This window comes from Capricornis sumatraensis, chromosome 2, assembly GCF_032405125.1.
Source record: "Capricornis sumatraensis isolate serow.1 chromosome 2, serow.2, whole genome shotgun sequence".
Classification (NCBI taxonomy): domain Eukaryota; kingdom Metazoa; phylum Chordata; class Mammalia; order Artiodactyla; family Bovidae; genus Capricornis; species Capricornis sumatraensis.
The window spans coordinates 96,701,448-96,773,536 of record NC_091070.1 but is presented as its reverse complement, the minus strand read 5'-3'; the positions used below and the strand labels follow the sequence as shown (position 1 = coordinate 96,773,536).

The 72,089-nt window shown below is 42.5% G+C and overlaps 1 protein-coding gene across 2 annotated transcripts; it reads right to left on the bottom strand.

Annotated features, from left to right (window-relative positions):
• Positions 1-30,288: 30,288 nt before the first annotated feature.
• On the bottom strand, positions 30,289-71,551 carry TRIM36 (tripartite motif containing 36). 2 transcript variants are annotated; one of them, XM_068965085.1, is made up of 10 exons: positions 71,489-71,551; positions 58,427-58,661; positions 50,475-50,800; positions 47,844-47,990; positions 43,713-43,808; positions 40,167-40,420; positions 39,809-39,933; positions 36,120-36,410; positions 32,585-32,882; positions 30,289-30,993 (listed from the first exon to the last, which is right to left on the bottom strand). In XM_068965085.1, the coding sequence occupies exons 1-10, from the start codon at positions 71,549-71,551 to the stop codon at positions 30,642-30,644; spliced, it is 2,187 nt and encodes a 728-aa protein (XP_068821186.1). In that variant the 3' UTR covers positions 30,289-30,641. The 2 variants fall into 2 exon arrangements, with proteins under 2 accessions (XP_068821186.1, XP_068821188.1); XM_068965087.1 differs by lacking the exon at positions 71,489-71,551 and adding an exon at positions 60,696-60,722.
• Between the last annotated feature and the right edge of the window lie 538 nt (positions 71,552-72,089).

Here is a 72,089-nt window from a genome sequence, read left to right as displayed (position 1 = left end):
AGTGCATATATATGGAATTTAGCAGAATGGTAACAATAACCCTGTATGCTGCTGCTGCTGCTGCTGTTGCTGCTGCTGCTGCTGCTGCTGCTGCTGCTGCTGTGTCACTTCAGTCGTGTCCAACTCTGTGCGACCCCATAGACAGCAGCCCATGAGGCTCCCGCATCCCTGGGATTCTCCAGGCAAGAACACTGGAGTGGGTTGCCATTTGACAGCAAAAGAGACACAGATGTATAGAACAGTCTTTTGGACTCTGTGGGAGAGGGAGAGGATGGGATGATTTGGGAGAATAGCATTGAAACATGTATAATATTGTAAGAATTGAATCGCCAGTCTATGTCTGATGCAGGATGCAGCATGCTTGGGGCTGGTGCATGGGGATGACCCACAGAGATGTTATGGGGAGGGAGGTGGGAAGGGGGTTCATGTTTGGGAATGCATGTAATAATTAAAGATTTTAAAATTAAAAAAGATAATAATAATAAAAATAAAATATCTAAAATTAAAAAAAAAGAAACGTGTATAATATCATATGTGAAATGAATCTCCAGTCCAGGTTCGATGCAGGATACAGGATGCTTGGAGCTGGTGCACCAGGATGACCCAGAGGGATGGTATGGGGAGGGAGGTGGGAGGGGGGTTCAGGATGGGGAACACATGTACACCCATAGCAGATTCATGTTGATGTATGGCAAAACCAATACAATATTATAAAGTAATTAGCCTCCAATTAAAATAAACTTATAATTTTAAAAAAGTTATCAGGCAGATTCTCTACCATCTGAGCCACCAGGGAAGACCAATACAATAAGCACTTGACTGAAAATGACAAGAACAATGAAAGACACATTTTCATCTCAAAGAGTTTAAAGTTGAACAAAGGGAGAAGAGTTGTCAATAATGTATATCTAAGACTCTAAGAGGTAGTCTGTGAAAATACCTAGATGATACCTCATAGCAACCCCTCCATGAGTGCTTGTCAATGCTGAACAGAAACTGGAAACAATTGCTGTACGGTGTGTGTTAACAAAGTTTTTATAGAAATGTAATTCTACCCAAAAGACCAGGGAAGACTTTCAGAGGAGGTGCCGTTTGAAGACAGCATTCCCAGGAAAGCCAGTGGCCTCTCCCAGAAGTCCAGGCTGTCCAAATACAACAGAAATACTGGACCTGGGGAGGCTGCTGTTTAAAGCTTCAACCGCCACAGGGGCTCCAAAATAAAGTCAACAAGAAATGGTGTTACAGGGCAAAAGAAGGCTTTCTCTGACAATCTGTCACCCTTAACAGAGAGGCAGACAGTCTGAGGCTGGGCAGGGAGACACAGGCTTGGGCAGGGCAGGGCAGGGAAGATGGAGAGAGAGAGGCTGATCGGTGGCTTAGTTATTTGCTAATTAATTCTCTTGGTTCTACTATCCAGAGGCAATTATCCTTCAACTTCACTCACCTTCCCCTAGCTTAAACAAACCAAAAACTTCACCTGAGGAAACTGCCCCAGTTTTCGAACCACCCAACAGAAGCAAACAAGACAATTCATACAGAGACTCAATAGCTTAGGGAAGAGGTGTGTGCATGGCATCCCCCTCCTTCCTCTGTTGGTCTCAGAGTTCATCTTTAACTTATTATTTGGACCTCCCTCGTGGATCAAACAAGTAAAAAAAAAAAAAAAAATCTGCCTGCAATGCAGGAGACCCGAGTCTGATCCCTGGGTCGGGAAGATCCTCTAGAGAAGGGAATGGCAACCCATCCAATATCCTGGAGAATCCCATAGAGAGAGGAACCTGGTGGGCTGCAGTCCATGGGGTCACAAAGAGTTGGACACAACTCAGTGACTAACACTTTCACTTTCTTTCAATATTTAGAGGCAAGTCTTCAGTTTTTATTTTGTTGTGTCTCCATGTCCTACACAGGCTTCCCTGGTGGCTCAGAGGGTAAAGAATCCACCCGCAGTGCAGGAGACCCAGGTTATATCCCTGGGTCAGGAGAAGGAAATGGCAACCCACTCTATTTTCTTGCCTGGAGAATCCCATGGACAGAGGAGCCTGGCGGGCTACAGTTTATGGCGTTGCAAAGAGTCAGACAAGACTAACACTTTCAGTTTTCACTATGTCACCCTTAAGACAGGCAAGCCTTTCTTAAGTCATGTCCAGCAAAAGGAGTTGGACATACTGAGCGACTGAGCACCCCCTTAAGACCAAACAAACAAACTGTCTGATGGCGCTCATTCCTATGGAATTTTACATGCTTATGGAAGCACTTATCTCCAAATCATCTAATTAATGCTGCCAACTGACTTCCTCCGGTCCTGACCTAAAAAATATCTCCTTTCAGGTATTCTTGGGAACATTGAGAATCTGGTTTAGTTTCTCCATGATGGACGATCCCACGTACACTTTAATTCTCTTTACATTTCCACTGTAACATTACCTATATCCTCTTTAGTTCCCCATCGAACTATGAACCCCTTTGAGGAAAGACTGTGCTGTATTCATTGTGAAAGCAGTAAGAGCTGATAGAATAGAGACACAAAGCCAGTGCTATGCTGCCCTGTGTTAACAACCTCAGCCCACCCTGGAAGGGGTTGCACTTAGTCATTCAGTCATGTCCAACTCTTTGCAACCCCATGGCCTGTAGACTGTCAGACTCTTCTGTCCATGGGATTTTTCAGGTGAAAATATTAGCGTGGGTTGCCATGCTCTTCTCCAGGGGAGCTTCCTGACCCAGGGATTGAACTCACGTCTCCTGTGTCTCCTGCATTGCTGGTGTATTCTTTACCCACTGAGCCATTTGAAGAGCACTTGGAGGTGGTTCTTATTCCCACTGCTGGTTTCAGGCATCTCTAGGCCCCAAAGTTTCCATCAGGCTACGGGAGTCTGTCAACGTACCTGTACAAGACCAAGGGCAAGGATGTAATGCCTGATGAGGGGCGGGGGAGGTTGGTGGGTAAATGTCCTGGTTTCCTGATGCTCAGTGGAACAGTTCAGAGCTGTGTCCCAGACAAATTTCTCTTGTGGTCCCCAGCACAATGAAGATCCATTTGTCCATGGTTGTCCACGGCTCATTAATGGCTTTACTTGTCTTGTTCCCACAATCCCTCATCGAAATTTCTGCAACCACCTCTCAAATAAACTTCCCATATGGAGTCTTTGCTGCTGCTGCTGCTGCTGCTAAGTCGCTTCAGTTGTGTCTGACTCTGTGAGACCCCATAGTTGGAGTCCTACTAGGCTCCTCTGTCCCTGGGATTCTCCAAGCAAGAACACTGGAGTGGGTTGCCATTTCCTTCTCCAATGCATGAAAGTGAAAAGTGAAAGTGAAGTCGCCGGGAGAGCCCAAATGGAAGAATCATAGCAAAACAAATAGCTGTTCACCATTTGGAAAGCAGCTGTAACATGCTGCTAGAGTCTGCATGGCTGATTATAAAAAAAAATCAAGACACCATGTGACCAGAGCTGCCATTCAGGAGCTGGGTGTGGTCAGATCCATGAAGTCCTAAGGTCAGGCAGCACAACATGAGTGGCTGGCACAAGAGAAGGGTTATATTTGGACTGAGTCCAAACAGGTTGGAAGACACAACAAAGTTGCACGAAAAGGCATTCTAGACCCCAAGCTGCCAACCTTTGGTAGCTCAGACAGTAAAGAATCTGCCTGCAATGCAGGACACCTGGGTTCAATCCCTGGGTTGGGAAGTTTCCCTGGAGTAGAAAATGGCTAACCACTCTAGTATTGTTGCCTGGAGAATTCCATGAACAGAGGAGCCTGATGGGCTATAGTCTATGGGGTCACAAAGAGTTGGACATGGCTGAGCAACATTCAGTATTTAAGGGCTTCCCAGGTAGCGCTAATGGTAAAGAATTCACTTGCCAATGCAGGAGATGTAAGATGTGGGTTTGATCCCTGTATCAGGAAGATCTCCTGAGGAAGAGCATAGCAACCCACTGCAGTATTCTTCCTAGAGAATCCCATGGACAGAGGAAGCCTGCAAGATACAGTCTATCAGGTCACAAAGAGTTGGAGAAGACTGAAGCAACTTAGCACATATGTCCCTCCCTTAGTTCTCATCTATGATCTTATGAAAGGGTCCAAAATACCAGTTGATGATAAAAGAAAAAAGAACAGCAAGCCTGGTTCATGAATGGGTCATAAAATGTGCTACTACCACCGTAAAAGGCACCCTGAAAAATTCTCCAAGCAGCACACATGGTCATTAACTTTGTGTAGAGGGAGAAGCAATCAGAAGTCAGGATATTCAAGAACTCCTGGAAAGTGGCAACTGACTCGGTAGGTTGGTCAGAGGCCTAAAAGGAGCAAGAGAGCAATATTCAGGAATAGTCACAAAAGAGGTCTGCAGTACAGTACAGTACAGTACAGAATTCCACTGAATCGAGTTACCAGTGCCAACTGATCACTTGGGGCTCCACTATAGGAGTTCACACAGTACTGTGCTGTGCTTAGTCGCTCAGTTGTGTCCAACTCTTTGTGACCCCATGGACTGTAGCCCACCAGGCTCCTCTGTCCATGGGGACCCTCCAGGTAATACTAGAGTGGGTTGCCATGCCCTCCTCCAGGGGATCTTCCCAACTTAGAGATTGAACCCAGGTCTCCTGCATTGCAGGTGAATTCTTTACTGTCTGAGCTACCAGGGAAGCCCAAGAACACCAGCATGGGTAGTCTATTCTCTCTCCAGGGGAACTTCCCAACCCAGGAATCAAACCAGGATCTGCTGCTTTGCAGGTGAATTCTTTAGCAGCTGAGCTACCAGGGAAGCCCCATATATACTAGGGGTAACTAAATGTGATTATAAAGAAAAGGTGGGTACCACATAATTGCAGCAGGAAGAAATATGCCTAAGAATGTGGGTGATTCACTGGAGTGCCTCTTAATGCTTCCACAGCCTTACAAGGGCAAGATAACCAGGGAGTCTCAGCAGGGCAGAAGGTCCGGATCATTCCATCAGGCTAGCAATCTATAGTGAAAATGATAAACAAAGCAAGGGGAATCCAGATTGAGTACCTAGGAGAAAAAGGATGAATATCATTATAGCCTGGGGAACACTGCAGCTGTGCCCCGCTAACTCTCCTGCTATTACATCCTTATATTAGAGATATGACTGAAAACCATCCTGAAGGAGAGTCAGGGCCAGAGTGACTTACTGTAGGGCACGGCAATGAGCAGTTCAAGGAATGCACCGGGGAAGATGCATCCATGTCCTGCCCTTGCCCGCTTGACACCCCTGGAGTTCATGTGAAGATAGTCATCCCCAATGGTCCACTGGCTTCCTGCATCTCTCTGCCAGAGAGCATTCTCTACCCAGAAAGAGTGCTTGGCTCTCCAGTGTGGGGAAAGGCGGAAGCGCCAGGGAGTTCACACCCCTTGAGTGAATCTCAAGCAATGAGAGGCATTGATTCTATAGTTGATAACGACCCCAGCTTTCTCACCTTTGGGTGGCACAACTCTGAGTTGTATTTCTTAGAGGACTCCCAACAAGACTAGTCCCAGTTACCCCCAGACAAAACCCTTGTTTAATGCCACCTAAATGGTTTGCTCCTTTTCCTGTCTCACTTTCCCATTCTGCGTATTTCCTGGGATCACCTCCCAGACGAACTTCTTACACTCAAATCCCTGATTCAGTCTACTTCAGGGGAAACTCAGGCTAAGACCACAAAGTGAGGGGAATTTTGACATGTGTGTTGCTTCAGTCATGTCCGACTCTCTGCAACCCCATGGACCATGCCCTGCCAGGCTCCTCTGTCCACCAGATTCTCTAAGCAAGAATACAGAAGTGGGTTGCCATTTCCTTCTCCAAAAACTTTGATATATCCAATTAAAATACATTATGTGATCACTAAAAATGATATGTACATAGGAATACAAAAAGGGACCTGTGTTATCATGTTAACTGAAAGACAATTGTTTTGTTTATTGTATTTACAACCACAAGCATGTGAAAGCACATGCTTGAAAGGGGAATAGAGAGACTGACCACTGCTTTTCTGAACCTGAAGGAAGAAAGTCCTTCCAAGAGGGAGAACAAGAGGGTCACACTGCTGAGGGTTTTGTGCATAGCACTGCTCTCAGGGTTCTCAGCAGAGACTCACAAACCACAGCCAGGGGCAAAGCCACCACCACCCTGGGTCCAGCCAGTGCTTTTCCCCCAAAGATGTTCATGTGCTCCCAGAGAGCAGGCTGGGGAAGCTCAGCTGAATCTGCTAGGGTTTTAAGAAGGCCTAGATGGGAGAAGCCACACTAACTATGTGCAACCACTGGAAACAAACTCCAGCATGGGAGAAAAGCCTAATCAAGTTGGGAAACAAGGAGCAAGACTCACCATCCCGCAGGATCAAGCCATTCTGACCCACCTTCTGAGTCCAGTGGAGCAGAAAGCACCTAGGCCACCAAATGATGACCTCATGTGGCTTCTGTCACTGAAATTTCCCTTTTCACTGAGAGAAAATAAATTAGCACACGTCACAGGCTAGACCAACAGTATCATTTTCAAATTACCATATACGATACAAGATTTGAGGGACAAAACACACCATAAAAAGAAAGTCAAAAGCTAAACAATAAACTGGAAAAACTACTTGTAATATATACTATGACAAAGGGTTAATACGCCTAATAATAAAAACAACAGATAGATGGTGAACAATCTTTATTCATAAGCTTTACCAACTTATTTGCCTTGAAAGACAATGTCAGCTCTCAGCAGATTATTTGTAATTCTATGCTGACTTAAGAGAAAACTTTAAATGCTTCACTGGTAAAAAGAAGTCAGCTTTCATCAAGGGCAGTGAAATTGCTAGATTTTGTGAAGGAATCCAGGAAAAGCATTGGCTCATTTCCATGGCTTTACACTGGGCAAAATAAGGAAAGGGAAGTGTTATGTCAGGGCTGAAGTCATATATTTAAACTGTTAAACAGCATTTAACCCTGCGACCATGGGCTATCTAACAATTAACAAACTGCAGGAAAGGGCAGTGGCACCCCACTCCAGTACTCTTGCCTGGAGAATCCCATGGATGGAGGAGCCTGGTGGGCTGCAGTCCATGGGGTCGCTAAGAGTCGGACACGACTGAGCGACTTCACTTTCACTTTTCACTTTCATGCATTGGAGAAGGAAATGGCAACCCACTTCAATATTCTTGCCTGGAAAATCCCAGGGACGGGGGAGCCTGGCGGGCTGCTGTCTATGGGGTTGCGCAGAGTTGGACACAACTGAAGCAGCTTAGCAGCAGCAGCAGCAGGCAAGCTATTGGGAAAATGAATAATAAGGGAATCATTCAATAATAGCTTTGTTTTTAATAAGCCAATGTTTCGACAATTCTATAGGTTGGTTGGTTGGTTTTGGCAAGCTTGGAAATAATCACAAAATAAAAATGTGAGATAATTATTTTGGTAAAAATGAAAGCAACATCAAATCCCGAGATTTCGCAGAGCACAGAGGAAAGCACCGCCTTGCATTCCTCAGAGACTGCTAACCACACAGAGGCAGACACCAGTGCAGTAATGGGAGGGGCCCTTGAAGCTGCCGGTGGAGAGCGTGTCTCCATGTCCACCCCTGAAATTCAGTCCACCGAGCTTGCAAAGGACTTTGGTTTCTTACTCAAGTAGCAACAAGGCTATCCATGGAAAGTCATTTCCAACCGTCACCTTTTGGGGAAGATGTTTCTCAACTAGAGTCAGGGAAGGGAAGTGGGGAGGAGGGACTGAGGTGAGAACCTTAAAATGGGAAGATCTGGGAGGGGGAAAATACACACACTGAACCATCCCAGTGATGCCAGCTGGCCTGCCCCGGGGCATGCACACTCACGGGCACGCCTGGAAGGTGTGCGGCTCGGAAGAAAACACCTCTAGATTCCAGAGGAAGCTGACTGCTCTAGTGTGATTGCTGGCTGGGATAAGGCCCCCCGACCGGCCTAGGAGGTCGTCACTCCTGGCACTAACCCTCAGTCTCTGGGGCCTCCTCGGAAATCCACACACCCACCTTCTTCATGAGGGTGAACTTTCCAACTTCACCACAGCCACTGTGTGCCCTTCTCTGTATTTGCACACTTTGCTGGGTTTTAACAGGGAAAACAATTGGTCACAGATGAGTTAGCGCCTCAGGAAAGGCAAGAGAGGTTTTCTGAAAAAAAAAGTTGGCAAAACCTCCAGATGCTAAATGCTTCAGAACTGCTTTGCACTGGGCATTCTAAGCAAGCTCGAATCTTCCTCATTCTAAATCGGGGATGGTCGGGCCATTCCCATCACCTTCTGAGGAAATCACTCCTATTCAGAAACCAAGAACATTAAATTTGAAAGAAAACTAATATTCTCTAGAACCTACCTACCCATGCCAGGGTGTGTGTTCAGTCATGTCCAGTTCTTTGCGACCCCATGGACTGTAGCCCGCCAGGCTCCTCTGTCCATGGGATTCTCCAGGAAAGAATACCAGAGCAGGTTGCCATTTCCTCCTCCAGGGAATCTTCCCAACTCAGGTATCTAAATCTCTTATGTCTCCTGCATTGGCAGGTGGATTCTTTACCACTGCACCAACCTGGGAAGCCCCCAAAAGGTGCCTTACATGCAGTTACGCTTCACTGTACCCCTCTTGTGGGTGTGGGTGTAACTGCCCCATCTCACCAAAGAGGGAGGCGGTGTTGTTGGGCTCAAACTCCTTCCCAAAGTCAGCAACTGGAGCAAAGAAAAACACAAGACGACTGACACTAAATCTGGGACCTCTTCCACTTCATCACCCCACTCTTAGGTGTGAGGATATGAAATAAAATGCACCTAAAGTGGGCTAAGGTCCACAGAAGTCAATCTATTCATAATAGGGGGCTGCATAAACTCACAAGATTCTTACTGCAGAAAAAAATAGAGAAAGAGGAGAAGTGGTTCCCACACTAATCCAATACCATCAGTACGTTCATTCATTCAACAAGCCTTTATTGAGCATCTAATGTACTAGAGAATGTTCTAGGTACTAGAGAAAAAAAAAAATCCCTAGCCTCGTAGAGCTTATAGTCAGGGAGAGAGATGATAAACACAAAGTCACAACGGGTGGCGACAAGGGCAATGAAGAAAAATATGCAAGGGTGAGCAAAGGGGAAAGGGCGAGTGACGTTGGAAGGGTGGCCAGGACCAGCTCTCTGAGGAGATGACTCTTGAGCACAGCCCCGTCTGAAGCGGGAGTGAGTCACCCGCCGGCTGGAGAGAAAGGTGCGGATTAGGCGAGCACAAGAGCCGCAGCCGGGAGCACAAGAGCCGCAGCCGGGAGCACTGCGTGCCTCGTGTTCCGGCACAGGAGCAGGAGCAGCGAGGGGCTGAGGAGGGCAGAGAAGCGTCCACCGGCCAGGCCACGCGGACACACGAAGCCCGCTCAGAACCACCCGGAGAACGGCCGGGAGCCAGGCCACGCGGACGCACTGGGGCCCGCTCAGAACCACCCGGAGCACAGCCGGGAGCACAGGCTGCGGGCCACCCTCAAGGTTACTGCTTTAACTCTGTTCATAGAAGTCCTCCAATTATGTTCTAAATGTGTCAGGAAGCCACTGGGGGATTTCAAGCAGGGGATGAAGGAAATCTATAAGGGGTAAAGCTCCCCGATGGGGAGCAACACCACCAGTTCAGGCAGTGATGGTGATGGTCTTGAACTAGCTGGCTGGAGTGGCAGGGGTGAAAATGGTGAGATTCAGAATCTATTTTGAAAGTAGGACAGACAGCACTTGCCAATGGACTAATGCGTATGAGAGAGAAAGAGAGAAATCGAGTGACTCCTTGGTTTTAGACTGACCTGCTGAGTCATGATGGAGGCATTTGCTAAAATGGGGAGGACAGATTTGGGATTGGGGGTCATTTTGAACATACTGATTTCTCTGAGATGCTCATTTGAATCCAAGTGGGATCGTGAGTAGGTAAATATGCCTCAGGCTCTGAGAGAAGCCCAGGCCAGAAGTGTAAATTTGGGAGGCATCATTTTCTAACCAGTACATGCAATGATGTGGCTGGAAGTGATCACTAAAGAGTGAATATAATCCAGCAGCAGCCCGTACTGAGCCTCATGACACACAAAAGAGACAGAGAAGGAAGTGCCTATAAAAAAGGAAAAACCCAGGCAAAGTCACGGAACCCAAGAGAAAAAGTATTTTCCTGAGAAGGGAGCTTTTCCCGAGAAGCTCACTGATGGTTATATGCTGAGTACATCATGTGAAATGCCGGGCTGGATGAAGCACAGTCTAGAATCAAGATTGCCGGGAGAAATATCAATAACCTCAGATATGCAGAGAAATATCAATAACCTCAGATATGCCTTATGGCAGAAAGGGAAGAGGAACTAAAAAGCCTCTTGATGAAAGTGAAAGAGGAGAGTGAGAAAGTTGGCTTAAAGTTCAACCTTTAAAAAACAAAGATCATGGCATCCGGTCCCATCACTTCATGGCAAATAGATGGGGTGATGGAAACCGTGACAGACTTCATTTTCTTGGGCTCCAAAATCACTGCAGATGGTGACTGCAGCCATGAAATTAAAAGACACTTGCTCCTTGGAAGGAAAGTTATGAGCAACCTAGACATTGTATTAAAAAATAGAGACATTACTTTGCCGACAAAGGTCCATCTAGTCAAAGCTATGGTTTTTCCAGTAGTCATGTATGGATGTGAGAGTTGGACTATAAAGAAAGCTGAGCACCGAAGAATTGATACTTTTGAACTGTGGTGTTGGAGAAGACTCTTGAGAGTCCCTTGGACTGCAAGGAGATCAAACCAGTCAATCCTAAAGGAAATCAGTCCTGAATATTCATCGGAAAGACTGATGCTGAAGCTCCAATACTTTGGCCACCTGATGTGAAGAACTGACTCATTTGAAAAGACCCTGATGCTAGGAAAGGTTGAAGGCAGGAGAAGGGGATGACAGAGGATGAGATGGTTGGATGGCATCACCAACTTGATGGACACAAGTTTGATCAAGCTCTGGGAGTTGGTGATGGACGCGGAAGCCTGGCATGCTGCAGTCCATGGGGTCACAAAGAGTCAGTCACATGACTGAGTGACTGGACTGCACTGAGAAGGGAGTGACCCGGTCCTGGTGACAGAGGAGGGATGATGAGGGGCCTCTGGGCTTGGCAGCCTGCACGTGGAGTAGTTGGGTGGTGTGGGAGAAAAGGCTTGAGGTACATGTGGTGAGAAATGAGCCTGTGCCAAGTTCCCAGTTATAAGCAAGGTGTTCATTCTCATTCACCCACACACTGTCAACAGGGAAATTCTCTATCAAGAATACACTTGATATTGCTGTGAAGGCAACTATTAAATATGCTATTTCCTTTTCTTTGTGAATCACATAAAATAGAATGTCAGAGTCCCTGTGTTTGTTGGGTATAAACCTGCAGCAATGAAATGGGATGTGCCAAGTTGTCTGTATTACGTAGCCCAAGGACCAATAAAAAAACACAAATGTTGAGCCTTTCCTGGTAGTCCATTGGCCAAGACTCCAAGTTCCCAATGCTGGGGGCCTGGGTTTAATATCTGATCAGGGAGCTAGATCCCACTTGCTACAACTAAGGGTTTGCACGCCCCAAATAAGACCCAATGCAGCCAAATAAATAAACAAAAAGAATCATTTTTAAAAGTGTGGTCAGTTATGCTAGAGGAAAGACTAAATTATCTTTATAATCCCTCTGTAGAAAATTATATTACAGAATTTTGTCGTATGAGGAGACAAAGAACGTGCAGAACCAATAAAGGAAAGGGACAAGTTATCTACAGGTACATCAGATACTTATTTTTAAAATTTGTTTTCATTTTGTAATGTTTGTGATCTCTAACAGCTTTAAAAAAAAAATCTTAATTTGTAGTGATTTATTTTTCACTCCACACATTTATTTTCATAGTTTTGTATTCATAATTAGATCTTTTCTTACAGAGGCTTCCCTACCCAGAAAATTGTAGAAGCTTCAGGCCCACAAACCAGCATCCATCCCTGAATGGAGATGAAAGCCAGAATGGAGCATGATGACAAGAAGCGGTGGGGATAGAAAAAGGACAGACAGTATGAAGGCTCTCCAGGGACGCACCGAGGAGTGTCGCAGGCGGTAGCGGGGAGGAAGGAGAATGGAGGAGGGGGAGTGCAGAAGAAAAGATAAACCGTGGGAGGCGTAGCTGGGAAATGATACCTCATGTCTCACGTCACTTATCTGGAGATCCTCGGTTATCGCATCTTCTGAGTTTTCAGGATGGGTAACAAGGGACTTGGGAGCTCAGAAGAGAGACCGCACACAACTGAGCGTCACAGAAGTGCCTGTGCCTCCAGTCTCTCCCGCCACTAGACTCACACTCTGCGTGGGCGCCAGAGAGAAGGGGAGGCTGGCAGGAGTTGGATTTTAAATGACCTGAGGCACACGGCTTCACTGGGCTTTTAGCCATGGTAAAAGGGAATTTGTTTTTTAAGTAAAAGAGCCTCTTTGATCGGAGAAGGCAATGGCACCCCACTCCAGTAATCTTGCCTGGAAAATCCCATGGGCGGAGGAGCCTGGTAGGCTACAGTCCATGGGGTCACTAAGAGTCGGACACGACTGAGAGACTTCACTTTCACCTTTCGCTTTCATGCATTGGAGAAGGAAATGGCCACCCACTCCAGTGTTCTTGCCTGGAGAATCCCAGGGACGGGGGAGCCTGGTGGGCTGCCATCTATGGGGTCGCACAGAGTCGGACACGACTGAAGTGACTTAGCAGCAGCAGCCTCTTTGATCACCATCTCATAGGCAGACCCGATATATATATCAGAAATTAAAACACAGAGGCCAAGGAGCTGCCAGTCTTGGATTCTGATGAGGGTCCACTTCCTGGTTCATAACCGCAGCATCTTGCTGGTGGAAACGGGAGGGTGTGCTCAGGGGCCTCTTTGGTGAGGGTATTACTCTCATTCATGAAGGTTTTGTCCTCCTTACTAGCCAATTTCCTGTTACTCCAACCCCAGTAATAGTTAATATTTGCACTTTAACATTTCCTTTGCAAATTACTGTATGGTCTTTGTCTCCTGGTTGGACCCTGACCAACATAGGCGCTCAGAGGGAGGAGCCATTCTCACACACTTGCTCTACCTGATAACAAAACCCAGACAAGACTTTGACCTGGCCAGTTTTCCAAATGAAAATACTGAATCCAATATCCTGAGATTGTTCACAGAATCTGACACCAGTGATGTCTAATACAAGGCACATAAAAGGCACGTGAAGATTTTCTTTCATGAAGGACAGTAAGTTCCACATCCTAGTGGCCAGATTCATGCCCCAAAGCACCCAGACACTTACCACAAATGTGGAAGACCTCGTGAGCTGAAATTCATTCCTGAAATGAGCTGCTTACTTGCATAGCTCCTGCCACCTCTCATACACGAGAGCCCCATCCCTGAAAATGGCCGTGCTCGCGTTCCAGCCAACACCCAAAGCAGCAATAGTAACGGTTAGTTACACATTTCTCTCACACTATGTGATTACCATTAGTTCTTTTGAGCACCCATAATCAAATCAAAATCAGGGTGATAGGGTCTTTGGGGCAAATGTGAAAAGCGCAAAAGTGTGCAGCTGCGGTTTGGGGAAGGGGGCGCTCCTTGTTGGGCTATCTTTCGGCGCTAGGGGGCACCAGCCTCATTCAGAATCTGAGCCGCACTTGCACACACCTAACACATTGTTGTGACTTTATTCCTCCAAATTAGGGCATCTGTCCAATTAAAGGGAAGAATCCAGAGATTAAAATAAAATAAAATGTCATTCAGAGTTTGCTTAGGGACTGTGAAAGACTTGCTCTCCAACTATTGTGAAAACTCCCAAGAGTGGCCCCTGAATTCTGATTTTTACTTGGGCAGTTAGAACTTGTGATTTCCAGTGTGAATGATGAGGGTAGGACCCCACCCTCATCACATCTGGTCCCGCTGACCTCAAAGCACCCCTGTCGTTCACCCAGCAGGTACATGGACCACAGTTTTCAATGCAACTCCCATTGTGAAATGAGGAAACAGAAACTTAGTTCCTATTCATAGCTTGCAGATTCGGCTCTGAGACCAGAGCCTGGGGAACCCCAAAACATTGCTCTTTTCAGTGAAGTTGTATTTACAAACATCCTAATAGAATTGACAGAAAACGATTCCTCCAGGGGGTGTAAAATAAAACTTCTCCAACAGAAGAACTGAGACTCCATTTCCACCACGGTTAATTCAGCTGATTCCTTGTACAAGCTCCTGTTTGGAGTGGATAGCAATTTGCATCTGTATCACGGCAGGTACATGAAACATTTACTCTACACCAAATGCCAAGGCGGCTGCAGAGAGTTCTGCAGTTTACTTACTGCACAGCAGGACTCAGCTCAGGGGCCCAAACTCAGCACTGCCTCTTCCTCTAACGGACACAATGGTGTCATCTGCTCACCAAGCTGTGTACCCCCCCCCCCAAGGCAGTGTCTGTGAGAAGGAGGGTGCTCTTCTAATTCACGCAAAGCACCCAGTGGACTAGCAGAGACCCTGCCAGTGAAGATGCCTTCCATGGTTTGTCCTGTGTAATCCTCAGTTAATGACTACACCCCTATGAGGTGGCTCCTATCATGCCCACTTCACAGCTGAGGAGCCTGCCTCATTTCCCACGTGACACCGCCAGTGGGTGGTAAAGCTGGAATCGAACCTAAGTCCCCAGTGTCCAAGCATCTCCTAAGAGGTCCTGGTGCAGACAGTGAAAAGCTGTATGGTCGCCATTGTCAATCCGACCCCCAATGCCGTCCCAGGGAGAAGAGCCGCCTCGTGATTGTCCCCACCCTCCTGTCACCTACGCTCCAAAATAAGTATGTGAAAATGAAACCAGATAAACTGCAAGGCTGCTGTGTTAGCCATTTCATTGTGAAACACCACATATAAGAAAGTATGTAAAACAAACGTATAAAGTGATCATTCCTATAATCACAAAAGTCAAGAAATTACCAGCACTTGAGAAGACACCTTTCCATTAGTCCCTTCCTAGTCATAACCGCTGCCCTCACCCTTAGAGGTAACCTTATCCTGACTTTAATGTTAAAGGTTTATATTTTGATACCCACATCCAAATCCCTGAACAATATGGCTCAATTCATTCAATATTCATTGAGCATCTATCTTATGGGGCCAGGGTCTCTGTTTGAGGCATGTGAAGTAGTAAGGTCCTTCCCCTCACCGAGCTTACATTCTAGCAAATTTGTGAACTTGATATAAATATCATGCAGACATATAGCACCATATTTCTTCTGAACAACATTGTGATATTCACTTCATTATGTTAGCTATACATAACATTTCATTGTGCTACACAGTATCCCACATACAAATATTTCATATTTCTTCATTCCATTATGGATGGACAACCTGGTTGGCATCCATTTTGAGGCTCTTGAGTTTTCTCCTGTATGTATCCAGATGGACAGGAGAATGAAATCTCTAGGACATACATCTACAAGGAGACTTGCTAGGCAATTAAGATAGGCAAACCCTCAAATTTACCAGAAAATAAAACTACTATCCAAAAAGGGTTCCACCTATCTACCATCTCACTAGCCATGTCTGAGTTCCTGTAAAATCCACAATTCTACAAGTACGTGTCGGACAATCAGAGGTGTTAGTGATGTCTCGATGTCATCTTGTTTTGCATCTCTAAACATGCGTTGGTCTTTTGGATTTCCTCTTTTCCAAAGTGTCTAGTCTGCTCACTGACAGTGAAATACATGAGCAAACCTGATCTTGAGCATATGTCTGATACTGCAAGTCTACAGGTTGTTATCATAATTTAGATATTATCGGTCTTTTTTTAACTGTTTATTTTTTGGTCATGTTACAAGACATACATAATCTTAGTTCCCCAGTCAGGGATTGAGCCCACATCCCATGCAGTGGAAGTGTGGAGGCTTGACCATTGGACCACCAGGGAGGTCCCTAGGCGTTATTGTTGAGACAATGACAGTTGTACCACCAGCTAATCAGATCGAGAATTTGTTTAGCATCTACTATTACTTTGCCAACAAAGGTCCGTCTAGTCAAGGCTATGGTTTTTCCTGTAGTCATGTATGGATGTGAGAGTTGGACTGTGAAGAAGGCTGAGCGCTGAAGCATTGATGCTTTTGTACTGTGGTGTTGGAGAAGACTCTTGAGAGTCCCTTGGACTGCAAGGAGATCCAACCAGTCCATTCTGGAGATCAGTCCTGGGATTCCTTTGGAAGGCATGATGCTAAAGCTGAAACTCCAGTACTTTGGCCACCTCATGCGAAGAGTTAACTCATCAGAAAAGACTCTGATGCTGGGAGGGATTGAGGGCAGGAGGAGAAGGGGATGACAGAGGATGAGATGGCTGGATGGCATCACAGACTCGATGGACGTGAGTCTGAGTGAACTCCGGGAGTTGGTGATGGACAAGGAGCCCTGGCGTGCTGCAGTTCATGGGGACGCAAAGAGTCGGACACGACTGAGCGACTGAACTGAATAAGCCAGACACTATGTCAAGAAAGGTACAGGAGGAAGTCACCTCGAAAGGTAATTTCAAGGTAATTGTTAATAGAAGCAAAACAACAATCTAAAAACAACTCTTTATCATCTGATTCAAGATATTGGTTTAGCTTAAAAAATAAAATTGTTAAATTACCAGGAAAAAAACTGTTTTTCTTTGAACATACTCTATTAATAGGACACTTTACAGGAGGAAAAAAAAAGGAAAACAGAAGAAAGAATTTCACTTCCTCAGTCTACCGAGAGAGATGCTCATGTTATTGAAGGAAGCCAACAAGTATATTTTACTGTGTGAGAGAATTAGAGAGAAACAGGGACCTTGTGATGTTTGCTCCCAGTTTGTGAAAGCAGGAGGGGATTCATATTCATTGAGTGTCCACACCAGGCATACTTATTTCATCTAATACTCAACAAAGTCTATGATGTGGCTGTTTTTCATTTTATAACTACTGTTATTGTAGTTTTGAGAGGTTGTGAAACTGTGCAAAGGCTATTCCATAAAAAGTAGTGGACCTAAGATTTGAACTTGTCTACCTTGCTCCACGGGCTTCTCTCGTAGCTCAGTGGTAAAGAATCCACCTGCCAGTACAGGAGACGTGGGTTCAGTCTCTGGGTTGGGAAGATCTTCTGGAGAAGGAAATGGCAACCCACTCCAGTATTCTTCCCTGGAGAATTTGATGGACAGAAGAACGTAGCAGGCTACAGTCCACGGGGTCGCAAAACAGGCGGACATGACTGAGCGATTAAACAATACACAACCTCACCCTGAAATGCTTTACATGGCACCACAATCCCTAGGCAGTGGATCCAGTAAGCACGCCAAATGAGGATGTTGTTGCTAAAGAACACGAAAGCAACTGAGCCAGAACTTGCGTCACACTGATGGGAGCTGGGGAGGTGAGGAGAATTTACCACAGAAACCATGATTCTACACCATCTATTAGGCTTTCTGGTGCACTTTGTGAGCAGTTGAAGATCCCCAAAGGACCCTCTATCTAAATTATCTGACTCACTATTCTATCTTAAAAAAAAAAAAAAAAAACAATAACTTAGTAGCTCTCTTCTTAAAATGAATTACTTGGTTGGGGAGAAAAAGGGTCAAGAGCCCTGGGAAACTGCAGCTTAGTTTTAGTTCTGAGGGACTCTTGAGACACCTGACTTGTCCACGGCAAGTAGGCAGTTATATAAATGGTCTGGGAAATAGAGGAGAGATACAGGCTGGAGGTAATAAACTATGGAAACATGACTGAAGCCAGGTGCAAACATGAGAGCACCTAAGGGATTGAGATGATGTGTGAGTCAGGGCCCCACTCTGCTTCCAGTGTTAATCAATTCAGAGTTTGGAATTACAAAAAGTCCTAAACACCCAGAGCAAACACAGATGGTCCCAAATGACTCAAGATTCTCTCCCAGAATGTCAGCAGCAGAAAAACGCCATGATCCAGAGTCTCTGTTTTTCCTCCAAAGACTTAATTGTTTATAAGAGATCTAATCTCTTCAAATTAACTCATTTGCAATCCAATCTTTCAGGACAGGAGACCAGGAGAGGCAGCCTAACTTCAGTTATCTTTTCACAGTACCTGTAGGAACCTATCCTTCAGTCTGCGTTTCTGTGGCTGCTGCTGTCTTCCATTAATACAAGGACAGATTTCTCAGATGTCTAGCTTCCCATCTAAAGCCACCTAACTGCTCATGTCCCTATTCACAGGGAGCCTGGATGGGAAAGACTTGGAAATATCCTTAGGAAACTGATCAGTTGGGGGAAAAAATTCAAACTCACAGGTCAACATAATTCAAGACTATTAAAAGCCATAAGTCCAGGTGAGTCAATTACATTACGAGATTAGGAACCGACAAAACTGATTCAAATAATTGTAACATTTATCTCCACCATCAAAATATTTTTGACTATCTTCAATGTGATTTGTTTTAATCAATGCCTTTTTCATTTCAGTTGTCCCTAAATTAAACTGTACATCAGTGGAATGCTAACATATAGAGAGAATAAAGTTAATACAGACCGGAAGCTTTTCTAGTTTCACAAATGACCCTTTGAAGTATAAAGTAATTTTACTAAGTACATACATACATAGTAATTTACTAACTAAATGGACTGTGGACAGGTGAAAAACTATAGGGAAGTGGTTGTAGCAGACGGTTGAATTAAAACTGAGGAAACAAAAAGAGCTTCGGAGGAGTTAGGGAAATTATCTCAAAGAACTCAACCAAGACTACACAGAGATTAAATTCTTTTCTGAAGCAACTTCTATTTCAAGGTAAAGGGAAAAGGCATGGGGTATTGCAGACAAAGCAAATCATGAATAAACACAGATTTGAGAACTGTCACCAAAGTACACACATCTCTACACTTTGCAGATAATGAGCTTTTCCTTAGCTTGAATCTAGTAACTCCAACCATTGTAGAATCGATGAAACTGCAAATTGCCTATGAACATGATTTCTTATCAGCAGAATTATCAAACCATTTGTGTTAACACCAACTTAGGCATGGTTTCTTTCAAAAACACATAAAGGCTGAGTCTACTTAAAATACTGAAAAGATTGATTATTTCTCATCTTACAAGATGACAACAACATCTCTTCAAAACTTTATATGAGCCTTGAAAAACTGAAAGGCTTTCAGAGGCAGGGCAAGTTACAAAGGTTAGATGTGACCCTAAAATGCAAAGTATATGCCCTGCCCCAAAGTGGAAAAATGTTCAAATTCAAGTTTTGTTTCTCTACAAGAAAGGCATTTTTCCCATTACAGATGAGGAAAATATATATATACAGGCACATTCCTCATGGAGTCGTCACTTTGAAACCCCTGTACCGAGGACATTCTTCAAAGCAACATGAACAAGAGCAAAGACTAGAAAATCTAACGATCCAGCAATTAAATGCTATAGAGTCATTTAAAACTTTTCTAAGAGTTGATGGCAGAATTTATTTTTTTCAATTATTGTCATTTTATTTACAAACATTCCTCAACATTTAAGTGAGTTTAACAAGAAAGTTACATAACGGTTCAACATTTAGATTTTGTAGTAAGGTTTGAGTTCAAATCCCCCTCTGCCACCAACTAGCATTGAGACATTAGGGGGGTTACTTGTAAAATAGGTGAAACTGTCAGGAAGCATTTAACAGGAGGCTTCCTGTGTGCTGTTTTGGATCTGTCAGGAATTCTCTGTTCCTTATTAATTCCTGAATACTCAGGAATTAAGAGGAGAGGCAAGCCTCTCCCGGGGGTTGAGGAATCCAGGCATTTCCTTCATTAGTTTTTCAATACGGTGATAAGTACCCTCTTCCTTCTTGTGAACCATACAGTAAAAAGTGACTGTCTACAACTCTCTCTCTCTCTTTAATATGGATCGCCTACGTTTTCTAAGTCTGGAATTTTAATCTTTATCTTTGCTGAGAATAACTACCTTGTAAGACAGTATATATACCCACACCATGTTGATTAAAACACCTTTGCTCCATCAGAGCTCTGGTCCCCGTGTCTTTCTTTCTCTCTTTCTCTCCCCCTCTCTCTTTTTCAGGCTGATCCCCTGGAGCGCAGAGGCTCTCTGAGTTCACTTTCCTGCCCGGGCTTCTAAGACCCTCTCCAGAAGGCGCTCTGCACCTTCACCCCATCGAGAGGGTGCCTGAGGCCTCCGTGAACAGAGCAAGCCCCGTGCACGGGCTTTACTGGCTTTCTGTGTAAACCAAGGAATATCAGCCTCTTTCTCTCTCCTTTATTTTCTTATCGGTCGACTCTGGACCACCAGGTTCCGGTCCACTAAAGGACCTCAACAAGATCCAACAATTAAATGCTATAGAGTCATTTAAAACTTTTCTAAGAGTTGATGGCAGAATTTATTTTTTTCAATTATTGTCATCATTTTATTTACAGACATTGCTCAACATTTAAGTGAGTTTAACTAGAAAGTTAGATAACGGTTCAATATTTAGATTTTGTAGTAAGGTTTGAGTTCAAATCCCTCTCTGCCACCAACTAGCATTGAGACATTAGGGGGGTTACTCGTAAAATAGGTAAAACAAAACACTCTTGTGAAAGTTATGAGAATTAAAATAAGGTCTATGTATAATCGTAAGCATATATACATATATATATACACAGTTGTAAGCACAGTTCCAAGAATACAGCAGTCAATCAATGATAACAAATTTCTAACAAATCTTTTAGCTAATTGTGGACGTATTTTGCAGTTACCTCAATTCTAGTATTACCAAGGACGAAAGGTTCAGTTCAGTCACTCAGTCATGTCCAACTCTTTGCCACCCCATGAACTGCAGCACACCAGGCTTCCCTGTCCATCATCAACTCTCGGAGTCTATCCAAACCCATGTCCATCGAGTCAGTGATATCATCCAACCATCTCATCCTCTGCCGTCCCCTTCTCCTCCTCCTGCCCACATCTTCCCCAGCATCAGAGTCTTTTCAAATGAGTCAGTTCTCTGCATCAGGTGGCCAAAGTATTGGAATTTCAGCTTCAGCATCAGTCCCTCCAATGAACACCCAGGACTGATCTCCTTTAGAATAGACTGGTTGGATCTCCTTGCAGTCCAAGGGACTCTCAAGAGTCTTCTCCAACACCACAGTTCAAAAACATCAATTCTTCGGCACTCAGCTTTCTTTATAGTCCAACTCTCACATCCATACATGACTACTGGAAAAACCATAGCCTTGACTAGACGGACCTTTTTGGCAAAGTAATGTCTCTGCTTTTTAATATGCTGTCTAGGTTGGTCATAACTTCCCTTCCAAGGAGAAAGTGAAAGTGAAGTCGCTCAGTCATGTCCGACTCTGCGACCCGTGGACTGTAGCCCACCAAGCTCCTCCGTCCATGGGATTCTCCAGGCAAGAATACTGGAGTGGGTTGCCATTTCCTTCTCCAGGGGATCTTCCCGACCCAGGGATGGAACCCAGGTCTCCCACATTGCAGGCAGATGCTTTAACCTCTGCACCACTAGGGAAGCCCTTAAATATAAGAATATAGTCTCTCAGAAAACCTCCTATAGAGACACAGAACTTCAGATCCAAGTACTAACATCAAAGATCTCAGGGGAGGAAAGGAAGCCAGTATGAAAGAAGAGGGAGGAGGCAGGGGGGGGGGGGCAAAAGGGGTGGCCTTACAGATGTCTCCTGCCACCTACAGACACTCAGGTGTTATGGGACTTTTCCCTGGGCCTCCAGAGAAGGGAGACTGGAACTCGGCCCTACCAGAAATCAGACCAGACCAGAACCAGAATTCGAGTTCTCTGCCAAGAGGAGGTGTAAGGAGTAAGCGTCTTTTAGTTTCATGGCTGCAATCACCATCCATAGTGATTTTGGAACCCAGAGAAATAAAGTCAGCCACTGTTTCCAGTTTCCCCATCTATTTGCCATGAAGTGATGGGTGACCAGATGCCATGATCTTAGTTTAGGATCAAGCAATTTTACACAAGATACATTCTCAAAGACGCGCGTGTTGAGTTCAGCTGGTTTGTTTTAAATGGATGGGTTCTGTAACCCATGGACTTAATCTGGGAAGCCCAAACTCACTCTTAATACCGTAAAGCTCAGCAGCTTGGAAATTTCAACTGAATATTTGCCCAAGTGTGGAGTCAATTCAAAGTGAAGAAGCTAAGCTACTCCATTTTGTTAACAGAAAAACTGCATTTTGTAAGGTTCCAAGAAGAGAGCCTTTGGAAATCCCCTGACCTCACCCCCACCACCCACGAGCCAATCGGACCCCAGACCAGAATCTCCTCACTTAAGGTTCAGGAACTTGTGGTCTACCTAGGAAATAGGGACCAATCAAAAACCAACACACAACCCTTCGAAAGAAAGTGACCAATCAGACATCCCCCTACCTAGAAATTCTTTTTTTCATGAACACTCCCTATATAAGCAATGTAACCCAAAACCCGGGGCTCCTCCCTATAGCCACTGCGGTGGGAGCCCCAGCTCAAGCTTGGTAATAAAAACCCTCTTGCTTTTGCATCAGATATCAGCTCCCTGGTGGTCATTGGGAGTTTCGCGACTTGGGCATAACAAAAGCTTCTTTAACACATAAAGAAATTTACCTGTAAATCTCATGAAGCCGAACTCAGATAATTCCCAGTCCATCTGCGCTGAGACTGCCTTATGTTTAATAGTTTCTTCTACCCCGGGGCTCCCCAGCCATACTCGCAGAGAGGAGCCATCCTGCTCGCTAGGCTGGGCTGGGCTCTGCTTAGTCGCTTAATCGTGTCCTGCTCTCCACATCCGGCTGTTCACACTGCGGTCTGTAGAAGCTAGCTTCACCTGGAGCCAGCTAGCAACGCAGACTCTTAAGCTCCCGCTCAGCCTTCCCAAATCAAAATCTGCATTTTAATGAGGCCCCCAGGTGACCCACAGGCACGTTAATACTGCCGGTAGTGTTAACTGAAGAGGTACAGTGAAGCACTGCCCCGCAGTACACGTGTGCTGTCCTGTGCTAAGTCGTTTCAGTTGTGTCCGACTCTCTGCAACCCCATGGACTGCAGCCCACCAGGCTCCTCTCTACAAGGGATTCTCGAGGCAAGAGTACTGGAGTGGGTTGCTGTGCCCTCCCTCAGGGGATCGTCCCCACACAGGGATCAAACCCACAGTTCTTAACATGGGCAGATGAGTTCTTCACCACTAGCGCCATCTGGGAAGCCCTGTGCATGCTGCGTTTTAATTAACATGATCCTCACAAGGTTCCAGGAGCCACTGAAAGATGCAGGGTGAACTCAATTTATCTGAGACCCTGAAGCGGCGACACAGGCTACGAGCCCTTTTCCTTTGTGTTTTTACTTTCTCTCGCCCGGTAAGTAACAAGCAAAGAAACACATGGACCATATTATCTTGATCTCACAGAAAACTGAATTACCTTACTGGCTGAATTATTCCTCAAGTTAATTATTCATAAACAATAGTCCCCCACTCAGCCACAGTTTTGCTTTTTCAGTTACCCACAGCTAACCAGAGTTCAAAAATATTAAATGGAAAATTCCAGACAGAAACAATTCATGAGTTTTAAACAGTTTTAAACTGCTTTGAGTAACAGGGATGTACTCATGCTGTCTGGTTGCACCCTGCCCAGAACCCTTGACCACCAACACTGTCCACATCAGACATCCAGAATCAGGACATCAACAGCAGCCTAGCGATATTCACAATGCCTCCATCAATCACATTACTTCATCTCATCACGTAGGCATTTTAACATCTCACAAGACGGATGAGTACAGGCAAATAAGATACAGTGAGAGACCACGTTCAGGTAACTTTTATTACAGGATAGTGTTACAAAGGGGCTTCCCTGGTGGCTTAGATGGTGAAGAATCCACCTGCCGTTCAGGAGACCTGGGTTCAATCCCTGGGTTGGGAAGATCCCCTAGAGAAGGGAGTGGCTACCCACTCCAGCATTCTTTGCCTGGATAATCCCGAGGAGTCTGGCAGGACTCAGTCCAGGGGGCTCACAAAGAGTTTGGACACAACTGAGCGACCAAGTACACACAGTGTTGCAAATGTTATATTTTATTGTTGTTTGTTGTTATTCTCCTACTGTGACTAATTTATGAATTAAACTTTACAGTAGGTACGTATGTACAGGAAAAAATATATATATAGGGTTCAACCCTATCTGCAGCTTTAGGCATCCAGAGGGGCTTGAACACATTCCACATGGATAGGGGGGACCACTGTACCTCTCTAGTTTGGTTTTGAACTTTATAAGCAAATAATAGTAGCTGAAAACTCTAAGACTTCCCTAGTACAATTCTGTATTCGCATATATTTCTATCATTTGTAAAAGATATTTTATAAAGTTAAATACTATTTCAGAAGTGCTATTTAAAAGCAGAATGTGTATGTGAAGCCACCATATATATAGAAGTACTTACTGTATACAAGACACTGTGTTAAGTACTTCGTGTACATTATCAAGCCTCAGTACATGGCACTAGAACTATCTTACAGATAAGATAAAGCTTACAGGTTATGAACTTGTCTAAGATCATACAGTTATTAAATGACAAATCTCAGATATAAGTCCAAGCCAAACCTTCACAATAACCACTGCTACTGTGTCCATGTGATCCACAGAATTCTGTGAGACTGAGCCGAATCAACAGGCAGTAACCGCTGTGAAAATTCCTGCAGTCAAAAACACATCAAGTATCTAATTTAAATTTATGGAGTATCAGCCAAACTTATTTGCTCATGGAGTCCTCCCCTTTCCTCCATACCTATAAACTGCTCTTAGACATATCACCCTTTAGATACCGTGATGTACTGACGTTCACAATATTTTTAAATGTTCTCTGTCACTCAGCAGTTTTAGGGGGTATTAAGTGAAAATGAAAGTTGCTCAGTATTAGGGACTCTCCAAGAAGGAATTCAAATGCTTACACGTCAAATTTATGGGCAGAACTGGTAGCCCAAGAAATTTTACCAGCAAAATAACTTCTGTAATACAAGTATTTCCACTTAAGTCAGATGTGCTTAAAAATGGAGGGAGCATTTGGGTACAAAGATTTCAAATAGGTAAAACAAATTAAGGTGTCATAGTGTCTTAAAACGCCCCAATTTTACCAAATACTGAATCTACTCACCAGATACAAGTTCCTTGAAAAACAGGAGAATTATTTCAAATAGTTAAGTGGGAGGTTAGAATAAAGAAATTTTAGAATGCAAGATTTCCAAAAATTCTACCTTCCCTGAACCATCTCTCAAGATACTTACTTATACTTACTTATAAAATGAGGGCATAAATCAATTACAAGAAAAATATGGGATCCAGGAAATGGGGTTCAACTTAGAAGGATGGGTTATTCCTAGCATAAAGGCAAAGGGAAGCCCCAAAAGAGCTATGTATTCATAACAGGCCCAGGAACCAAGCAGTCCACACGAGCAGGAGGACACAGCTCTAGAAGATTCCTCAGGAAAAATAAAAACATAGAAATATGTTTGACCTCTGGAATTGCCATATTAGAGGCATTTTACAAATCTTTGAAAGAGGTAGGGCAATTTAGCTAGACAGACAGCAAAAGAAAATTCAAGTCAACAAAACAGGCAATTGTTAATTCCAAGAGAGAAACAGAAGTTGTACAAGAAAGGCAGACGTGGCAGACCTACCTAGCCGAGTGTGGAGCAATGTTTGGAGAGCTAAAAGCTTCATTCAGTATTACAGGATGTTGGGAAGTAAGGAATCTCTCGTATTAGGAGGAAACGAACATTACTATAAACACAGAAGAAACGAATGAGAGTCAATGCCACTGACTCTAGGGAGCTAGAAGGGGTACAGGCGGGGGCTCGGGAGGTCTCTGGGTTTGGTTAAGCATTTTTTACTATTATTTAACTTTATACACCCTGCACTTATTATTTTGGAGACATACAGATACTACTTAAGAGAGAAAAAACATTTCTACAGCAGCTAAGAGTACTCACCACTCTACCAAGAAAAGAAAATCAGTGTTGCTCCAACGGTTTTAGTATCACATGACAGGTACACTATTCCAAAGGACATTACTTCTGCACTTAAAAGATTTATAGTCTTTTAATGAGACCAAGACTTGGAAGAAAAGCAAGCAGATCTTCGGAAACAGTCATAATCTGGCCAGTGAGCAGAGATTCAAACTCAACTGAACCACATCCCAACATAAACAAAGCCAAGGAACTTTTTTAGGTCTTCTAAAAATATGCAATAGGGCATTTGAAAAACTAATAAACCATTGTGTTCAGATAAGATAAATAAATGCACCTTTAAAAAAGGGAAATAATTTTATTAAAAATAGTTTTAGTATCCACGGGTAGTCTATAGTCTAAAATTCACTTACGGCATATTTCAATTTTATTTTGACAGTATGTTACAAACTTACTTCTACGTGCAGGCATCAGTCTAGCCCAGAACTTCAAGGAAACGTTTTTTTCTTAACCATCACACTTAATTATTCTTCCCTATTCAAAGGTATTTCAGACAAGAGACAGCAAACTCAGGGGAAAAGAGCAACATCATTAGACTCAGATCTCAGTAAAGAACAGGCAGCAAAGAAGAGAAGTACCAGGAAGCTAAACGGGGAAAGTGTGTTAGCTGTCTGAGTCTTTAGGAAGCAAAATGCCTCCTTTCATTTACATTTCAAATTATAAATGCCCTCACTTAAGCAGCCAGGACAGTGGCCTATAGCTTCCCCTCTTCTCCCTCGAAGACCATGAACTCCTTCCCGCTCTGCCCGTTGCTCTCCCCCTACACCACCCCCACCACAACCACCACAGACCCCCGTCACCCCACCTCTGCCCCAGGAAGACTCCGGTGGTGAGCATCTCCAGAGGGCACCTGCAGCAGCCAGGTGGGCCTGGTCAGTAGGCAGCCCAGCAGATCCGGAGGACGGTATGTCTTCCTCCCCTCCCCGCCTGGCACCCACCCGTGGCGACAGCTGCCTCCATGGCAACCGTCCCTTCCCGTCCTCCCTCTCCCTGGGATCTAGTAACACTATTTCCCCTTGTCCTCCTTGCTCTAGATGCGCTAATGGCTTTAGGCTGTGGCTAGCTCATGCCAGCCATCTCACGACTAAAGGCTGCCCGTATCTCTAAGCAACTCTTCTATTAACTCCTTTTCAACTGAACCAGCTAGGGCAATTCTATTACCAGCCAGAACTCTATTATCTCTAAGCCTTTTTGCACTTCATGTTCACTATACCTAACATGCTCAGCACTCAGCCCTTCGTACACCGACCAGCTCCTGGAGATGAAGTGTCAGACTCCTATCACCCTCCTCAGAGGGGCTTCCCTGACCACAAATCGAGTATTAGCTCCCACCTCCAGCACCCCCTTGGTCCCTTTCATTTTTATCATCTCTCCTTCCTAGAAAGTAAGCTCCTAAAGGCAGGAACCTAACCAGACTGTCTCGTTCACTTTTTACCCATTACGCTGCACAGCGTCTAATAAGAGCAGGAGTCCAAGACTTCTGTGAAATGACACAGTTCCAAGTCAAACTTGGAAAAACAGTCCTTCAAGTTTAATTCAAGTCCCAAGACAGCCTCCAATTCTTATATGACATTATTCCCATAAGCTGGCAAAACTCACTTAACATGAATGCAAATCTGTCTGGTGGAACATCATTTCTTAAAGAGTATTCCTACCCACAACGCTAGTTCACAACTGCTTTCTGTAACAATCCAATGATTGATTCTATTCCCACACAGTGTGCATTCTCAGGGGCTATCAGATGACGGGGGCTATTAGAAAAGTAACAGGTTCAGATGGTGTTCAATCCCCCAGAAGTAGTCTGATTTCTACTACTTTCAAGAAAGCAGTTGTGAATATGAGAATGAAGTTATTACACACTATTATAGGGATATTTGTGAATATATTCTTATTTATTTTAAAATTAAGGCCCATCAACCATGAGTAACAATTCACTGCGATTCAGACTTACCAGAGCCTCATAACCCAAGAGTATAAATGTGAACGGAGGGGCTACTCATCTGAAAAATATCTGACCTACTATGCATCAAAGAAGAAATATGATGGGACTTCTCTGGTGGTTCAGTGGTTAGGAAAGTGCCTTCCAGTGCCAGGAACTCGGGTTTGCTTCCAGGTCGGGGAACTGAGACCCCACACGCCAGGGGCCTTAAGCCCACGTGGCACGGCTACCAAAGCCTGTGTGCTCCAGGGCCCATGAGCCACGTCAGGAGAAGCGCCCACGTGCCACCCTGAAGAACCAGAGCAGTCAGAAACAATAGATAACTTTTTAAAAAGAAATATTAGACAAACTGATCAGTTTAGACAGTTGATCCTTCAACAACAAAGGTTTAAACTGCATGGGTCCACTTATAATGAACACATTCTATGGTACTACACAATCCCCGGTCGGTTGGGTCCTTAAATGTAGAACCGAGGATGCAAAAGGCCAATCATGAAGTTACACTGGGATTTCCAACTGCATACAGAGGGGACCCCCCCTAATTCCCCATTATTCAAGAGTCCCTGTTGATGTTAAGCTTTTCTAATGATCCCTTCCTTCCACAAGAATTAAAGCTAGCAAATGCCCCAAGTAATTTTAAATAGAACTTTACCTCTAGGTTAATATATTCAGTCAAACATCTTTTCATACACTGCTTCTATTTTCCATATAAACATACTGAGAACTCCTGGAATGCAAACTTCAATAATGACATTTGACTTACTTTTAATTTTTATTAAAAATGAAAGAAGTTCAAAAGAACAATTTATATGCAGCTATGGCAATGGCACCCCACTCCAGTCCTCTTGCCTGGAAAATCCCATGGGCAGAGGAGCCTGGTAGGCTGCAGTCCATGGGATCTGTAGGAGTTGGACACGACTGAGCGACTTCACTTTCACTTTTCACTTTCATGCATTGGAGAAGGAAATGGCAAACCACTCCAGTGTTCTTGCCTAGAGAATCCCAGGGACGGGGGAGCCTGGTGGGCTGCCATCTATGGGGTCACACAGAGTCAGACACGACCAAAGCGACTTAGCAGCAGCAGCAGCAGCATACAATGTTTTAAGCAGCTTTCCTATCCCTATTAAAGCTTTATATTTAAAATGTCTGCATGATATGCACTTCAGAGGCTTGAGACCATCAGACATCACCATATATGTGACGTTAGCAGCTTTATTGCACAACGATCCACGTAACACTGCAGATTTGTTTAGTTCAGCCTATGTCATAAAGTGCTATTCACAGGTGGGAAAGAACAAAGCTTACTAAACACTGAAACTCTCCATGATATCTCCTTCTTGGGTCTGGGGGAAAAGGTACGAATTTAGTGCTACCAACCTGAATAACAGATTTCCATTAATATATGTACATAACAACAACAAAAAAGCCAGAGCTAAGAGTTTTGGTTAGTCAATTAAAATGTATCAAAAGAATTCCGAAATGATCAATGCTAAATATACTTAACAGTCTAGTTCCTGACTGCTCTAACTTAAAAAAACTAACCAGTTTAAATAAAACCACCCAAAAAAGAGTATCCTTCAAAATGAGGATAAAATTTAGATAAAATGTAATTCTTCAAAGAACTTTTGACTTTTAAGAAGGGTATACACAGTCATTATGATTTCAGTTATTATTTCTAAACAAATCTATACTTTTATTTCCTTATAGAATAAATGCTTATTACCAATGAGCCATAGAAAATGCCATACAACTGACCAGATAGTTACTTCACATTTTATAATATATTTAATGACACTGAAAGTATATTGTGAAGTTTTCAAACATGTAAACATAAATTTGTGTCACATAAATTTGGGACACATAAATTTGTGTCCCAAAATGAAAATTACAAAACAAAAAAAGCAAAAGAATGGCATCATTATTGTCACTAGTATTTATGAAAAATAAATATTTGATATAAGCTCAAATATGCTCACAGAGTAACTAAAAAAAAAAAAAAAAATTGAAGAAAAAAATTTCCCAAAAAATCATACAAAGTGAAAAGCTTCGTGTGTTAGCCAAGAATTCTGTGTTTCCTGCAATAAACCATATTTCTTACACATGCAAGTACAGGCATTACCAGCCAAGAAAACTCTTTAAAATGTCCTTACAGTTTGTGGTCTCAGAAAAGAACAGACAGTAGTATTCATTTTCTAGGCAATATATTCTTAGATACATAATTTTCCATTTAAATATACTACTAGTTCTATGGCCTTTTTCATTTTATCCATCTATACCTTTGTTTTCCTATTAAAAACAAATGCACAACACCATGCTTAGTACTACTTCCTATCCATAAGCATTTAAAAATATCTTCTCTGAGGACATAAACATGATACAAAAATGAAAAGCCAAACCCAGAAGAAGAGTAATAAATACTTTTGGATCCCTTACCCCCAGCCCAAAACAAGGAATGTCTAAGTATCAGCAACACAAGCTGATACAAATAAATTAGATTTCCTATGCATAAAAAAGCAAGTCCAGTCACCCATCTCAGTGTTAACTAGGAAAGAACATCTCTCCCCAGCATTTGTGAAGGGCAGAAAGGCTGCTTAGGTTTTCTGTGTTTGAAGAAGAAACATACACAAAAAATAAGTGTGGTGACACAACACTCAGATGATATATAATTAGTTACGAAGGTAACACCGAGGCAGCATTCTGCTCACATTCTCCATCCTAAATCACACCAAATGCGTAGACTACATGTTCTCCTGGTATTCTAGGTACTTTGCTGAGATGGATTCTTCGAGCTGGACTCCTCCACTGCCCATCAAGGCAAACGCTGGATACATCATATGGGAGCAGTCCACCTGGCGCTCGTAGAGGCATTTCATGTGATCCATGTCATAGAAAGCCACTTTGCCTTTATCACAGTCGAGGAAAACTCCTATGCTTGTTGGCATGGGAAGGACTCTATTTTCAGGTTCGTTGGAAGTAGGTGACTTGGGAATAAAGACTTTCTTCATACCTACAGTAACCAACGTAAAGGGCTGCGAAGAATCAACACAGGCGTCCTCGCTGCCGCTGTCGTGCCCGCTGTCCTGCTCGTACCTAAAACACAGCACAGACAGAGCAGAATCCATCTGCATCCTCATCCAAAGGCCTGCAAGTCGTTTCAGAACATTTTCACCAGATAATATACACTGAGTTAAATTAAAATCAACTGTAACTGCTTTTACATCAAAACCGTTCTGTTAAACCATAATCAGTTAGAAACATAAGGACTACACAATGTCACAGAACTACACCACAGACTCAGACCCAAATTCTGTCATAAAGTATCATCCATTTTTACCTATATATATAAACAAACAGATGAGAAGTTAAAAATAATTAGTAATTTTGGCCTATCAAAAATAAAGCGGGAGGGGGATGAAATGGAAGAGACTTGACAAATATTGAATATTTATAGCATAAAATCATATATAAGAAAACAGTAACCAACACAGATCCCCTAATCCAAAGACTCTATCAGACTACGTAAAATAAATGGGCACTACAAAATAAAGCAGGAGAAAAAAGCATGTTTCATTCTCCTGCTAAGAACTGTTGTTTCCTGGTTGGGATTTTCTACATGGCTCTATGATGCAAGCACGTATCATGAATAGTTTTATTCTCCTTTGATTACAAAACAGTAACACCTTAAAGAAAATTTTGATACAACGTTCCTTCCATTTTTTTCCCTAAGCAGTGTGCTTCTCATATTAGTACATTTGTGAGCACAGTACATCAACCATTTCAATCAGGTCTTTTCACTTCTAGTATTTCTCATGTTATAAACTTTTTAACATTGTTAATAATTTACCAAGTAGACATGCCACTATGTTCACGTAACTATTTCCGTATTTCAATTTCCGCTGTTACTTCAATTTCTCATTTTAGGGCAACAAGTTTTTCCTGTCACTTAGACTGTTACTCTGGGATTTCTGCAGACGTAAGTGATCAGAAATTATCTGTCTGGACGAGTTCACACTACATCATGTAACAAAACTAAACTGTACAGAACATTAAATAGTCACTCTCAAGAAACTGAAATTCTTTGCCATGGGAACATGTTTTCCGTGACCAATTTTTTAAAGTACTTATAGGACAGTTTAAAGAATTGTATCCATTTAGCCCCAATTGTGAAATATGGCATTTAGAGGCAAAGGGAAAGGCAACCAACTCCAGTATTCTTGCCTGGAGAATCCCATGGAATAAGGAGGCTGGAGGGCTGCAGCCCATGGGGTTGCAAAGAGTCGGACACGACTGAGCGACTAAAATAAGTAAAAAACATTATTTATGCAATTTTATTTATAATTAAGACAACTGATATGAAAGCCTTTGAGTATTCTAGATTGTGAAAATATACCATAATCAAGAGCTGTACCCAAAAAAGACTTGTTTCCTCACAGCATTAGAATTTAACTGCTAAAGCTCATTAGTCATGGTGTGACACAAGATAACATGACATCTTTTCTTAGCCAGCCACATAAGCACAGCCAAAACATCTGAATCTAAGAAAGGCATACTCTAAATACTAAATACTCTAAATGCAGAAAGTAAATCCAAGTCCACTTTCAGGCTTGCCTTGCTAAACCAGGATATTTACATTTTACAGAATTAAAGAATTATCAAGATCTAGATCAATAAAAGAATCTACCTTGGACTAGCTGCGTCCCGGGGAGACCGGAGCCATTCTTGCAGTTTGTCACTGGAAGCGACGCCCGCTTTCACCAGGTACGAATACGGCTCCACACGGAAGGCCCAAAAGTGCTTCCCTTTAGTAATCCCAACATCTCCAATGATGTAGTCTAAGCTGGTGTAATAACCCACTTGGATCCGCTCTGCAGCAAGCAGGAGGTTAAATCCAGCTCTGCTCTCCACACGGTCTCTCTTCAAGTTCAGCAGGAGGTGTTCATTATTATAGCCGCATTTTTCATCAAAGAGGAAACTGAAAACTGCAAACAGAGCTTAAAATTAGCCTGCAAATTATTTATTAGCATTTCTACACTCTATGGTTAAATTTAACAGGTTTTCAAATAGAAATTACTAAAAAGAGATAGAAGGAAGAATATTATTCTACCCTACTCACAAATCAAAACCCCAACTTAGAAATGATTTCCAGTAATTCTCTATACCTGAAAATTTTCAGAAATTTCAAAGTGAAAGAAACATTTTCAGTGTAGGAGAAATTTATGTCTGTAGCTCCTTGGAACAGATACAGCAAACCTAAACACCGAAACACCTTATACTACTGAACCTGTTCTTCTTTTATCCTAAAATAAGGGGTTGTATATTTTCAAAAATATCTGCATGTTTTCTTAAAATTTATTCCAAATTTTATCTTTAAGTTAGCATAGTTGTGTCCGACTCTTTGCAATTCCATGGACTGCGGCCTTCCGCGCTCCTCTGTCCACGGGATTCTCCAGGCAAGAATACCGGAGTGGGTTGCCATTTCCTTCTTCAGGGGATCTTCCTGACCTGGGGATCAAACCCAGGTCTCCTGCCTTGCAGGCAGATTCTTTCTCAACCAAGCGACTAGGGAAGCCCAAATTTTATAAATATGGAAAATATTAGCAATTTTAATAAGGTCTTCTCCTTACCAATCAAGATGGCAGACACGAGAAACAGCGTTTTGCTTTAAAAAAAAAAACCACAGGCTTTGGGTTCAGAGACACTTGAGTTTGAATTCCTAGCTCAAACATTTAACTGGAGCTTAACCTAAACTTTAATTTCCTCAACTGCAGAATGGAGACAACACTACTCTCCTAAGCCTCTCAACTTAAACCCATTAAGCCTAACATTCATTGGCAGCTAGCCCAGAAAGTGGAAACATCCCAAATGCCCGTCAACAGATGAATGCACAAAGAAAATGTGGTGTCAACTTCAAATTGGCACTTGCCACCGGCACTTGCCATCCATCTCTGCAAGGATTAAATCATGTGCTGCTGCAGCTGCTGGTTTTCAACACCCCTGAAGCGAGTTCAGAGTGGAGAGCAGAAACGAGGCCCTCTGTGCGGGGGCAGGGGGGCAGGCGGGGAGGGTGGACTGTAGGACCCCTCTATTTTCAGGAGCCTAGTTTATGAGCCCAGTTCTTGTTATCGCCTCCTATCTAAAAAAGCACTAAAATCCTTCATGGTGACGACTGCTCCTTGTGACCAGCAGAAACCTTCTGAAGAAAAAAAAAAAAAAGTGCTTGATTGCAAGGACTCTCCCTTCACCAAAATCACACATGTATTGAACTTCCCCTCTGCCTCTTTGGAGCAGTTTCTCAGAGCTATCTGAGCGGCTGCTTTCCCAGACTGCAGTCCTCATTTTGCCCCCAGTAACACTCTCCCACTGGGGTTTTGTTTTTAAGTTGACAGTGGGCTATACATACAATGGAATACCATTCAACCTAAAAAAGTTAGGAAATTCTAATACATGTCGCAACATGGAGGAACCTTGAAAATAAGCCAGTCACAAAAGGATTGTGCAAATCCATTCACACACGAGGTACTTAGAATAGGCAGATTCATGGAGGCAGAGGCAGAATAGAGGTTGCCAGGCTCTGGAGGAAGGGTGGATGGAGGGGTTACTGTGTAATGGATGCAGTATTGATTTGGAAAAATGAAAAAGTTCCAGAGACTATAATGATGGGTGCACAGAATGTACTTAATGCCACTGATGCATCCAGTTAAAAATAGCTAAAATGACAAATTTTAACATTCAGTCATGTCTGACTCTTTGCGACCCCATGGACTGTAGTAGTCCGCCAGGCTCCTCTGTCCATGGGGATTCTCCAGGCAAGGAAACTGGAGTGGGTTGCCATGTTGCTAACAAGCTAAAACCATTTTCCATGAATGAGATCTGACCAGTCTTCCCGGTAATGCCTATTGTCCTGGGATGACAATTCACGCTTGCTTTCAATCTCAAATGTCTCCCAATTTGCAAAATAAATTTAGATGGTCACCCTATTCATATGGCTTCTCCCGGAGAAAAGGAAGACAGTCTTCAATGTTTCCCCTCCCCCAACCCCCTCCACTTCGCTGAAAACAGCAGCTACTTTCAGGCTTATTTTCCCTTCCACTTTCAGTCAGACTAGAAAACAAAGTGGAAACTGCATAAACCATAAAATGTTTACTTAATACTTGTAAATGCACCCTAAAACTCTCTTTTGGATATTATTAAAATTCAAGAAAAATAATTTTAGCCAACCTTATGCATTTGATTATTGTTGGTTTTTTTCCTTAATTAGCTACAATATACATGAAAAACAAAGAGTGAATAGCACACCTGGACAAAACGGCAAGGAAGGGCAGAGTGCACAAAATTTGGGTACATAAGCCACAAAAAATGGACAGGAGCTATGGCGTCTAAGAGCCAAGTGAAGGAACATCTAAGGGCAAAATGACTGCCCGTTCACCAGCATGAGCATAACTTTGCTTCTATACGTCCCTTATCCATGGAAACACTGTCAGCGGACATCAACTAACCTGTAAGTCATTCTCATTCTATAAAAATGTACAGGCCTTGTTTAAGTAGTACCGGTGGTTACCAAGTTGGAAACACTGTCAGCGAACATCAACTAACCTGTAAGTCATTCTCATTCTATGAAAATGTACAGGCCTTGTTTAAGTAGTACCGGTGGTTACCAAGTTGGAAAGGAGAGGCAGTGCTGGGTAGAAGGAGCTCTCCGTGTGGGGGAAGGGGAAGGAGGGCTATCCATGTGGCTTTAATACGTGCCTTCCATCCCCATGGGCTGGTAATCACTGGGTTAGAAAAGCCAGACAAGTCAGAATTAGGTTAACTAAAATTATACTTCATGTTATTACACCAATAAATGTCTAAAATATCTACCCAGATCCTATGCTAATAGAGATCTCTATAAACTGATCAAAAAAATAGAATTATACTATTTAAAATTTGTAAGGTAGCATTTACATTATTTTAATTCTAAATTAATAACCCTAAACATTCAAATGTCATGTTATTCTGTACCTGTCATCAGTTAGAAGTCGAATCCTATTCTCAGCTTGCATGGTGAAACTCAAGTATTCATTCTATTTCTAAATCCTAGCTGGATATAGAATCTACTTTTCTAGAATCTTTTACAAATGAGAGGTGGCTTTAATGCACAGACATATCAGCAGGTTTATTTTTTATCATGGTCTCTTCCAACTGTACGCTTTTCTTATCCCCAGTATTCACACTACCTGGAGCTGGAGGAGTATGAAGAATCAGTTCTCTGCTGCAAGGACTGCAGATGGAACCCTTGTAGGCTCTTACTCTGAAAGCATAGTTACAATTACTCTCAAGATCAGAAATAACTTTACTTGTGCCACAAACTTCTATCTCATTCCAAGACAACATTTCTTCATCTCGATTAATCTTGCGATATTCAAGGACATAGCTATCAGCTTTATCCTTTTCTGGATGGTGCCAATTTATCAAAGCATTGTTATAAACTTTGCTCTGTTCCTCACTGATCTCTGGCACATCTACACCTGAAAGAATTACAAAACAGAAAACAACATTAAACTATTATTTCAGAACTTTTCTTTTTTCCTCAGTAAAAATGATTTATTGACAAAAACTAAAGGATTTCTCTGTTGTCCAAGACCTTTCTATATTTAGAATAAGGTGTATAAGTAAAAGAATAATTCCTGCAAATGCAACATGGATGGACTCTGAGGACAGGCTCAATGAAGCGAGAAGGACACAGAAAGACCAATGCCGATGTCATGATTCCACTTATGTGAGGGATCTACAATAGCCAGATTCATGAAATCAAAGAGTGGGATGGTGGTTACCAGGGGCTGGGGGGCAGGGAGAAATGTGTACTTATTAATAGACAGGCATAAAGTTTCAGTTAAGCAAGATGAATAAGCTCTAGACATCTGCTGTACACCCTGTGACTATAGACAACAAAACCACATTCTATACCAAAAATTTAAGAGGGTGGATCTCAGGACAAGTTTTGTCACAATAAAATTTTCAAAGAAAAAAAGAGATTTTTAAAGGTGTATATTTATGTTTAAAACTGAAAGGGGAAAGAAGAATGAAAAATAAGACAATTTTAGTAAAACAATTTTAGCTTTCCATATTAATTCTAAAATGTCATAAATCAAAATTTTTAACCATATACCCTTCAGTGCCCATCTACTGAAATAACAACCCTGGACGTAAAATTTCTAATTTCTGTCCTCTTTTAAGTTATTTTAGTAAGTGTTTTAAAATCTAAGTTCGGTTAGTATAATAATAAATGTCAAAATATTATATAATTTCCTTTCATATTATCTTTCTCAGAATTGCAAAGCAATTTAAAATGACTTTTTCTTGGCATTAACAAGATACATATTTTTGTAAGAAAATCAGAAACTACATAACACACACACACACACACACACAAATTAAGTAACTCAAAGATTATCACTACAATAATTTTGTATAGCTCCTGCCAGTATTTTTCTCCCAGTGGTATTCCACTGTAGCAACACTTAACTATTTTCAGAAACATGTTTCTAATTTTTCACTAAAAATACAATGATCAAAATTTCACAGCTAAATATTTGTGTGTATTCATAATCTTTTCCATAAATTCCAAACAGCTTAACCGCTTTGGTCATATGGTAAAAATAAGCTGTAAGGGTTGTACGTGCACACGCGCACATAAACAGACACACATTTATACCAAATCACAGAGAAACACGCAGAGTGAAAAGCAGGCGTCTCCGTTATCCTCCAGCTGTGTGCAAGCAATGGAGAGCGTAAGTCTGTCTGTATGTCTCTGTGCAGCCAAGGGACCTAAGAAGTCAGCCAGACTACATTTTAAAGTTAAAAACAGCTATCGTGACCGGCATGCCGCAGCCAATACCTCTTTCTTTTTTTTTAAATCAGTTTACTAAAAAAATGGTCATGCAGGGAACAGCGAGGAGAACACCCAGCAGGCGGAAGACGGGTGACCACGTTACATCCTGACCCACAGGTTTTACTGGTTCTTCGTTATGCACTGGCATAGCCTGAGATTACCCAACCTCAATCTCCTCTTTCCAAAGACAATTTTGGGACCCCCACCCCCTGCCGACCCAGAGGAGGAAGGACCTTGTACTCCTAAGTAAACAAGCAATAACATACATATAAAAGCAGTTCAAGTATACATTTTGGAAAAAGAGAATAGATAAGAAAAGTATATAGTCAAAAGGAGATTCAGGCACTGACTGGAAGAGAAAGATGGTCATAGTAATAATCTTTCAGTATGTAACTTTTTAACAAGACGTATTTCCTTTGACTAAATACAAATCTACACATCTATATCTACACAATAATTAAGCTTATACTTTTCCAAGGGCTTCCCTTGTAGCTTAGCTGGTAAAGAATCCGCCTGCAATGCAAGAGACCCAGGTTCGGTTCCTGGGTCAGGAAGGTCCCCTGGAGAAGGGATACCCACTCCAGTATTCTTGGGCTTCCCTAGTGGCTCAGAAGGTAAAGAATCCGCCTGCAATGCGGGAGACCTGGGTTGGGAAGTCCCGTGGAGGAGGGCGTGGCAACCCACTCCAGTATTCTTGCCTGGAGAATCCCCATGGACAGAGGAGCCTGGCGGGCTACAGTCCATGGGGTTGCAACGAGTCGGACACAACTGAGCAACTAAGGACACACACAGATACTTTCCCAAAGATTGTAATTATTCACCATGAAGAGAAATCTGAAGGAGATGAACAAGGTGAGAAGAAAGAGGAACGGACTACCTCCCTACTGGTGAGCAGCGGAACACAAACCCAGGCAAACATCAGGGACTGAAATTCACCTGCCAAGGTTCTAGCCCCTAGTATTACTACCTCAGAATGTGTCTTTATTTGGAGAGAGGGCTTTTAAAGAAGTACCACAGTTAAAATCAGGTCATTAAGGTGGACCTAGTCCAACGTGACTGATGTGACTGGAGTCCTTATAAGATGAAATCTGGATGCAGATACGCAGAGAGGGAAGACCATGTGAAGACACAAGGAGAGGCGGCCAGCTGCTCTGCAAGGAGAGAGGCGTCAGGAGAGACCAACGCTGCCCAGCAGCTTCGTCCCAGCCTTCCAGGCTCCAGAGTCTGAGAAAACACATTTCTGGTGTTTAAACCACCCAATCAGTGGTGTTTCCTTTCAGCAGCCCTAACAAACTCATACAGCACTGTAAACGCTTAAACATCTTAGAGTCACCTTTAACCTGGAGATACCATTTCCAGGCTTCTGCCCTAGGGAAACTCGTACACAGGCACAGAGAAACACTGACAAAGATGTTTGATAGAGCTGTTTATAACAGATAAAAAACAGGAACAGACTGTCGCTCAGTAGGAAAGTTATTTATATGATGGAATATTAAAGCTAAAATACAGTTGTAAACGAGAACTTCATACATTAACAAATATCTATCCTAATTTCTCAAAAAAGCAATTTACCAAAAAAGACACATATAGCGAGATGCCATTCACACGTTTAAAAACATACAAACCAACAGAACCTAGCTTTTGGGCATAAAAACATGGTTATAAAAACATAAATGGCATACAACTTTAGGACAGGAAGGTCTGGGCAACTGAGCTGCTGCTTTATAAAGTCAAGCTGAAGAGAATCTGTGTGGATTCTGTTGTTGTTTAGTCGCTCAGTCAAGTCCAACTAGTTGCAACCCCCAGAACTGTAGCTCACCAGGCTCCTCTGTCCCTGGGATTTCCCAGGCAAGAATACTGCAGTAGGTTTGCCATTTCCTTCTCCAGGAGATCTTCCCGACCCAGAGATCAAACCTGCATCTCCTATACCGGCAGGCGGATTCTTTAGCGCTGAGCCACCAGGAAAGCCCATGTGTAGTCCACACAGTGTGAATTCCAACCAAAAAAGCGAAGGTATGCTGATTAAAAACTTACCACTTGAGAAAAAAGATAATTCTCCAAGAAGTTCTGTTTGTTTACATGTGTTAACAACATAGTCTTCAAAAGAAGTTTGAGCCGCAGGTCTAAAGCTCTTCAAAGACTCTGTAGCTTTCTGTATTCTATAGACAGATATAAAATGTTTCATATAAAAATGATTCTTTGAAAAGAAAAATTAAGACTAAATATCTGCAATGAGATTAACAAAAGAAAACTCCACTCAGCACTCGGTTTACGAGTGAAGCAAGAGGCACTGCACACAGCCCAGCATTCCGAAGCCATCAGAGCTACAGCAGGGACTCGGAGCAGAGTTTACTGACGCTGCTAGAGAGGCTGTCAGTTCAAATCAAAATACCTGAGGTGGAGCTGCTTTGCCGTCTGGACAAAGCAAGACTGATCCGTCTCCTTCAGCACCTCCTGAGCGTACCCCACGAGCCCGCTGTTCTCCAGCAGCCCCTGGTACTCTTCCATTTGAGTCTGAAATTTGTCTAATCTTAGTTTCTTAGAAGCATCAATTGCCTTCAAAACAGATGATTTTCTCTCTTCTAGGATTTCAAAGAGCTTTTCAAAATGTGTAATTGCATCTTCTTTAGCCCGCTCTCCGTTACACTATTGTAAAACAAGCAAAGCATTAGCTCATCTGCTAAATCCAAATGTCTCTTCATGTCAAAATTCAGCGTGACAAACCCAAATCCTGGATGGAAGAAGATTTTGTCTGACGCCTTGAAGCGTCAGAACAATAACCTGACATCAAATGCACTTAATTAGGGATAATCAGCAACTTTAAGACATAGTTTTTGATTTTATAATAATTGTATTTCCTTAAGCTTTCAATCTCCAAAGTCCAGCAATAAACAGTGTATTCAATGAAATAAAAAGCAATGTTCAATTTGTATATGAAGGAACTTAGGCAGAAATTATCTTATTTAACTGAGGACACAGGAAAAAAAATTCTGCAGTTATTTATTCGTTTCTAATTCAAGAAACTTTTTTCTTTCTACCATATTCCAATTTTTTAAAAAGGTAAACCACAGACATAAAACCGAAAAAAGTTACATTACTAAGAAACAAAATTGTAACTTTTCTCTTCAAATTAGTATTAGTGATATTTTGGGTTGCCCAACAAGTTCATTTGGATTTTTCTGTAACATCTTATGCAAAAATCCAAACGAACTTTTCAGACAACCCAGTAATAAATAAATTGTAATTTAATTAATACTGATTTAATTACATGTTATGCAAATCAACTTCTTTAGTCTTATTTTTCTGTTCTGAAAACTAGGAATAAGAGAGACCACGCAGGCTTTTCTGAAGATTGAGGAAGATTATTTATTAATACATAAATGCATAGCTCAATGTCACATATTTTCACTACATACACAGCTGTTCCACTACTTTGCCGTGAAATGATCCTCTCTATAGGATGCTATTGAACATTTTGGATGTCCACAACATCAGAGATTGACTTGACTTTGGAAATAAGACTAGCACTCATAATACACTCATAGCAGCAGCCAACAGTACAGAGTCTTCAAGAACATTCTTAAAAGCTGACAATATATGGCACAAGTGCTCCGTACATTTTTCAGTGGCTTCTGGCCAACATTTATAATGAAAGGAAATTTTTTCCAGATTTACTTCTCTTGTTTTCTAACCCCAACAGCCAATTTTTTTAAGGGGGGATGGGAGGAAAGAAAGAAGGTGATGACATTCTGGCAGTTTTTCAGTGACATATCACATTAAATTCAGAAATATCATTATACACAGGTAAAGAGGAGACTGTTTCCAGCAAAGTATAATTATAGATAAAAAGACAGTATGGCAATCTTCACTGAGAACGGAGACAAGTTTTCTAGTACAGAAGACTCTTCTTACTGATAAACCTACAAATACAGCTGAGGTCAAAGGTACAAAAAAACATTAAATAATTTCTCCGGGATCTCAAGGAGTCAGTCCCTACATGAATACTTAATGCCTGAATTCCTCAGTTTTCAAGCTCCTGAATGACAAACTCAAAAATAAGCACTGGATTTCCTTATCTCAGAAGTAAAGGCAGGACTTCCCTGGTGGTAAAGTAGATTAAGAGTCCGCCTGGCAATGCAGGGGACGCAGTTTGATCCCTGGTCTAGGAAGAGTCCGTATGCCGTGGGGGAACTAAGCTCGTGTGCCACAAGTACTGAAGCCTGCACGCCCCAGAGCCTGTGCTCGACAGCAAGAGGAGCCCCTGCGATGAGCGGCCCCTACACTTCGCCCAAGAGGAGCCCCCGCTCGCCGCAGCTCGACAAACTCTGCATAGCAATCAATACCCAGCACAGCCAAAAACACGTTTTAAAAAGTAAAGGCAGATGACTGAGAACACTATGAAAGACAAACTTAAAATGACAACAGACACAATCTCTTAAGACCTACTGTCTGGGTGATAATGTGCTCCGTGTTAGGGGATTACAGTAAACTGTGAAGAGTTTGTCAATCAGACACAAATATGAAAAACAAAACCTTACCTTTTAAATCACACATAAAACCAACTTACTTAGGATGGTGAAAGCAATCAGTAAAATATTAAAAACTAAAGCAATACTGGTAACGTGCTAATTCACCTAAGTTTTCAATAATTTAACCCACTTTTAGAAAGAATTTGTTTTAAGACATAAGTCTCAAGCTAGTCAGAATATTTTTATATTTAATTAAAACTTTTAGGGACTCCCCTGGTGGTCCAGTGGCTAAGACTCTGAGCTCTCAATGCTGAGGCCCTTGGTTTGATCCCTGGTGGGGGAACTAAATCCCACATGCCACAAAAGACCCTGTGCAGCCAAATAAATAAATAAAAAATAAACATTAAAAAAAAAAGACTTTTAAAGGGATCAAGAGTAAACGACCTTCAATTTATTTCAAATAAAGAAAAGAAACAGGGATCAAAGTCAGTGAAGAATATTTAGAATTTTAAAATAACCTAATTCTATCCTCTTTTGCTATATTTTTAAAATGCTATCAATCTTTCCAATTTTTTACTGAAATATAATATGCAAAGAGAAAAATGTACACAGAAGTGTAAGGATCACAGAGTCTTTGTGAACACACCCATGTGACCAGCATTGAGATTAAGTAATACTACCAGTATCCCAGATAACCTTTCCAGGCACTAACCCTCCACCTCTTCAACAGCTCCTATCCTGAACAACACAGCCTAGTTTTGCCTTTCTTAGCCTCACACAGCAAGTACTCCTTTGTGTCTGCCATCTTCCTTTCAATATTAGTGCAGGATTTATCTACATTGTTGCCCACAGTTGTAGATATTCATTCATCATTGCTATTTATATTCCACTATTGGTGGGCTTTTGAGTGCTTTCCATTTTGTGGCTATTACAAATAATACAGCTACAAACATCCTTTTCTTATTTTTTTTGCAGCTAAGAACATTCTAATACATGTCTTTTGGTGAACATATGATAGGTATATATTTAAGAATATCTGGGAAATTTAAATAAACCTAGTCCTATTAACATACAATACATCTTTCAAATGCAATTTGTTAGTTTTGTAAAAAAAAATAATAATTTTGAAAGCCATTATTTTCCTTATGTTGCTACTTTTGAGACATGTCTCAAAAAAAAAAAAAACAGGTCTCAAAAGTAGCAACATAAAGAAAATAATGTTTTCATCTGTGTTTCAGTATCATAATAATCACTACCTCTTATCAGCACTGATCACACAGCATTCCATTCCTTACCTTTGTTTTCCTAGTCCCAGAAAAACAGGGGTGAAAATCTAACACAACTCTACTCCCAGCTCATAAAATACCCTTAGGATTTTATGAATGAATAAATGAATATCTAGATAAATAAATGAAAAAATATGCAAACCTCACCTCTGAAATAGAAAAGAAAAGGAAAATATCACTTACCTCTGTTTCTTTCATCAATAAGTTTAGCTCAGAAATTTGACTCTTCACCTGGCTCTCCTTGCCAATAAGGTAATCAATATCCTTTGAAAGCTTCTCCTGTTAGAACATATTAGAAACACAAATAAGTAGACAGAGAAGTGTAACAAAGGGCTTGCAGAATTTTCTTAACACAGCATCCTCCTCTCTCAGCTACAGTGATTACTGTTGTTAACTGGCTTTAAGCACACAGGCCCAAAGATACATGAGCAATTAGAGGTAGGCTACCTAAAAACACACAAACAAAAAGACCAAGGTAGTTCACTCAAGAATTCCGAGTATACAGACTACATTTTTGTTGTCTCCCATCATTACTCCCAGAATGATTCCTCACAAAGCTTCAAAGTAAACAGGAGAGCAGCAATCCAAACAGTGCTTTCTTCCATTAGATTTCACAACACACTCATAAACACTGGCACACCACACACACACCAAGAAAAGCAACAGAGACCCTTTCAAAGTAACCTTCATGGTCCATCCCAGCCTAGATAGTCATTAAACAGTCACACGATATACGATGATGAAAATACAGATGTCTAAATGACAGGTAACTTTCAGAGCTTACTGAATAACTTGTTTATAAAGCAGTCACCTTGGCACCGGCATAGTTTACCATAGAGACAGTCACAGGTTTTGGGGAGATCACTAGCACAGCCCACAAAACACAGTATGCCTAAAATACATTTTAAAACAAACAATCATACCCTGAAGCATGATGGGCTAAAAAATCGCGACAGACAACGTATTCTGAGTCTAAGCAAGACTAGGAAAATCCAGGAAACACCTCGCAAGCTGCAGCCCGGACAGAAGATCTGGGCATTCCTGGTCACAACTGGTGACCAAGGGTTGAGAAGGGTGATTAAGAAGCAGGGCAGAGAATCAAAGCTTCAGAAATGAGTCTCCTTCCTGTATCATCTTTTTTTTTTTTTTTCACTTAGACCATGTTACAAAGTCTAACACAGAAATCAAAGTAACAGGTCTCTCTGGCAGGACCCACCTTTACAACTCTCTGGGACGCCCAGGATCAGGCCCAGGGAGTTCCCCTCATGACTCAATAGCGGGACAGAGGAAAGGCCTGTTAGGTGGAGGAACAAGACTTCTGAGGAAGCAGGGCAGGATGGGACCAAGAAGGAAACTGCAGGTGTTAAGGATCAGAAGAGACATTAAAATCTCGTGTCTTAATACAGCATTTCCCAGACGAGGAAACCAAAGCTGAACACAAACCTGACACCGTAAGAAGCTGAACTAGAAACTTCCTCATGCACACTAACCGTGCTGCCACAGGCAGAGGCACTGCCTCCGCACCGAGCCGTGAGGAAGGCCACAGCTCCTCCAGGACCCCACCCCTGTCTGGCCCACGTTAGGACCAAACCCCCTGGGTGTGAGTGCTGGCACTCTTTTTAGCTACAGCAGCAAAGAAAGGAATTTGGACAATTAAACTGAACTGGACTTAGTTCTAAGTCAACAGATGGTGTTAGCAGGGCTAAACAGGCTAGAGGAGAGAGGACAGAATTCAGAAACACGGTCCGCGGTCTGAGTGGATCCAGTGAGCTGTGACGCTGAGAGCAAGTCCACAGCCCACAGCAGCCTTTACCTGAGACAGCTCCAGTCCTCCGAGTCCCCTTAAACCTGGGCAGTCTATGCTAAGACGAGATCTGTTGTAACCAAGAATCAGTGGCCCATTTATTCATAAGCCTCCAAAAAGTATATGCAGCAGACACTGATCCTAGACACTCTACCCGGGAGGCTCATCTCATCTGGGGAGCAGGTTTAAACCCCTTAGTTCTACTAAGACCCCAGCTCTCCAGGAACTGATGAGAGGGTAAATTCTCAAGGACCCCAAAGCTGCTCAAAGCTAGCTTGGTTCTCAAATGCTGGTGAGTACCAATCTCCTGAGAACCCATGAGAACACAGACGCCCAAGCTCCTTGAAGGAGGTCAGCACTGGCCTCTGTAACTTTACCAAGTGTCCCAGGAGACTCTAAGGCCCACCAGAGTGTGTAACTGCCCCCTGCAACACTCCAGCGAGCAAAACTGAAATGATATCATAAACCTGTCACCTAGATCATGAAGCCCTCTGACGTAAAACCTAAAACCAAGTAAGAAGGACGATCTTCGGAGATCTTGCTATTTTTAGCCAACTTAAATCATTTTATCCTTACTAAAAAGTGAATAAACTAAAAACTCCATAGAGAGTCTATTTTTTCTAAAGTCTGAAACATAAATGAGAGAAATTAACAACAGAATGCAAAGGTTAACTCAGGTGTATATTATTGCCAAAGATTAATTTCAGGTAACAGAAAAAAAACTTTTTTGGACAACTTGTGTAATATTCAACCAGTAAGAAACAAAACAAAGCCAAAGTTAAAATGAGCAAACAGTGGTACTGCCACTGTGAGGCACAAGAGAGAAACTAAGACAGGGTTTACTCCCTCACCTGAAACAACTAACAGAACAAACGGAACAGCTCTCAAGACACTGGACGTCAAGAAACAAAAAGCAGTGACCTTGAGGGATGGGAAACAAGATGAGCCTATGGTGAAAGTGTTACTCACTCAGTCGAGTCCAAGACTTTGCAACCCCATGGACTGGAGCCCACCAGGCTCCTCTGTCCATAGGATTCTGCAGGCAAGAATACTGGAGTGGGTTGCCATTTCCTTCTCCAGGGGATCCTTCCTGACCCAGGGATGGAACCTGGGTCTCCTGCATTGCAAGAGGATTCTTTACCATCAGAGCCAGAATGGAATATGGTGGCCCCGGCTTATTGTCTGGAGAAGACTTCCCAGACCTGATGCAGACATGCAGAGAATTCAAACTAGGCTCACGATCTCCTGTGAGAAGAGGAGATGGAGCTGAGAGTCTGGGAAAGCCAGAGGTTATAGACTGTAACACCTAAGGACAGACAGCCACAAAAAAAAGAACTCCAGAGATTTACCAAGGGCCTCTCTTCTTTATTCACAAGAGCTTTGGTCAATTCATGTGTGTAAGGAAATTGCCACAGGCTGGGGAAAATATCGCCCAGAAGAACTGAAACAATTTCAGAGCTCATACAAGTTGAGAACAGCGCCTATTCCCCATCAGCAAGACTTAAAAAAAAAAACATTAAAACCCTCAAAATTCACAGGGTATTGGGAAGAGTAAACAAACAACTTTACTTTAATAGTCAGATAAAATTAGTCCCAGACCAAAGCGCTGTTCTGTCCTGCCTAACAAAGCTTAACACTAAGACCCAAAAGGAGCAAACTGTTCCCAAGTAAATGAATCATACACTAGAAGAAAACCCTCAAAGAACTGTAGGAATACAAAAATAACCAGCGCTCAACAAGGTAAGCTTTGCAACACCTGGCAGCCAATCAGAAGTTGCCAGGCGTGCAAGGCAGGAGGGGAATCCAACTCAAAATGATGAGGAAAATCAGTCACAATTGACCTACAAATGACACAGGCTGACAGAATTAGGTAAACAAAGGTGGACAATAAACAAAACCTGTAACCCACATGTTCAAGAGGCCAGGCTGAGCGTGGCAGATCCATTAAACACAAAACACGAAACTGTAGGTAGATATGCAAACTAGATACAGGCCAAAACACACATTTAAATGGGTGGTGGATTTATAAATGAATGAATTCCTTTTGAAAAAGGAAAAAGGAATGAAACAAAAAAACCCAAATTTAAAAGTATTAAGAGGGCCATGTATAATGTTAACAGACAGCAAGTAACTCAGGTTTAGCTAGTACCCACAGACTAGACAAGAAAGTTTATACTTATTCTACTGGCAAGCAACAAGAATCAAGCATTTTTTAAAAGCTGCTAACCACACTCAAGGTCATGGCGCTAGGCTCACAGAGGGATGGATCATAATGAAGAGTCCTTTGTCCCTCTCAGCACTCAGACTTTAGAACTAGCACATACAAGGACAAAGAGCTGCCTGGTCACATATACTAACAACCTAACATTAGCAGATCATTAAGTAATGCTTCAGACTGTTAACTCATTTCAGTAAAACAGATCACACAGTCTGCCATGATTTTATACAGAAAAAAAGTCAGAGGTCTAAAGTTGTAAAGAATCAAAATTTAGTTCTAAAATAAGCTCTACCTTTAAGGTTTTGTAGGCACTGCTCATGGTGGTTACGCGGTGATTGGAATGATTCCCACCCAACTTACAGAGATGACAGACTGGCCTCCTGCACAATTCACAGTACATGTTTATCCTCTCTGTTTCATGCTCTGGGCACATCAAAATCTATTGAAATAAAGGATAAAAGTGGGATTAAGGGTCCTCATAGCTTACGTGACACTCAAAAGACGTCAGGTAATTGGATAAAGTACCAAAACACAAGGATTTGCATGATAAAATCACTAACTAAAGCCATTTAAAGTAGTAAAAGTGTAAAAAGAAATAAAAGCATTTGGTCCATTGTATGACAATTGTCTACATTAGAATTATTGTTTTTTAATTTAAGGGTTCAAATGCTCAATTAATTGTGTAAATGTTATTTCCCCTAAACTTAGTGCTAAGAAGTTGAAAATTCCTTTCCTATCAGACTTAAGTAAAATGCCTAAACAAAGCTAGAAAGGTCCTCTGACCACAATGACTAGGCAATTATTCATGATTATGATCAATGTTTATAAAGTATTAAAACAAACAACTATGAGAACCTATTACTTCATTATCCTCACAAGATATCTGTTACTAAGGAACTTGGAACACTCATGTTTGCTTTTACATATTGGTTACCCACACACTGAACAAATTTAGAACTGTGCTTTCCTGATTTTAGTTTCTACCTTTTTATTTATTCCATAAACTATCATCATAGTTAAACTGAATTTTATATAATATAGCTGTTTTCATTTGGAAGAAAAGGATTGTTTTAATCAAAAAGCTGTTCATTATTTCAAAAGATAATATTTTAAGCAGCTACAACTGGTCTGATAGCTTAGAAATATTTTTTTTTAATTCTAATACAAAAAGTCCTAATACTAATCTGTAGCTATAATGGAAAAGATTTCAAATTTTTAGGCATATCCAGGTTCCTACATTCTCAAAGCCATTACAATAGAATATAAAGCTTGGCTTCATGCAAAGAATGCAAGAACTCAAAATTACAAGTAAATATTCTATAGGATAAGAGACACCTTTTTAGAATTTTACTACACTGAATAAAACTTGGAGGGAAAAAACTTCTCGATATAACTTATGCATATTTCATTCTCTTATCAATCTTACATTTGTAAATAGAACAAGACTGTAATTTATACTCAAAAATGGTCAACTTTATGAAATTAACTCCCAAAAACATACTTAATAATTGTAGGTTCCTTCATGATAGAATAGTACTAATCAATTTAATTAATATTTTAAAAGACACATCAAACAGTAGGTTGAGCATTTAAGCTGAGCTAAGGAATATAATAGCGAATTTTAAAGTATTTAATAAGTCTATTGCTACACTGGCATAATTTGAGAAAGAAGTCATTTCCAGAAGCACAAACACAGACTGCTCTTGTTTTAATCCACCAGTCCTACCCCATTTAATATGAAATGAGCAAGTATTCAGATCACAGTTTCAAGATAACTTTGAAGATTGCTTCTTTTTTCCATTTTTCTATGGAAATGTCTTATGCGCAGTGTCTTACGTTTAAGAACATAAATAGAATTCATACCCACACAAGTTACTAGGTTTAGGCAAATGAGAACATCAATCAAAAGAATCAATTACATGTTTTAAATCTATATAAATCAGAAAGCAGTATTAAGTAAAGATATCAAAAACACATTCTGCTTTTGAATCACATAGTAGGGCAAACCACAATGCATAGAATCCTTTTTCAAAAAAAAAGAGTAATATTTATTTATTTATTTATTTACCTGGAAGAATAATAAAATACATCACAATGTATCCTTATCTAGCTTCAACAAATATCCATTCAGAGACAACTGTTTCAGCTATAACTTCATTCATGAAGTTCCTTTGTACATTATTACAGAAACTACCCAAATATTTAAAAAGGCAAATTCCACTTCCGATACTATGTAACCATTATGTCATAAGCTTCTATTAGGCTGTAATTACTCTTATTTATTCATGGTACAATTTAGGTAACTAAAAATGTCAGAATGTTGCCCAACCACACCTTTTAGACAACGACAGGCTTGTCATATTAAAGGACAAAAGCTTTTTAACTTTAACTATCTCAGTCTTGAGAGTATAGAGTATATCTGACATAACTATTCCTCTATTTCTCAGTAATCATTACAAATATTCAGGTATTCTACATCACTGTGTTTTAATAGAGTGAACAATACTACTGCCTTCTAAGCTCTGGGGATGTTTAGCAACACACTAATTCTTGCCTGGAAAATCCCATGGATGGAGAAGCCTGGTAGGCTGCAGTCCATGGAGTCACTAAGAGTTGGACATGACTGAGCAACTTCACTTTCACTTTTCACTTTTATGCATTGGAGAAGGAAATGGCAACCCACTCCAGTGTTCTTGCTTGGAGAATCCCACAGACAATGGAGCCTTGGTGGGCTGCCATTTATGGGGTCACACAGAGTCGGACACGACTGAAGCGACTTAGCAGCAGCAGCAGCAATCCAACTTATAAGGCCTTAATTTCTCCTCTCAGCTTTTAAAATTAGTTTCTGTCAGGTTCTAGACTTGGTATAATTTATCTCACCATATTAAGTTTAATACACTAACTTCATAGCAACTTCACTTACCTTGGGTCTGAAGTTCGTAGTTGGACCCACATACTCATGCTGCGCTTTTATAGTGCCCCAAGGATGGTAAATTTTGAAGCATTCATTGCAGTAGCTTGCACTGCAGTCCATGCAACTTTTTGTGGATTCTTGAGGTGGTGGCTTACAAAGGTCACACATAATGGCTGTGGCTGCCCTGGCTGCCTGCCGATATCTTTCAACAATAGTTTCCAAAGTGAAATTTCGAAACAGACCATTGATTCCCCGCTCTCCAAGATCCACATCATGCTCACAGCCAGGACAAGGAAAAGTGGTTGTCCTAGGGGTCAGTGAATTGCGCTTCCAGCCTGTGTAATTAATAAGTTCTTGTTTAGTTACATAGGTAGGAAAATGAATAGAATAGAATGAAAAAAAAAGGAGTCATGTTTTGCAAAGATATGTATCTACATATATATTCCAAAAACATAATACTCAAAGCGGCTGCATATGAATCAGTTCGTATACTGAAAATCCTTTTTTTTCAATGGTTTGTCCTTGGTATACAAAAGATAAGCCCAAGCTACTAAACTATCAAATCAAAGATGAAAGAAATTATTCTATAGTAAATCCCATATTAAATCAGGTATGTGGACAAAGCATACAATACTACACAGGGTCAAGACCTTTTGAAAGTACACAATTATATAAAAATGGTTATTTTTATACATCATACCCAAAGGAATGTGACTTGCATTTAAATGAAAATATCCTTAGCTGATTGATAGGAACTGAGTTTACACATAAAAGGGCAGGAGCCCTTCACCCAGGCAGGGTCCATGGACTGACTCCAGTTTAGTAAACTATTTGAAATTGCATGCAAAATTTTGTATCTACGTATCCATACATAGTTTCTGGTTAAACAATCCATAGCACAAAAAAATAAAAAGAAATTTAAAAATTTTTAAAAACAATCAAATCCATAGCTCAGATTCTCAGAAAAATACGTGACAACAAAATTGTTAAGAAGCACCACAATAGAGGGTATCCCACTGTAGTATTGCTTTATCTAGAAAATTCAGTAGGCAAAAGCATTTGTTAATTCAGTGCAATCTATAAAAGAGTGAAAAGCTTATTCATAAACCTAGAATCTAGTGACTTTAAGAGGAACCAACCATTTAATATCTTCTTATGACCTGAAAAAAAGAATCATTAAGATTGTTTAATTCAGTAATCCAAAAGATACACCAAAAATACTACAAGTAACTTTACAACACACTGAATGACCTTAAACATCACACCTTTCCTCAGTAGTGTCCTGATTTTACCAAATCAAGAAACCAAGGCATGACAGTCCTTACCCACAGGTTCGCAGGAGTCTGGGGTGGTCTGTTTAACTCAGGGGCATGCCTATCCCTGCTTCCTCCTCTCCTGTATAAGTCTAGTCCAAGCAGGTAGTCTTGGTTGCCCACAAAATAACTCCCTAAGTATAAACACAAACTGTTTTGGCTATAGCCTTCTTTCATACTACTATCCAATACCAAAAGTGAGTGGTTAAATTTAGTAAATCACATTTAGAAAATGTCTTTAAACAGCTGTATTAATATTAATATTGCCTAGGCAACATTACTATCATCACTGAAGACTGTCTTAAAAGATGTCTGACATATCACTACATAAATCACTACAGGTAAAATTTAGTGATCAGTCCACGATATGAGACATTTGAAGTGACTTTACAACATGCAATACAGCATTAGGCCCCCAAAGCTACTTATGCAACAAGCATGCAGCTGCATTATTTTAAATTTTAAATATCTTCAAAAAATTTAAAGACATTTTTAAACTTTTACATTTAAAAATATACCCAAGAAAGCAGTCACATAAAAATGTGAAAATCCTATGTAAAATATATTCTTGTAATAATTCTAAACACATGCAATATAGTATGAGATATTTCACACCACAGCAGGCACATAATAAAATAAGCAGCAGAACTATCTTTAAAACACATGCCAATGAAAATTTCATTTAGTGAAAAAACAAGCCAAATAATTCTGGAAGTGATACAGTGCAGTGGTCAAGTTTAAACAAATGGAAATTCATATTTAGTTACATGCTTCAACACATGAACTAGGTGATAAAAATTAAAATGGATAACTAATCTTAACAGTCAACATTTTTAAAAAATGAATTATTGGTTTCATGAATTGAAGGTTGTGCTCAATTAAGAAATGGGGAAAAAACAAAAGTAAATTATGCCAATAAAATCATGCTTTAACATGTACACTGGTGACACCCAGATTTTGACCCTCATGTTCAGAAATTTCAAAAACAAGTTTTATTCCTTTTCTGTAAACCTCTTTTAATTTGTTTTTAAAATAAAAAACAAGGTGTAAGGCATCACACTGAACTTCTTAAACCAGACAAACCATTAAATCAATCTATCTTGGCTATTTTTCAAAACAGATTTTAAAAGCTCTCAAAATTTTTTCATGAATACTAAAGAACTTTTGTCTGTCTTATCTTCTACCATCATTTTCATAAAAATAAACAATAAAATATACTTCAGGGCAATAAAGAAAACAAGACAAATCTAAAGATATTCTGAGAAGTAAGCCAGATGGAAAAAAAAATCAAGTCAGTAGAACGAAGAATGAAACATAACAGAATCAATATTTCTCTATAACTCTGCTAATATAGTAACTATTAGCCAAGTGCGGCTATTTAAATTCTTAGAATTTAATATAAAAAGTCAATTCCTTGGTAGTACCCCCATTTAAAACTGTCAAAAGCCATTTTTGGTTACCATCTTGTATGGCACAGGGACAAGCGTTTCTATGATCATACAAAGGTCTATGGACAGTACTTAGCCAAACGCATGGTATAATAGCGGGTAAGTAATGACATCTTAGAAAGGTAAAGCAGCAAAATAGGCCAAGCGAGACAATTTTCCAAGTCAAACTCCATTCATGGGGTTAATGATATTTGCTAATTATCTGAACACGGTCATTTCACAGAATCAGCACTTTCCCCCTATACCTTTAACTTCAAAGACAGATTAAACCAGTTAAGCATAAAGCATGACACAATTGTAAAAATGAAGACTCCAAAATTATTTCAAACTGGTTTATAGCAAATCCTCCCTCAAAAGTCATCTTTCCATCACATTTTCCCATTTAAATGATAAGAAATAGTAATAGAGTATTTCAAAACAAGAATTCATCACAAACCCCAGACCTATTCAACTGCATCATCTTCTGCCATATTCTGGCTGCAAACAACTTCCCCACAGTTGCTACCTGGCCACGTAGTAGACGGTATCTCCTCAGCTGACATCACGCTGGTTCCCTGGCATTGTGCAACGGCTGCCGCCTATGCACCACCTTAATGCAGCCACATTCATGCAGCCACATTCTGACCATCTGATGCCTATGAGTTACATTATCCCTTTGAGTATTAGATTTTCAAACTGCAAAAACTTTTTCTCAACTACCTTCTGAACCAAAAGTGGGTAATAAGCAATTATTTTTTTAAGCAAACTGTTCCTACCACTCCTCCTAATTATTAAGTTTCAACACTTCATATTCTCAGGGGCTCACTAAAGCCTATAAGAGAATGGATTAAGTGTGGCTTCTAGAAGTGGCTTAAGATTTTTAAATTGAGGCACGTAGAAGAAGGTGAGGAAAACAGAAAAGGGTAATATTTCAGATGTTTATTTTCTCCACCAAAATTTAAGGTATCACCAGCATTTTCCCTCAAAAAAAAAGTAGCCAATTTTACTTTAAAGGTCAACTGGAATAAAGAAAGAAATTATTTTAATATGATGAGTTGGCCCACCTTTCACACAAAAGCAATGTACATTATTTATTCACAAATGAGAAAGACCCAAATGTTAAAACTCAGATCCCAAATAATCTAAAATATTAACAAAAAATACACCATATGCATAAACAAGCAAAGATTTATGGTATTAACACCAAAATTATCAATAAAGTGAAACAAAGTGAAGTCGCTCAGTCATGTCTGACTCCTTGCGACCCCATGGACGTAGTCTACCAGGCTCTTCTGTCCTTGGGATTTTCCAGGCAAGCATACTAGAGTGGGTTGCCATTTCCTTCTCCAGGGGATCTTCCCAACCCAGGGATCAAACCCAGGTCTCCCACATTGTAGGCAGATGCTTTACCATCTGAGCCACCAAGGAAATTATCAATACATTTAAGCAAATTAAGGTACTGACTTATTTAACCTCCCCAAGGGAGCAATATGGCTGTTAATTTAAGCTTTGCTCCATTAAGTAAATGTAAAGCATTTTTAAGGTAACATTTAAAAAAACAGTAACAAGGGGATGTCTTTTTCTTTAAAAATATCCCATCATGGATACATACACATGTGTGTGCATATACGACAAAATGCAAGCACTAATAATCAGAACTCCCTTTAAAAACATCAGAACTTGCTTGAAAATTTAGTCCTGTTGACCTTTAAGCCATGTCAGCCCAATTTGTTCACTTTCTACATGATTTTGAAGACTTGACCACTGATGATGACTTTTTTTAAATTAATCTCTATAAAGTTATTTAATTTAAATCCAACACTATACTGCCTGCGGCCACACAAGCAATAAAGCATTTTCTACCTCTCCACCCCAAAGATCTCCGTTGTGATGCTGTGAACAATGAACAGAAAGCTGGATTTAGAATTTAATTTCAAAGAGAAGATTCACAACATGTTAACAAAAGATAAAGCAGTAACTGTGTCCTACACATAACACAATTATGGAATTGACAGTAAAAAATGTGTTCCTCCTGGTACACATGGTATTTATACAAAGCCACCAATGTAAAGCATTCATCAAGGTTATTTTATCACAGTTAAGAATTCAACACTGTTGGTGCAGCAATTAAGGGCCTATACCTCGTCCTGTGGATCTGTGTTTTTAAACAATCACACATTTGTGTTTTCAAACAATTACTCATGATAACTGTTGAAAATACAAAGTCAAAGTAAAGTATCTTTGCTTGTTTTAAGTGACCAAAATTAGCACAGTAAATAAATATTACTAACACTGATTGTATCGTAATGACAACAGACAAATGGGACATGACAACAAAATGGGAGAAAAATCTTGTGTGTGTATATATATATATACACACACACATATATGATCCAAAACGAACAGTTATACAGCTCTTTTAGATTTTACAACTTAATATGCTAATGTTATATACACAAATCTTGCTCTCCTTTCAAGGCATCCTTTTATTTTAAAATGTGTCAAATGAAACATTTGAAAGAAATACATGTGAAAGTGTAAGCCACACATCATTTTACATTTTCCAATGTATGTGCACTCAGTCATGTCCGACTCTCTGCGACCCCACGGACTGCACGCCGCCAGGCTCCTCCGTCCATGGGATCTTCCAGGCAAGGATACTGGAGTGGGTTGCCATTTCCTCCTCCATTTTCCAATAGCCACATTAAAAAAGTAAAAATAAACAACTGAAGCTACTTTTAGAAATACATACTTAGTAATACAACATATTCAAAAACTATCATTTTAAAATGTAATCAATATAAAATTATTAGAGATATCTGTGTTCATTTATTCCAAGAGTTCCAAGTGTATCCCTCCATTCAGACTAATGTGTTTCACGTGCTCAATAGCTGTATGCGGCTAGTATACTGGACGATCTGGAATGTCTGCTGCGAAGATACCCAGAGCACTACTACTCTTTCATGAGAGAGCCCTCATATTCTGGAGTCACACCCTTCTCCCAGCTAAACATTCTTATTTCCTTTAATCACTCTCCACAGAGCAGCTTTCTAACTTGTCCCCTGTCAGGACACAGTTCAGCTTAAAAGGGCTCTTCCTAAAGAAGAGGAAAGAACATATCTAGTAAACCTATTTTTGATCTCTTGTCCTGGGAAAAAATGCCATTATCAATGAAGATAAGCCATTATGGCGTGCTCTATACAAATCTCATAGCAGACGTTTGCCACTCAACATCCATGAGACAAATATCTACTGAATGGCTACCAGCTGCTGAGCTAGGTAAGTTCCTGGAAACAGAAACAGTTAACTACTTTTCATTCCTATTTTATATTGATTCTATAAAAACTAACCAAGTCTTAAGATTAAAAGCCTAAATATAATAAAGAATTTCATGAAATACACGTGAGCTCAATCTAAAGATCAGTAAAACTACTAGTATTTACTAGAATCTCCTTTAATGGACTGTGCTGAACATTAACATACAAAAAGTGGATCTTGTTCGTCAGTCAAGCCAGAGTCCCTAATTATTCTCTAAGAATCTACTAATAGATGAACTTTTATCTGGCAGAATGGTTTCAAGCTATCACCGTCTTTCCGACCCTCCTCAGTACACCAGTCTCCCCCCAGGAGGAAAACACAAAAGTGATGACTTCACAAAGAGCAAAACCCTCTCCACCCTCATGCACCCTGCACCTCCCAGTTACCCAATGCTCCCTTTTACGTACACACATACAACTCTTAAGTGCGGAAAATATCCTCCAAGCAACTAGTGATTACCATTTAAAGAAAAATTCATGGATTTAAAATACCATAGTACCACTCTTAGAACAAATCTCCTCTTATCCACTCTCTAATGGACACACAGACACAAATACTGCCCAAGGAGATTCCATATCACAGCACAATCGAAAGTGACGACATTCTCTAACACGCAAATGAGAAAAAGATCCTTTTCTGATTTAAAAAAAAAAATGTTTTGTTCTTGGGGTTTTTTTTTTTTTTTAACAATATTAGAAAGTTACTCCTAAACGAAAGAGAGAGAAATAGAGTGGACAAAGGATGAAACTGGAAACTTCAAAGCCCAAACTGGGCAGAGCTGAAGCCCTGAGATCTGGTGCTCATGGCCACTAGAGGACTCTCCTCAACAGGAAAGAAGTGCTGAACGTAAGGCTGTGACATTTCTATCTACACCTTTGCCTCCCCTTGATTCTCACTGCTCGTTCTGGCCCTTAATTTTCCAATGGCCTTGTTCCCAGTGATTTCAAATTCATTTTGATCTACATTAATCCTGCAATAGATGTTCAGAAGAAACAAACACCATCCCAATAGTGCTGGATAAGACTTAAGAGTCCCATGGACTGCAAGGAGATCAAACCAGTCCACCCTAAAGAAAATCAGTCCTGAATATTCACTGGAAGGACTGATGCTGAAACTGAAACTCCAATATTTCAGCCACCTGATGCGAAGAACTGACCCCTTGGAGACGATCCTGATGCTGGGCAAGACTGAAGGTGGAAGGAAAAGGGGATGACAGAGGATGAGATGGTTGGATGGCATCACAGACTCAACGGACATGAGTTTGAGTAAACTCCCGGGGTTGGTGATGGACAGGGAAGCCTGGCATGCTGCAGTTCATATCAAAGAGTCGGAAACGAATGAGCAACTGAACTGAACTGAGATCTACTTCTATAAACTACTACAGAATTCCACTGTTTAGCTGATGTTCAAAATCGTTATTTTAAAATCTGGATCCAAAAAATGGCTGAAGAATAAAATGTATTAGAATGATGCCAAATAACATTACTCTAAAAGGCTTCCAGGACTAGGCATTACGCAGTCTCATCCTTTAACTTTGCATATGTATTTACCTATTACCAAACACAGAAGAGTCCCTATTAAGTACTTCAGTGGGCCATTATTTCAACCCTCCTATAAAGGACATCACAGAGTTATAGAACACGCCCTAAAATACAGACACAGTTAACAATGGGTTTAACACACAGCTGGTGTTCAACATCCAATATCCACTTTAAATGAATATCAGAAGACAATTAAAAGTTCATTCTGACATTTTAAAAGTTCATTTTAAGAGAGACAGAGATTCTTTTATAAGTTTTAATTTATTCACCTGGAAAGATTAACCCCCAAAATGATGAAATTTCCCTTCTACAATTATCTCTGAATATACAAACAAGCTCCATCACCCGGTTCTGCCACATACCTGGTCTGCTAATTCGGTCAATTTTATCCACGCTAGGGGAGGGAAGCCGAAGTCGAGGACTGCTCTGATTGGAGTTGTCAGACCCCACGTCATTGAACGAATCATCAAGCATCAGTAAGAGCTCCTTCACGCATTTATGACAGATGCTATGCTGACAAGGGAGAATCAGCGGGTGGGTGAACAGCTCCTTGCATGCCGGGCAAATGAGCTCTCTTTCGATATTCTTAATGGTCACCTTAATGAGAAGCAGAAATCAGAATAAAAGGCTTTTAGTGTGTAAATACGTTAACTTGCTTATACCCCGTGTATAAATACATATATAATTACTACCAAAAAGAATTAAAGATTTTTTAAAATCTGAAGTTTCTTTTCCGGCTATGAAAGTCTATGCCATTATTTATCCACCCCTCATCGTTGCATGGCCTAGAAGTGAACGGACATGAGATGGTAAATATATATATATATATATTTGAAATATGGGAAAAAATAGCATAAAATATTTGGCGTCCATAATATTTCGCCTTCAGTGAAATTCTGAAAGATTACTTTAATAAAAATTAAGAATATAGCACCAAAAAAAAAAAGAATACAGCACTAAGAACAGGATTATTCCTATTTAGCACATTAGCTCTGTAACTGACAAGTAACAGGAGCTTGTAAAAACTGGATTAGCCATTATGTTCCTGGACCCTATTTGAAATCTACATACAAGCTGAATTATCAGCAATTTTCTACATTAAATGTGGCCATTTTCCACATGAAGAAACTGTAATGTATGTAAAATACTTGAGGTTCTCAGGCTGAATACCAAAGCAGTTATCTTGAAAGCACTTTATGAATACTAAAAGGGTAGGGAGGATTACAAAGAACCACTATAAGTGCTCTCCATGTTACAAGCTTGCAATATTTTCAATGAGAAACACTTAGGACTCATCACAACTATAAAGGTCTAACGACCTCATACCAGCTTTCCCATCCTTTGCCTGAGCAGTTTTCCCTCCACGGATCCCAAGCTTCAGGTGCTATGAATCTGTATTTAGCATCCTTGCAATTGTAATAATGGTACAACATTAGTCAACCATTTCAACTACTGGAAACACACAGAAAATTAACACTGAATCAATTCACTTCTTTTAGTTAAATAAATATGTATGCAAGTCTATTCCCCTTAAAATGACACCAAGTGAGTTAGCTAATAATCCCTGACGACAGTACTTCAGCCAACGGTCTTTATCCGTGGGTCGTGCAATGCAGCGGTTCTTGCTGCATCACTCAATAAATTATTTAGTAAAAGCCCGCATCACGTCACAGTTTTAAAAAATCTGGAAGATATCCACACTTCAGAATCACATCCAAGAACACAGAATCTTCACATCCTATCTCATTTCATAAAGAATTTGACATCTAATTCAAAGGGAAATATTGTCTTCAAAATCCAAAACAGATTCTCACGCCCCATTTTATGGGAGGTTTACCTCTCACTGGAAGATCTAAAACTATTTCCACTTTTCTTGCACACAAAGCAGTGTATAAGCTTTCTAATCACGATGGATATAAAGCAATTCTTACGCAAAAGAAAAACGAGTGTTCATTTTACATACACTGAAGGGAAGCAATCTGATTAGGAGAAATGTGGTGTGATGGCTCCCCCAATTAAGCCATTTCCAAATAAATGAGATTCGACGGAAAACCAACAAGTTGAGAAGAACTGCACTGCACACCCGACTCCCTGAAACAAAAGCACTTGAACCCCGACAGCTGCCGGAGCAAGTCCGCCCCGCGCGGACAGGCAAGGCCGGGGAAGAGGCTGCGCTCGCGGCGACCGCAGGCTGGGTTCGCGGGGATCCGAGGAGGACTAGAGAGCCAGCCCCGCCGCGCTCCGGGACAAAGGGCGGCGGGGCCGGCGCCCGGGGCCGCGGTGGGCCCCCGACTCCTTAAGACGAATTCGGCAGTCTGAAGGCCACTGGAGAGCCCCGCCCCAACTCCCCGAGGCTCTCAGGTGGGCCACCGCCGCGCCCGAGGGGCGCCCCCTTCCGGGCCCGGGTGACCCCGAATCCGACCTTCCCCTCCCAGGGGCAGACAGGGGGCGCCCGGGGTTGCGGAACCGGCCCGGGGCGCGGAAGGCGAAGAGGAAGCGGGGCCACCGCACGCCCGCCCCCGCTCCTCGGGAAGAGAGGCTCGCTCCCGGCTCAGGGCAGCGGGGACCGAGCGCGCGGGACCCCGGCGCGCCGCCCTCGGGGCTGAGGCAGCCGCCCGCGCCCCTACCCACCAGCGAATCTGAGCCGTCCCCCTCCATGGCAGCCTCCCGCCAGGTGTCATCAACGGCAGGGCCCCAGCAGGCAGACGCGCGGCCCCGGGGAGGCTCTGGCGGGCGGGTCCCTGCGGCGGCCGCCGAGCCTCGGTTCGGAGCCGGAGGGCAAGCTGGTCGGCCGGCCCCGGCCAGCGGACCGACGCGGGCAGGAGGAGGCCAGGGCGGACTACAGCACAGGCGCGGAGAGCAGAACTCTGCTCCTGCGACGGCCCCGGGAACCGCGGCCCGCGACCTGCTGCGGCGGCGGCGGCTCCTGCGGACTGCGGCGGGGCGGGCGGCCGCGCGGAGACCCAGGCGCGGGCCGCGGAGGGCGGGGCGGGGCGGGGCGGCGGCGTCGCCCGGGCGACAGCGCCCACCGCACAAAGGGGCGGGGAAGCCTGCGGTCGCGCGGCGGGCGGGTGTGGTCCGCGCCGGGATCCCCGCGCTTTCCGCCGCCTCGGCCCGCTCCCCGCCGCCCCGCGCGCCCGCCCGAGCCGCGGCCGAAACACCCTGACGGGGTCGGGAGCCTCTGAGGGGCGGAAGCGAAGCCGGGGAAGGGGCGGCGGAGGCGGAGGGCCGAGCCGGGGCGGGGCCGGGGTGGAGCTGTCCCGCGGCGCCGCAGCCGCCTGCATCCTGGGCCGCTTCTCCGCGCCATCCCTCGGCTCTGCCTCCGGACGTCCGCGCCTTCGGTAAAGCGCGCCTCGAGCATCACAGACAAGCACCACTTCCTGACTCTAGACGGGGCGGCGGGGCGAGGCCGAGCCCAGGCCTCCTTCCCCGTGTTGTCGCACCGAAGCCGCGCGCGGCGGGGAGGCGACCAGGGAAAGAGCCGGCTCACACCGCCCCTGCCGGGGCCGGGGGTTTCCCCGAGCGGGTCCCTATCCCCACCCCGCACCCCTCCTCTCCGGCCCGATGCGCAGGGCGAGCTGCACGTTCCCTAACTGCTCGCCAGGCACTCATGCTCTGCTGCTTCTTTTACACACCAGGGCGCGGCGCCGTCACGCACGGTACGTTCTTGCCAAGTGGCGCTTGGGCACGCCGCAGGGTAGGGGTCCCTCTCCCTGGGTACTAGCCAGGAATTAGAGGCGGCAGCCTTCCTACCCGACCTAGGGTGTGCGTCCCGTCCACGCCGCCGCTGCTCTGCGGGTCCCTACCACCCAGCCCTGGCATGGAGGGTGCGGGGAAATGGGGACAGGTGGTCCTGAACTGCTCCTGCACCCACGCACCCGCTGGTGGGCGCGCCCAGCCCAGTGGTCAGGCCCAGCTTCTCCAGCTCGAAGACTGCTGCCACTGCTAAGTCACCTCAGTCATGTCCGACTCTGTGCGACCCCATAGACGGCAGCCCACCAGGCTCCCCCGTCCCTGGGATTCTCCAGGCAAGAACACTGGAGTGGGTTGCCATTTCCTTCTCCAATGCATGAAAGTGAAACGTGAAAGTGAAGTCGCTCAGTTGTGTCCAACCCTCAGAGACCCCATGGACTGTAGCCTTCCAGGCTCCTCCGTCCATGGGATTTTCTAGGCAAGAGTACTGGAGTGGGGTGCCATTGCCTTCTCCAGCTCGAAGACTAGCTGAGCAAAATTCACCTGCTGAAGTCCAAGCGTGTTTCCTCCAGATTTCAAGACAATTCGAAAACGAATGAACCTGGGGCTGTTGAAAGCCGTCTTGTTAGATCACACCCCTGCCCTTCCAGCGGGCTAAATAATTCCATTCTCTTCTGTATGGACTGAGAAAACAGGCGCTCTAAACAATCAGCTGGGCGAGGGAACCGCAGAGCTGTAGCGCGGAATCCTGATTAGGTTTTGACCCGCTTCCCACTTTTATTTCCTATTTGGGACAAGCCTCTCGCTGTGACCAGTTCCGCCGTCTTCCCACAGCACTGTCAGCAGAGGTAGCCTCTTCTCCAGCCGACAATTAAATGACAGTGAGGCAGGGTACAACTGAGAACAGCAACGGACCATAGCAATGGTCTTTAATGGAATGCCCTGTTTACAGATCAGGTGCAGAGAGGATGGACACCTCCCCGAGTAATGCCTGGTTGCTTGGCTTTATGGGCTGGAGTTGAGGCTGCTTCCTCCCCACGGGGTCTGAATCGTCCTGATGCGGGGGAACTGAGGAAAATAAATGCCTGCGTAACAGTAACCTGTATGATGTCTGACACCATGTTCTCGTATAGATTTTAAAAGGCTCAATCATTAATAAGCATCATAAATCAGTTTCTGTTTTTAATTACGGTCTTTGGGTTCAATAATTACTCTGTCGCTCTAATCTTACACCACCCAACTTGAATAGTGCGTTAGTCCAAAACGAATCTGTTAAAGTACAGAGTAAAGGAGATTAGAAGGTTTTGTTAATATGAACTAAAGAAAAAAACTGTAGAGACAAGATTTGGCTGCAGATAAACTTGAAAGTCCTTCCATTATGCAAATCAAATGCCAGTGAGTTGCTATTTTCCATCTTATTCTCAAAGTTCAAAAGTTACCTCAACACACTTGGTTGAGAATGGGGGAAACAGGCACCTTCAAACTTTTTTGTGATAGTGCAGATTGGTTTGGCTTATTTGAAGGGAAATTTTGCAAATCCTATCAAAAAATTTCAGTGCTTCTACTTTTAAGCAATTCCACTTCTAATAATTTTCCCACTGAAAAACTTGTGTGTGTGCACAAAAATGTGTACAAAGATCTCTGAGGGACTTTATTTGTAGAAATCAAATATCTACCATTCATAATGTACATTCATCATGGAGTACTATGTAGCAGTTAAAACGAATGCACTGATGAGAAAGGACGTCTAAAACAGTATAAAAAAAAAAAAGCCAAACAAAAAAGAGAGGCATATTGTTTATGTACACAAATAAGCAAATAAAAATGTCTGCAATAGAGCACAAGAAATGCTAACAGTGTTGTGAAGAAGTTGGGGGATGAAGCAGGTGTGGAAGACACTTTCCATCCACACTGTATTGTTTGCACTTTATAATATGTGCTTGTTTTAGTTATAGAACCTTTTTAAGGTAATTTAACCCACAACCGTTTTTATACTTGTGTAAACTCATCCATATACGTTTAAAAGCAAAACAGCAGCGGGTGAATATTGGTAAGAAGACAGCAAACTTGAAAACCACCAATCTACACTACCAGTCTCCCACCTACCTAGTCATTTCTCTTCCCATGGCTGCCATGCTTGGGGTCATCTTATCACTTTCTCCCAACATCCATCCATCTCAGCCTCCCAGTTATCCAAGAGAACCAAGATCTTTCTCAGTTGCTCAACTGAAAATCCTATGGGTTTGGAGATTTTTAAAAATCCTTCTCTCTGCTTTCCCCATACCTCTCTCTGACAGCCTTCAAATGCTCTTGCAGAAACACAAGAGTCCAGTATTGTATGCAGGGCCTAGAACTACCATGCTGCTTTTTAGTAGGTACTGGGAAGCTTTTGAAGATGTTTAAGTAGGAATGACACAAAAGATGTGTTTTGTTTTATAAATCATTATTCTCCCAATTTGTCCTGCATATACTATCCCTTGGTGCCTCCTCCCCCTCAGTTTGGAGTATCCTAGTACCTTCTTTTCCAAGTTTCTTTTAAAACGTGGGTCAAAATTCAACACAAGGAAGCCTATTCCACAGCTGTCACCCACTCAGTCCCTTGACCTTTATACTCTTGCCTACGTTATGATATCTTATGCTTGTTGGCATTGTGTAATTGCTCTTCTATCACAGGGCCGTGAGCTGTTTCGAATCTATCTGTTTCATGAAGTCCAAAAGGACAATTTCTCCTCCTTCACCTGCTAACAACCACCACTCCCGAAACACACACACACACACACACACACACACACACACACATATATTATTCAGGTCTGGTAAAATAGAGGCCCAAAAAATGTTCATGAGCTCACACTTAAAAATATAAACCTGATACCCTTTAGGCTATACAGTATTCATTAAATTAACCAGCTCTCTTTCCACACTGATTCCTAATACCCAACAAGAGACTAAATTCCAGGCTGAGTCAGGTCCTGATGGCTATCGTGCGTACCTCAGTCAGTGCCATGAGGCACCACTGGCTCATCATCTGTTCAGTCTGAGGTCAAACAGCCAGAGTACCATTCTGTGAGTATATCCTGAGCAAGAATGAGCAACCAGATAACATGGCCAGCATGCTCCTAAACCTTGCCCCCTGTCTGGAAACGATCTGGGTTTTCAATTAAGAGAGCACTGGACTTAGGTGGTGAGGAAGGTGGCAATGAAGTCAGCCACAGGGCATCCCAGTAGATTGGCACGTGCATGGTCTGTGCTGCTGGGTACCAGGAAGTTACAGGTAAAGGGACAATAAACGACATTTACCAGTTATTGACCTAAGTCTCTGGCAGGCCAAGCTCACCTGCCATAAAGAGTTTCTATGGGAACAACATCAGAGGAGAGGAGTCCAGCCAGCCAGGAAGTTCAGATTTCCCTTGGTGGGCCAACTCCTGCTCACCTTTCAAGCTGCAGATCTAGTCTTCATCCTCAGGAGTCTGGTTCTCACTGATCAGTTCCCCTTACTCTGAGCTGCTGGAGCACTCCCCTTACCGCTCAGTTTTACACAATTACATGCTCTTATTCCATACACTCATGCTTGATGTTTTTATAAACGTTATCTTCCCATCCATTTCAAGCTTTTGTTTGTTTAAAAGAAAATCCAGGAGGCATTCATTGGCTAACTGGTAGCACCAGACCAATAATTTCAGAGTTGGTAGGAGGTACACAGCGCTGCCCTGGTAGACGTGTTCCCATTAATGACAGGAGTATATTCCCATTAATGACAGGAGTGTATTGGCTGCGTAACTGGTAGACAACGGGGTCCTTTAGCCAACTTAGGGTGAACATCAATAATACTTTAGAAGCTGTTAGCAGGTCCCTATAACTGCGTCTCACTATTCCTATACTTAGGGTTTCCAGTTTTAGCAAATAAAAACATAGGACACCCTGATAAATCTGAATTTCACACACATAATGAACTTTTTTTAGTATATCTCAAATATTGAATGGGATATACTTAGATTAAAAAATTGGTTGTTTACCTGAAATTCAAATTTAACTCTACATCTGTCATTTTAACTGGCACCTCTACCTTCCATTGTTAATGATCATAATTTGCATATAAGGTGTCTCAAGACCAAAACCTATTGTCAAAGTAAGTAGATGTAATAGCTTTACTTATTGAAGGCCTACTAGGTGCTAATAAGTGTTAGGAACTTTGCACAAAATATTCATTTAATCCTTGCAATAACCCTGTGAAATAGGTATACTTCCCTTCAGAGGGGACATGTAACAATGACAACTTCTCTCCAGCTTTGTCCAGAGATTAAGTAATACTGTCAAGGACACATGCCTACATACCAAGAGCTAAGATTCAAACCTGAGACTCACTCTAGCCTCCCTACTTTAGCACTGCCCACAGGTAAGCAACTAACACATAATTTACAATTTCATAGAAAATGTGATTAAACATTATTTGACTAAGTCATTTCACAGAAAGTTTTTCCCTCCCAAATTATCTTTGAGCAATATAGTAAAAACATCAGAGGAAAATTCTAATATTTACAAAATTAGCCGTTTTCAAGTGATACTGCTAACACCTAAATCTTCTCTTTGCGTTCCCTTCTCCCCACAAACACACACTTTACCCAATCCCAAGATATAAAAAAATATTTTCAAGAACACTTTGCAGTGGATACAACCTTAGCATTATCACCCAGTTTAGATTCAGTTGTGTAAGCAACCATCTATTGAGTCTTCGGAAACAGATCATTTGGTGGTATTTTTGTTTTAGTCCCAGGAGATGTCTAAGACTTCACATTAGTCTAGATTTGAGGGTTTTCTAAACGTACCTCTTTCAATGTCTAAGCATCTTGTTTGAAAGCAAATTTTGTGTTTATAAAAGTTCTTCAATTCTTTGTGCAACAAAGATATTCAAAGTTAAAAGTAATAATTCACCAAGTAATGGATTCATCACTGTTTCTCTATTAAAATTAAATGTAAGCTTTCCAAAGCCTCTTTATTTCGCTCAAACTATCATACTCTTTGGATGTGCCCTAACAGTAACTATTGAACTGTAGGAAATAAGTGCTTTCTGGCTATGAATACATAAATATAAATATATTTAAACTCTAAATAAAGACGTGCACTAAATATAAATTCTTCTAGGTTTCCTGTCATCAAGGTTGCATTATATGATTCTAGAAAAGTATGCAATGGTGTGGAAAAAATAAGTGTGTGAAGATGATAGCAAATTAATAAGGTACATCTTTCTAAAGGCCAAAACAGTTTGAAAACACTGCATTGTGTAATGCTAGATTTTGATCACAGATTTGGAAAGCTCTCTTTTAGTCCAAAGAGATGAGTTACAGAAGAAAAACAAAATAAAACCACAGATTGGGAGAAAAGATTTGCAAATGATCTGACCAACAAGGGATTAGTCTCCAAAATTTACAAATAGCTCATGACACTTAACAGCACCAAAACAAACAACCCAATCAACAGATGGGCAGAAGACCAAACAGACATTTCTCCAAAGAAGACATACATATGGCCAAGAAGCCCAGGAAAAGGTGTTCAACATTGCTCATTATTAGAGAAATGCAAATCAAAACTACAATGAGATATCACTTCATATCAACCAGAATGGTTATTATAAAAAAAATCCACAAACAATAAGATTGGAGAGGGTGTGGAGAGAAGGGAACTCATTTATACTGTTGGTGGGAATGTAAATTGGTACAGCCACAATGGAAAACTGTATGGAGGTTCCTTAAAAAACTAAAAATAGACCTACCATATGACCCACTCCTGGGCATATATCCAGAGAAAAACGATCTGAAAGGATACCTGCACCCCAGTGTTCATCGCAGCACTGTTTACAAGGGCCAGGACATGGAAGCAGCCTGAATGTTCACAGGCTGACAGGAGAATGGACAAGAAAGGTGTGGTACCTGTGTCAACGGAATATTACCCAGTCGTTAAAAAGAAGAAAATAATGCCATTTGCAGCAACATGAATGGACCTAGAGACTGTCACACTGAGTGAAGTAAGTCAGACAGAGAAGGAGGAATATCGTATAACATCCCTTATTTGTGGAATCTAAAAAGATACGATAGAAGCGAACTTACAAAACAGAAAGAGACTCACAGACTCAGAGAAGGAACTTGTGGCTTCTGGGTGAGGCAGGCCAGCGGGCTGTACAGGGGAAGGATGGGGGGAAGGGATAGTTAAGGAGTTTGGGATGGACATCTACACATTGCTGCTGCTGCTGCTAAGTTGCTTCAGTCGTGTCCGACTCTGTGCGACCCCATAGACGGCAGCCCACCAGGCTCCCCCGTCCCTGGGATTCTCCAGGCAAGAACACTGGAGTGGGTTGCCATTTCCTGCTCCAATGTATGAAAGTGAAAAGTGAAAGTGAAGTTGCTCAGTCGTGTCCGACTCTTAGCGACCCCACGGACTGCAGCCCACCAGGCTCCTCCGTCCATGGGATTTTCCAGGCAAGAGGACTGGAGTGGGCTGCCATTGCCTTCTCCGCATCTACACACTGCTATATTTAAAATGGATAACCAACAAAGTCCTCCTGTACAGCACATGGAACTCTGCTCAATGTCACTGGCAGCCTGGAAGGGAAGGGAGTTTGGGGGAGAAAAGCTCAAGTGTATGTATGACAGTCCCTGCGCTGTTCACCTGAATCTAACAACGTTGTTAATCGGCTAGGCCCCAACACAAAATAGGGAGTTTTTTGGGAAAAAAAAAAAAAACCCTGCAAACTTCAGAAAGTGGCTTCCAGAAATGGTACAAATTTCTGTGATAGTGAAATATAAGGAGTCCGTTGACACTGACTTTTAAACCTCTTGAGAATAATCATAGGTATCACCCATACTCATATTGTTGGATGAACTGAAAGACCACGGTGGTAGATATCACTGTGTACTTTAAATATTAAAGTAATCGTCACAGTAGAGTCAGTAAGCTGATCAAGCTCATCATGTGGGTTTTATGTTACTCTGAGATGAAAGGCTCACCTCCCACATTCAGAGAACACAGCAGCAGCCTAATTTAATTTGAAGTAGACACAAAGAAACGCAGTAGATTGGAGGTGGGAGTGAAGATCCACCTTTGACTTTGTAAAGTTTTTGGTAAAGTTTGAATATTTTGCAATGACCATATATTAAATGTTTTAAAATTTTAAAGCCATCAGAGAAAAGTGAAAGAAATTATGATGATGGTCAACCCACTGGTCCCAACTTTGAAGGAAGGGGAGGAAAGGGGAGGGGGCAGGAAGGCAGGAGCCTCAACTCTTTCGTTTTAAACTTCACAAACCTGGTGTAATTAGATCCATTTCATATTATTCTTTACATTACCAACTTGAGCTACAAGGTGGAACCTAACTTCTCAGAGGAAAAGAAAGCAAGTCAAACCTCAAAGGTCTGTTAGTCCATGGCTAATGCTCAGTAAGGTATTCAGTGTTCAAATTCTGTATAATCACATATGTGAGGAGGGTAACTGGGAGAAGCAGAGTTATAAGGAAAGAGGGCAAAGAAGAAGCTTGAGTTGTAGTGGTTAAGAGGCTACTCCTGACCCCTCACTCCACCAGATGAAAGGCAGAGACCCTACTGTGAGAGCCCACTTTCCCACTCCAGAGATTTCACAGGCACACCTGCCCCTCTGACTCTGGAAGTCAGCTGAGCTCACGCCTCCACTGCAGCTGCAGGCCCATTACTGAAGAGGGTCCACCTAGTGGAGAGTGAGGCAGAGAAATTCAGTGGATAAAGCCAGAAGGTTCTGAGTTGTGTTTTTTCACTACAGTGAGCATACTGTGAAACACAATGCTAATTGCAAGAGGTTAGTTTTCTTCACCTGACTTTATTATAAGACGTTTTAAGGGTTCATTAATGATTCCGCCCTCCTTGCCCATTTAGTGTTCATGAGAAGTTCACCTGCCTGCTTCATAATCACCCGGGATGTCAACTTGCAGATCCCTGGATCCTACCTCAAAACTATTCTCTCCTAATATCAAGTGTTGCCTGCTTACTGAAGGACGGTATTAGCCAAGGAATACAATTCCAGCTAACTCTGAAGAATACCTGAGCACCAGGGGCCTAAACTGACCCCTCAGTCATTCTGCTCCTGATCCCATCTAGGGTGGGCCATTGATTTTGTAACCAACAAAAGGCATCCTCCTGCCCCGTTTGGTTCCTGGGCAACCAGGGTCCTGCTGTGTTCTTTAGACAGGCCAGGCTCGCCCCCTGGAAGCCAGGCTCCTCGCTCAGCACTTTCTTCTGAACTTCTCTCCCCAGGGTCAATCCTCCAGAGGGTGGAGAAGGTTGTCCAGACAGGGGGTGGGGAAGGCAGGTGCTCGTGGCCAAGGGGAAGCTGTTTGGGGCGATAAAGAGCTTGGAGATGCTGGCCAGAATGTCCCTACACGTGTGCTGGAGGCTCCTCGAAGTGTAGGATGGAGCCTCGGGACACGAAAGAAAGACGAACCATTGTCCTCCGTTTCTGCTTCTGGTCCGAGGTGTAAATGGCAGGGGTGGCCTGAAACACTGACTCTACTAAAGAAAAGTGAATAAGCATTCTGTTTTGGGTGAGTGTATTCCCTGTTTGCACAACAAGAGAGGGAATTCAGGAGGCCCACAGTTAGCCCAGGACCCTTTGGTCGCGGGAGGTGGGGTGGGGGACGTTAACCTGCTGCCCAGCCGTGGGACTGTCTGGCCTGAAGCATCCGCGTTGCTGGGGTTGGTGAGATATGAGACTCATGTTCCAGGGGCTCACAGCACAGCTGCAGATCATCCTTCTTTTCATGATGACCTTGCGCAGGGCATCCTTTTCTCATCTGTGCCATAACCTTTTCTCGAAACTCCAGCTGCAGAAGACCGTTTCTCGCTTTCTAGGCACAGACGAATCCCGGCGGACCGCGGGACTTTCACATTTCCCAGTTCTTCCCGCCTGTAGACCACATAGGAGCCTCTACAGGCACTTTCTCAGATGTAGCTCGGAAGGCAGACTCCGGCAAGGCTTTCCGCTTCAGCGAGGCGCCACTCCGTCCGGCTGAGGGCGGGGTCACCAGGCGCCACCGACAGCGCCAGCCTGGGTTTCCAAAGGACTCCGAAAGGAACAGGTGCCTGGCTGCAGCCCGGCGCCTTCGCATCTCCCTCTCCCCTCCAAAGGAAGGATGCCTGAAATGTTCCGGGCCTGGGACAACGGCCGAGGACCTGAAAACACCAGGGCTGGGCGAACCGGGGTTCTGCCCCTACTTATCCGCCGTAAGGTCGGACTGCGTGAACCCGATCCCACCCTCATAGCCTATCCACCGTCTGGTCCAGCCTTCCCTCCGCGCTCTGCGCCTGGACAGACCAGGTCAACCACACGATGTCAACCACGCTGAGGAACCCTGGTCGCGTCGAGGAGCGCCCCCTGGCCAACGCCCGGCCCTCCTCCCCATCTTCGCAGACTGAGCCCTTGCCCCTCTCGGTCCCCAGAGCCCCCGCCATCACCCAGCTGGCCAATTCCTTTTTGGCTCATTTCAGAGATGCCGCACTATTAATGGGGGTGGACAGGGTGGGAGGTCAGATGTCTGCTTTGCTTTCAGCAGCGGCTGAGAACACGGACCTGGGACTCCAGTCCCGCCCTCCCCGGGGGCTGCCAGGGCCCAGGACACCTGCAGCCACAGGCCAAGTAGTGCCCGGAGTCGGCGGCGGGGGTGAGGTTGGGGGCGGAACCCAGGCCGCAGCTCCGCGCGCCCCGGCACTTACCTTGCCTCTGGCTAATAATTCCATGATGTAGCCAAATTCACTAATCTCCCCCGACTCAGACATGGTTAAGATCCTTCGCAAACTCTGGAGGAAGGAGGCAGGTGCATCGAATTTGTCCTTTTTCTCTCTTTTCTCTGTTTTTAGCCTGACTTTTGCCAAGCGCCCCGCCAGGATGCTGTTAACGAGGAAAAATGAGAAAGCGAGGGGGAAAAGCAAAATGCGGAGTTGGGTGGGAGGAAGGCCATGGAGGGCTCCTGGGCAGCCACGACTGTTTGCTCAGGACAGGGCGATGTAACGGAACAAACGAGGGCGGCGGCGGCGACCGTGAAATCCACACCAGGCGGAGCCCGGCTCGGAGGCCCCGCCTCCTCGGGGGTCGCGGCCCGCGCCTCCCGCCAGGGGGTCAGACGGCCGCGGAGACAAACGCCGACACAAAAGCGTGTCTGCTCCCGGCGCGGCGCCGACCCAGCCCCGACACCCACTGGCTGGTTAAAGCTGTCCTTTATCTGATGCCTGAGACGGTGGCCGTCCGGAGCTCTTCCTGCAAGGCCCGGGAAAAATCCCCATCCCACTGTCTGGAGGTGTGAGGGCAGAGAGAATG

What these genes read in the sequence shown, in the direction of transcription:
- TRIM36 (XM_068965085.1), bottom strand. Translation starts at nt 71,551, where the DNA reads ATGTCTGAGTCGGGGGAGATTAGTGAATTTGGCTACATCATGGAATTA. An exon ending in TATTGATGAAAGAAACAGAG is followed by an intron (nt 40,421 to 43,712) that starts GTAAGTGATATT and finishes GTTTTACAATAG; the next exon opens with TGTAACGGAGAGCGGGCTAA. An exon ending in TCATACTCCTCCAGCTCCAG is followed by an intron (nt 32,883 to 36,119) that starts GTAGTGTGAATA and finishes CTCTGTTTGCAG; the next exon opens with TTTTCAGTTTCCTCTTTGAT.